The sequence below is a fragment of the Suncus etruscus genome, chromosome 10, assembly GCF_024139225.1.
Source record: "Suncus etruscus isolate mSunEtr1 chromosome 10, mSunEtr1.pri.cur, whole genome shotgun sequence".
NCBI classification, from domain to species: domain Eukaryota; kingdom Metazoa; phylum Chordata; class Mammalia; order Eulipotyphla; family Soricidae; genus Suncus; species Suncus etruscus.
In genome coordinates, this window is record NC_064857.1 from 4,223,127 (window position 1) to 4,295,215 (window position 72,089).

The following is a 72,089-nucleotide window of genomic DNA, read 5'->3' on the forward strand; positions in this document are numbered from 1 at the left end:
CAGCTGTTACTCTGATGGTGAGACCTTCCAATGAGTTTTTCATTTTGCCTACCAAGTTTTTTAACACTGTTAATTCCATTTGAAATTTTCTCATTTCTGCTTTCATATCTTGAGTCTTGATTGTAGTTTCGTTCAGTTTGTTCTAGGTTTTCTTTGGATTCTTTGAGCATCCTTTATATATCATCTGTAAAGTCCTTATCTGAGAGGCTCTAGAGGTGGCTGATACTTGTCTGCTCATCAGAACTACCATTGTTATTCTCTCAGTATGTTGGAGATCTGCATTGTTTCCCCATTGTTATGCTTGCAGTGTGGTGTTTTTTCTATGTACTGTTCTAGGATTCATTGACTAGGAGAAGAGGAGAGAAGTGCATGGCCATAGAGTGGAGTGGAGCAGCTGCCTTCCCTGGCTCTGTCCTTCAGGGTGGGGTCCACTCACCTGCCATCAACATTTTCAGGCACTGCAGGGAAGTACTATATTCTTTTAAAAATTTTCATTACCATGTAGTTGTACTAAGCAATATTCATAGATACCCATGGGCAGGCTTCAGGGAGTTAAGAAACTAGTGACAAGGGTGAATGAAATGTTACATTGGTGGTAAGATTGGCACTGGAATATTCGATCCCAGAAATAACTGTATTAACAACATCTAAAACCTTGACATCTAAATAAAGTAATTAATTAAAACATTCTTGTGGTTGGTTTGGCAAGACAAACCAATTATCAGAAATTTTTATCTTGATAACACAGGAAAATTTCTCCATATCAAAGTCAGTTCATATGCAAACTTAATTCTATTTGAAGCCTAAACCTTTGATATGTAATATGACATGGGTTCTAAAATTATAATATGAACATCTTTATTGGGAAAGGGGGTCTTAATTATACTGATTTTAGCTCTTTATCTCCATTATTCACTGCCCCTTGGCTAGTCTCAACCATAATTTAAAGTTTTCTATGTATTTAACAGGCCTCTTCTTTCCAGACTTTCTCTCACCCTCAATCTTCTGCATTGCCATCAGTTATCTTTATGAAGCATATATTTAATTGAGTCATTGTTCATCTCCTTGGGCCCACTTTGACTTGTTTCTACAGCACTCTGCACCTAACACACTTCATACTATATGGGTGCATCCAGGCCTACTTAGTAGTTTTTCCCCATCTAGCTCACAAACACATTCACATCAAAATCTGGTATGGTCTCTTCTTTTTTGAATTTTGCAAAGTTTCTACCAAACCTTATATAATAAATTTCTTTCTTATATATTGCCATGGCATACATAAACTTAGGGGAACTCAGGAAACACACCAGCTGTATCCCCAGATTTTCCTGGTGTGGAGAACTGAAATAACCCTCATGGGGTTACTCAAAAGGCCCGCTGTGGACGCCTTTTCCCCTGCGTGAATAGTTGAGAAATTCCGAAAAGATAAATCCATGCTTGGTATTACATTTTCTGTCATTATTTGGCTATCTCTCCTTTGTAAAATCTCAGGCAAAATTATGGCCGCTATCAAATAATTTGGCTCAGAAATTTCAGCACCAAAGATTACTAAGAGAACTTCTTTTCTGGATTACATTTAGAACCTAAAAGCAAAGACAATATTTTTTCTCTTTTTCTTTTTTTTTTTTTTTTTTTTTTTTTTTTTTGTGGTTTTTGGGTCACACCCGGCAGTGCTCAGGGGTTACTCCTGGCTCCATGCTCAGAAATTGCTCCTGGCAGGCACGGGGGACCATATGGGACGCTGGGATTCGAACCGATGACCTCTTGCATGAAAGGCAAACGCCTTACCTCCATGCTATCTCTCCAGCCCCTTTTTCTCTTTTTCAAATATGTCCTTGCAGCTTCAGTTTCTGGTAATCAAGGGCATAGCCAAAATACAGATCCTGGGCCATTGACTCTTCTCAGAAAATGGGAGCCACATCTTAAGGGATTTGGCTCCTTCCTTTACTTGACCTCTAAAACAATAGAGCCCAGCTCAGCAAAGACCATGTCCCTAGATATTTCCTAATTCCTAATAATCTCTGATTCTGCATTTGAAATAAGCTTGCAAAGAGCTGCCTTGAATTATAACCTTCTTTATAACTCAGAATCCTTATGGCTCACACCCATAGCTTAAGTATTGTTTATTGCTAAACTTTGCTTTGTGATTGTAAACATTCTTCTCTATACATATGGCTGGCTTTGCCCCATATAAAACCCCCTGCTTAAAGATTAAACTTGTCGCACTCCTACCAGAAGATGTGTTGACCCCACATACTCTGTGGTTTCATTATTACATATTCGGCCACTCGTGTTACATGCTTTCTTCTTGTGAAGAATTTAGTCCCCACTAAATGTCTTGCTGAGATGCAAGACACATGCAGCAATATATTACATATCTTATAATACTGTATGCTTAACAATTTTCTCTAAATTACTCAATCAATTCCCTGTCATTCTGCCTGTTTTTTAAGAACTGCATTCTACTTCAATTAGTGATCAAAAAAATTTATGTGATAGGTAGGCAGAAGGAAATAAAGCTTAGAGCAGAAATCAATGAAGTGGAAACCAAAAAAACAATCCAAAAGATCAACGAAGCAAAAGTTGGTTCTCTGAAAAAATAAACAATATTAATAAACCACTAGCAAAACTCACAAAGAAGGGAGAGACAGGAACTTAATAAACCAGATTAGAAATGAAAAGACAGAGATTACTACAGACAATACAGAGATCAAAGGGTAGTGAGAGACTACCTTGAGAAACTCCATGCCACAAAACATTAAGAACCTGGAAGAAATGGATAAACTCTTGGACTCTTTTAATCTTCTACGGTTGAACCAGGATGATCTAGTGTATTTAAACAGACCCATCACTATTGAAGAAATTAAAATGGTAAACAAAATTTTCCCAAAAACGAAAGCCCAGGCCCAGATAGATTCACTAACGAATTTGTTAAGCCTTTTAAGAAGAACTACTACCAATCCTTTTCAGGCTCTTTCAGGAAATTGAGGAAACAAAAACACTCCCAAATAGTTTTTTATAACACTAAAATCACCCTGACACCAAAAGCAGACAGAGATGCTGCACAAAAAGAAAACTACAGACCAGTAACCCTGATGAACACAGATGCAAAGATCCTCAACAAAAGCTTAGCAAATAGTATCCGATGTCTCATCAAGAAGGTCATACACCATGACCAAGTAGGTTTCATTCCAGGAATACCAGGATTGTTTTTAATATACAAAAATCAATCAATATAATACACCATATCAACAAAAGGAAAAATACAAACCATACGATCATATTAATAGATGCAGAGAAAGCATTTAATAAGGTCCAGTACCCATTCATGATAAAAACACATAACAAGAGAGGAATTTTTCTGAATATACTCAAAACCATCTGCCACAAGCCAATGGCAAATATTATTCTCAACTGAGATCCTATCACCAATCCTATTCCACAGAGTACTGGAAGTTTTTGCCCTAGCAATTAGTCAAGGAAACGATATCCAGGGCATCCAGATAGGAAAGGAAGAAATCAAGCTTTCATTGTTTGCAGATGACATGATACTATAAGTAGGAAACCCTAAAGACTCTACCAAAAAGCTTCTAGAAAAAATAGATTCAGATATCAATGTGGCCATCTACAAAATTAACATGAAAAAATCAGTGACCTTTTTATACACCAATAATGATAGAGAATAAATGGACATTTAAAAAATCTCATTCACATTAGTGCCACACATACTCAAATACCTTGAAGTCAACTTAACTAAAGAGGTGAAAGACCTATACAAAGAAAACTATAAAAACACTGCTTCAGGAAATAAAAGAGGACACAAATAAATAAGATACTATCCTGCTCATGAATTAGGAGGATTAGCATCATTAAAATAGCAATACTCAGAGGCCAGTGAGGTGGCGCTAGAGGTAAGGTGTCTGCCTTGCAAGCACTAGCCAAAGAAGGATTGCGGTTCGATCCCCCGGCATCCCATATGGGCGTCCCATATGGTCCCCCCAAGCCAGGGGCAATTTCTGAGCACTTAGCCAGGAGTAACCCCTGAGCATCAAACGGGTGTGGCCCGAAAAACCAAAAAAAAAAAAAAATAACAATACTCCCCAAAGCTTTGTACAGACTTATGCAATTTCTCTAACGATACCCATGACTTTCTTCAAAGAAGTGGATCAAGCACTCCTGAAATTCATTTGGAACAATAAACACCCACAAATAACTAGAGCAACTCTTGGATAAAAGAATATGAGAGGCATCACTTTCACCCAACTTTAAATTGTACTACAATGAAATAGTTATTAAAACAACATGGTATTGAAATAAAGGAAGATCCTCAAATCAATGGAATAGACTTGAGTATTCAAAGAATGTTTCCCAGACATACAATCAATTAATCTTTGATAAAGGGGCAAGAAACACAAAATGGAGCAAGGAAAGCCTCTTCAACAAGTGGTGTTAGGACAACTGGTCAGTCACATGCAAAAAACTAAACTCAGAACTCCACCTAACACTATACACAAAGGCCAAAATCTCTTGATATCAGACTTGGAACCATAGTTATATAGAAGAACACATAGGTAAAACACTCTATGACATTAAGACTAAAAACATCTTCAAAGAGGAAACATCACTGTCCAAACAAGTAGAAGCAGAGATAAACAAATGGAACTATATTAAGCTGAGAAGCTTCTGCACCTCGAAGAAAATGTTGACTAGAATACAAAGGCCACCCACAGAATGGGAGAAACTATTCACTCAATACCCATCAGATAAGGGGCTAAATCTAAGATATACAAGGTACTGACAGAACTTAACAAGAAAAAAGCATCTAACCCCATCAAAAAATGGGGAGAAGAAATGAACAAACACTTCCTCAAAGAATAAGTACAAATGGGGCTGAAGAGATAGCATGGAGATAGGGCATTTGCATGCAGAAGGACGGTGGTTTGAATCCCAGCATCCCATACGGTCCCCCAAGCATGTCAAGAGTGATTTCTGAGCGTAGAGCCAGGAGTAACCCCTGAGTGCTAGCCGATATGACCCAAAAATCAACAACAAAAAAGACTAAGTACAAATGACACATGAAAAACATTCCACATCACTAATCATCAGGGAGTTGCAAATCAAAACAATGAGGTATCATCTCACACCTCAAATACTGGCACAATCACACATATAAAAAAAATTAAAAAAAAAAAAAAAAACAAGAACAGCGCTGGCAGGCATGTGGAGGGAAAGAAACTCTCATTCACCGCTGGTGGAGATGCCATAGTCCAGCCTTTATGAAAACAATATGGAGATTTCTCAAAAAACTGGAAATTGAGCTCTCATATGATTCAGCTATACCACTCACTCCTAGAGATGTACCCTAGGAACACAAAAATACAATTCAAAAATCCCTTCCTCACACCTATTCATTGCAGCACTATTTACAATAAACAGAATCTGGAAACAACCCAGATGCCCAACAACAGATGAGTGGATAAAGAAACTGTGGTACATATACACAATGGAATTCTATGCAGTCATGAGGAAATTTGAAGTCATGATATTTTCCTATATATGGATGGACATGAAAACTATTGTGCTGAGTAAAATAAGTCAGAGGGAGAGAGAGATACACACAGAATAGTCTCACTCATCTGTGGGATTTAACAAAAATAAAAGACCGTATTGTAATAATACCCAAGACAATAGAGATGAATGCTGGAACAACCTTCCCATGATATGAAGTTTACCACAGAGTGGTGAACGCAGTTAAAGAAATAACTGCACTAACAACTATCATGACCATGGTAGTGAGTGAGAGAAATAGAATGCCTGTCTCGAATACAGCCAGGGGTGGGGGTGGAGGGAGAAGGAAGGCATTGGTTGTGGGAAGGTTGCACAGGTGAATGGGGGGTGTTCTTTTTTATAACTGAAACCCAACTACAACCTTGTTTTCAATCATGGTGCTTCAATGAAGATATTTTTTAAAAGAATACAGATTAATACAGAGTAAGATTCTGTTAATTATCACAAAAACAAAAGTATATCCAGAACTATATGCTTTCAAAAGAGAACCTTACAGCAACCAATGAAAACTAAAAGCAAATCTTTCAAGAACTGCTAGTATTCTAGACCTCAGCTCACAGTATAGCTAAATGATTTCCAGAATAAATATTCAAGTTTTTTTTTCTGTAAGTAATTCTAAAATAAGACTGCCTTCTTTTTAACTCTTTGATATAGCATCCATCCAAATCCATTTTCTTTCCTCAAGGGTTTCTTTTCTTTCTACCACTCTCCCATTCTTTTTCGTGATTTTTTTTCTGGAAACCACAGTCATCATGATATCCTGAACTGGATTAAATTTATCAATACATCACTCAAACTAAACTCCATCTTCATCCTTTCTCTGGCAGTGAGATTTATAAACAACTAGGAAAAAAGATGAAAGTCTTTTACATAGAAAATGAAATATGTTCAAACATTCAAAGATACCCAAATGGAAGGAAAAAACTCTGACCTCAACATATCATATAAAGCATTAATATAAAAAAATATATAAGTACTAACAAAAATTTACAAAAATAATACAAATATCCTATCAAAAATAGAGGGAAAATAGAAACTTATTTTAAGAATACATACAAAGGATCTGCAGGCACAAAGAAATATATTCAGTTTCATTTATTTATATGTTGGTTGCTCCCATATTTGCTGTAGACGTCTTGCATCTCAGCAATTCTCGTGGGTCATAGCACTTCAAGAGAAGAAAGTGGAAGCACGAGTGGCAGAATATAAAATATGAAATAAATGAAACCACACAGAGAATGTGGGGTCAACACGTTTCTGGCAGGAGTGCGACAAGTTTAATTTTTTTGAGCAGGGGAATTTATAGGGGTAAAATTAGCCACAGGTAAAGAATAATTGTAATCACAAAGCCTAGTACAACAATCACAATACCTAAGCTATGGGTGTGACTGTAAAAATTCTAAGTTACAAGAGAGAAGGTCAAAACTCAAGGTAACTCCTTGCAAGCTTACTTTAAATGCAAAATGAGGATTAGGAGGAAGTAGGAAATATCTAGAAACTTGATCTTTCTAGGCTGGACTCTAGAGTTTTAGAGATTAAGTGAAGGGAGGAACCAAATCCCCAAGAATGAGCTTCCCTATTTCTAAAGGAGGGTCAAGATCTGCATTCTGGTTACGCCCTTGATTACCAGAAACTGCAGTTGCAAAGAGAAAAATTGTCTTTGCTTTTAGGGCTGGCTATATACAGAAAAAGGGGTTCTCAAATAAACTTTGGTGCTGGAATTTCTGAGCCAAATTATTTGATAGAGGCCATTATTTTGCCTGATATATACAAAGGAGAGATAGTCAAATACTGGCTGAAAATGTAATGCCAGGCTTCTCTTTGGAAATTCCTCAACCATCCACACAGGGGAAAAAGGCGTCCACAGCGGGCCTTTTGAGGAACCCCATGGAGTAACATTAGTTCTACCCACCAGGAAAATCTGAGGATACATCTGGTGGACTGAGCCCCCCTAAAAGTTTAGGTATGTTCTGGCACATATTCATCTGAGATATCTAGGATTTGGGGTCTTCAATAAATATTTTGTGGATTAAAAAAAAAGAAAAAGAAAAAGATGAGATGCATAAGGATTCAAAAATGATTTAAAAATGAACTTTCAAGTTCTACTTGTGTGATGTCTCTCTGCCATGAAAAAAAAATTTGTTATGTTAAATCCTAACTTCAAGGTTTTGAAATTCTAACAGAAATCAAAACAAGCCTACCCCTCACGTTAACTGTAGAAAAACTGGTGCTCTGCTGCTCTCATGTGGAATAGTTTGGTATTTCATGTAAAATTCAGGTTTTGTGGTGGTAGTGTACATAATCCCAATAATGGTATGTTTTTTGAACGAAACCTACAAGTGTTTTATAATATCCTCAGAAAAATTTTCTCCTACATGAAAAGAAGTTTAATTACTCTAAACCTAAAAATCATTAAAGTTTCCTATCAGCTTATAGAATATGCTGGCATGTCGTTCCAGATATTTTTCTTTGTAAAATAACAAGAATAACAATTTAAATTTAAATTTAAATTTAATGATTTAATTTTAATTTCAGACTTTAATTTCAATTTAATTTAAATAATTTATATCAGGGGTTTCAAACTCAGTTTACCTAGGGGCCGCAGGAGGCAAAGTCGGGTGAGGCAGGGCCGCATAAGGGATTTCACAAAAAAAAAAAAAAGTCCTCAAACATCATTATTAACAGTTTTAATTATTTCTTCTGAACATGAATAGAACATTGAGTGAAGATCATGAACAATTCTTCTGAACATGGCATCTTTTGCCTATTCCTTGCTGCCAGAGATTTGACAGCACTTCTCACAAATCTGAACCACATTTGGCTTTAGAGAGGAAGCAGTTGAGACCCTCAGTATGGCTTGAAGATGATCATCATTAAGTCTAGACCTATACTTTGACTTATTGAAGTTCAATGTGGAGAATAACTTTTCACACAAATATGTGCTCCCAAAAAGGCACATGGTGCGCTTGAACATTCGGGAAAGCTGAGGGAAGCTGCGGGCCAGTTCTCTCAAAAGTTGCCCATGCATGTCTGCTTTTCCACCAATCTCCCTGAACTTGGCTTTGAGATCAGAGTTGCACTGCAGGTCAATGAGCTCCATTTGAAGCACAGGAGGGGCATCTTGCACACCAAAGGAAAAGGGATCCACAAAAATTTGAAAAGTGGCTCTGTGCTTTTTGAAGTCTGCAAATCGGTGATCAAATTCCTTCTCTAGCTTAAAAATAGCATCAACATATTTCTCACCACTGAATAGTATGCCTGCATCCACAAGCTCCTTGTATGCTTGGAAATGGCAAAGGTTTGTCTGAGAGAGCTGGGATTTCCATAACACAAGTTTTGTGGAATGCCCTCACGTTGCAGCACTGATAAGTTGCCCCGGGCCTTGTAACATCTTGTTTAGTACATTTAGCTTATGTGTGATGTCAGCAAGAAAAGCTAAGTCCATGAGCCATTTGTGATCACTCAACTCAGAAACAGCATTCCAATCCTTCTCCATGAAGGCTTTCACTTCTTCTCTCAACTCAAAAAATCTTTTCAGGACATTTCCCCTGCTGAGCCAACATACCTCAGTGAAATAGAGCATATCTCCATATTCTGACTCCATTTCCTCTAAAAAAGCACGGAACTTCCTGTGCTTTAAGCCCCTGGATCTGATTTGGTTGATGCATTTCACAACAACAGACATCACATTGTCACACGGCAGGCATTTACTGCAAAGGGCTGCTAATGGATAATGCAGTGAAGAGCAATGGCCTTCTCTACACCCTCCTCTTCAAGTGTTTTTTGAACAAGTGCAACCAGTCCATTTTTCCTCCCTGTCATCGATGGCGCTCCATCGGTTATTATTCCAACAAACCTCTTCTATGGCAAACCTGCATTCTCAATGGCATCACACAGATGCCGAAATATCTCATTAGCAGTGGTCTGGCCATGCATTGGAATTACTGTGAGCAGCTCCTCTGTCAATTCAAAATTGCAATCAACACCACGGACATAAATTGTGAGCTGCGCAGCGTCTGTTATATCTGTGCCCTTATCAAGAGCAACTGAGTATGCATCAAAACATTTGGCTTTCTCACACAGTTGGTGATAAATGTCACTTGACATGTCAGAAATGTGCTCTGCCACAGTGTTGGCAGAAAGGCTGATTTTGCTAAATTGACCTTTCTTTTCCGGACAGATAATACTTGCAGCCTGTAACATGCATTTTTTTTTTTTGGGTCACACCCGGCAGTGCTCAGGGGTTACTCCTGGCTGTCTGCTCAGAAATAGCTCCTGGCAGGCACAGGGGACCATATGGGACATCGGGATTCGAACCAACCACCTTTGGTCCTGGATCGGCTGCTTGCAAGGCAAATGCCGCTGTGCTATCTCTCCGGGCCCCATAACATGCATTTTTTTAACAAACTCTCCTTCTGTGAATGGTTTCCCTGCCTTAGCAATCATCTCACTAACCATGTAACTAGCTTCGAGTGATGCAACATTCTCTTTGGTTGCTTTCTTGAAGAAATCTTGTTGCCTCATTAGACATGCTTTAAGACTGGCAACCCGCTTGGCTCTCTCATTTCCTTGATATTTTGCACATTCCTCAGCATGTTTAGTTGAATAATGGCGTTTCAAGTTGTATTCCTTGTGCACTGCAACTTTCTCTGAGCAAATAAGACATGTGGGGATGCCCCTGTGCTCAACAAAGAAATACTGCATCTCCCAATTTTCCTGAAATTGTCTGTGCTCGTCACCAATCTTTCTCTTCACTGCAGGCTTTGATGAAGTCATGATGAAGGTATGGCAAAATCTAATTCTGTAAGAAACTTCTCTCCCTTCTCTCTCTTCTGTCCCTTAGGCCTCCGATAATGCAAGGGACAGCGGGCAGGAGCAGCGGAAATGACGTCTGAGCTAGGCGCAAAGTATTTGTGATTATTCACTTACAGAATATTCGCAATAAAAAATCGCATTAGTAAGAAAAATATCGCAAAAAATCGCATTAAACATTTGCATACCCCGAACGGAACTGCTCGGGGTATACAAATGTTTAATGCAATTTTTTTCTTACTAATGCGATTATTATTGCGATTATTCAGTAAGCGAATAATTGCGAATACTGCAATATTTGAAGGCCGGCCGTGGGCCACAAAATGTTGTATGGAGGGCCACAAACGGCCTGCGGGCCGCGAGTTTGAGACCCCTGATTTAAATATACAATATAAAAAGTTGATGTTCTTAGTATTGAGACAATGCTGTCTATGGCATGCTGAAAATTGAAGCTGAGTAGAGAGAAAGCACCACCAAACTACCATCTTATAAATCCTTGGGTGAGCAGCAGATCTCTGGGTTATCTCACCTGATATATCAGCCCCGTGATAGGAACAGCACTATTGTGGGGTTCCAGCAAGATGCCCATTTTCTTGAGCTTTGCTGTATCAAACTTTTCTCCAGGATCATCCACACCAGAGCATCCCAGAAGATTCTTAAAAATGCAGCATCTCTCCTCTACTCCAGAAACTATAGGTGCAAAGCTGAAGTTAGTCAGTTCCACAACTCACATGTTTTTAATGTTTGAGAATCACTGGCCTATAGCAACAGAAACAACTAGGACACACTAATTGAGAGAAATGTGTTGTGTCAGAGAAAATAGATGTGATTAAAATAATGATATTTTTAATTTAGTGAAGCTTATTAGTTCTCCTGACCTATCACAAGTAGTTCAACCCAGTAAAAGTCATCATAGCATACAAGTGATGATAACAACAGTAATCAAGAATAGTGGTGGCTATTTTCTTGGCATAAAATTGACCCAGTTCAAGGGTCAGACCGGTGGCACAGTGGTAGGGCATTTGCCTTACATGCTGCTTACCAAGAATGGACCTCGGTTCGATCCCCTGGTATCCCATATGGTCCCCCAAGCCAGGAGCGATTTCTGAGCACATAGCCAGGAGTAACCCTTGAGCATCACCGGGTGTGGCCAAAAAAACAAAAACAAAAAAAATAATAATAATAATGACCCAGTTCCAGTACCAACTCCAAAGAAAATGATAGCCACTGACTCTTTCAGGTAGTATGGTCTAAGCTGAAATTTCTGGGGTCTTCTCAGAATGAGGACTGAGAGATTCCCCCTTTCAATCTGAAGGTACAGGAGCCCACAGGCAAACCCAACACCCTCCAATTGATAAGGTCCACAATTTATCCTTATCAAACTGCCAAACCACCAGATTTATTTCAGATCTATAAATTCTGACTACAGCTGCAAGCGGCCACACATCATGTCAAATTTTCATAATTGTGTCAGCTCCATAAGATCAGAGCAAATCTGATTAGAATGTCATATAGAAGACCACCAAACTAAATGTGCCTAAAAACAGTAACACAGAAAGTTCAACTGGCACCAACCTGCCCAGTAAATCCTCAATGATTTTAGCAACACCATCAAGCGAAAGAACAATTATGACAAATTGACCCTTATTGATCTAAGATTTGTGATAATCCCATTTGCCTTTGTGCAAACAATATGAAGAAAATTTCTTTGTGCAGGCTAAGAAAGTGTGCAGGGAACTAGTAACAGTGAGGTCAAAGTGATGTGGTGGGATTAGCATTTGAATATTTCATGCCTGAAATAACTGTATTATAAAAACTCGGTAAATCATAGTGTTATAATAAAAAGCATTTATAAAAATAATAGAAGAAACAAGGAACAGTAGTATAACTGCTATTGTTAACTACATAATGAGCCCTTAGCAATACCACACCCTATCAGAGGGCTTGTTCAATTCACAGCATTATACTTAGAGAAATAAGTATAATAAGATTTGCAGTGTACACAAATTAAGAAAGCTGGAAGTGGAGAAAGTAGATTTGAATGCAGATTCTTTGTCTAACTGGACTAAGGTAAATTTTACCCACAACATACATTAAACATACATTAAAGAAGCAATTCTCGGGGCCAGAGCAATAGCACAGTGGTAGGGCATGTGGCAAACACAAGGTAGTTTGCCTTGCATGCGGCCAACCCAGAACAGATGGTGGTTCGATTCCTGGCATGGTCCCCTGAGCCTGTACGGGGTAATTTCTGAGCTTGGAGCCAGAAGTAACCCCTGAGCACCACTGGGTGTGGAAGAAAAAAAAAAGCAATTCTCAAACTATTGTATAAATGTACAATAGTCTTATATGGTTGCTGGAATGCAGGTTCCTGGGCCTCAGACTATAATTCTGAACTGTGTGATCAGTTCATAAAATCTCTCTTACCTTTTTATCCCTGGATGCTTCAGAGTTTGTAAAGATACACTGATTCTGAAATATATGGCTAATACTCAAAGAAACACTTCTCAGTAACAAGAAATCAACTATTAGTTCTAATCCATTGTATTGAATTGAAACAGCATGAAAGGTGTTATAGCTAAATATTTTTTGAAAGCCAACCATCCCATTCAAGGTTCTCTAGAATCCATTTCTGACACATGTATCCTGTCTGTTCAGCATTGGTCATGGAATTTTAAATGGTTTTTCTTGTATTTATTTGTCTTATATTTATACTCAGGATTTTGGGAAGTGGGCAGGGATATTTGAGAATTTTAATAATACCCAGCCTCCTATTAACAGACTCATTAGAATTTACAAGTATCTATCTCCCTCCCCACTTTTTTTGGACCAGTAACTATCATTTTCTAATATTCAACTTCTCATTTAAAATTAATTCATTGAAATATGCTTAATGAGGGCCCGGAGAGATAGCACAGCGGCGTTTGCCTTGCAAGCAGCCGATCCAGGACCAAAGTTGGTTGGTTCGAATCCCGGTGTCCCATATGGTCCCCCGTGCCTGCCAGGAGCTATTTCTGAGCAGACAGCCAGGAGTAACCCCTGAGCACCACTGGGTGTGGCCCAAAAACCAAAAACAAACAAACAAACAAAAAAAAAAAGAAATATGCTTAATGCTATTGACTCTAAATACTAAATACTGCACTAAATACTATACCTCTGTGGATATAAATAGTAATTCAAAACATAAACTTTTTAAAAGTCAGCTTCTTTTAAATACTTTTAATCCCTGAAGAAAGCAACTCTCATTCTAGTTGCTCTGAAAATGCTACAACCATGAATTGAAAATTCCTTCCTCCTTTCCTTTGTTTTAACTTGATTGATTGATTGGTTTGAGGGCCACACCGAGGGGAGCTCAAGGGTCACTCCTGGCTCTGCACTCAGAAACTGTCCATAGCAGGTTGGGAGATCACCTGGAATGCTGGGAATGGGACCCAGTCCCTCCCAGGTTGGCAGCATGCAAGGCAAATACCCTACCACTGTGCTATCCCTCCAGCCCCTTCCCCGTCGTTTCTATTCTTCTATTATCCTTACCCTATTTCTTTCTCAGTGTGAGTTGCAGTGTCTCTCCCCCAAATTCCTGTATTGAAGTCCTAATCCTCAGTATCTCAGGTGACCATATTTGGAAATATGGTTTACGCAAGTACACTTAGTTGAGATAAGTCAGATTCCAGGACAGTGGGGTCCTAAGTCAGACACTGACGCCCTTAAAAAGGAAGGCATTTGTACTTACTCAGAAGAACACTGGAGATCACTGGGGAATGTTGGAGGATCTGGGTAATACTTGTACAAGCAAGTGTTTAAAACTGTTGCCAGTGAGCACCAAAAAACAGGGAGCATGCTTGGAGCACATTCTCAAGAAGAACTAATTTTGCAGACAGTTTGACTTTTAGCCCTCAGATCTGTGAGACAAGACAGTTCTACTGTCAGACAGATTGTGGTAGTCTGTTATGCCAGAGCAAGCCAGATACACTTCACTCACTTAATGAAAAATAATTCTACCCAACTTCTGTTATATGTATCATATAGGAATTTCACTTCCATGAGGCTTCATTTTCTTGTCCTAAAAATGGTTTATCTTCGAAGGTTAACTTGTTTAATGGTATAAAGACTAAGTAAAATAATGGATAGGAAAAATAAAATAAAGACGTGAGTCAGAGTATTTTGAATACAAAATGACATTCTATGACTGAGTTCATGAAAAGGGCTGAAACACTGATGTCTAGGTGCATAAGAATAAAGCTAATTGGGCCAGAGCTATAGCATAGCAGCAAGGCATTTGCTTTATATGTGGCCAACCAAGGAAGAACTTGGGTTCGATCCCTAGCATTCCATATGGCCCCCCTGAGCCTTCCAGGAACAATTTCTGAGCGCAGTCAGAAGTAACCCCTGATCACTCCCCGGTGTGGTCCAAAAATCAAAAAATAAATAAATGAATAAATAAATAAATAAATCTAATTGCCTGGATTTTTTTCTTTATACAATATGTATAAAAAATTGTATATACAATTATTTAAGAAAAACAGTCTCGATTAACCTTGATATGGATATTCCAGGTGTATTGCCTCCCCTCAGGAAAAAGAATTTTAGGCCAGGTATAGGGGAGCAAAAAATGTTTTATTGAAAGATATTTAGAGAAATGTGAAAATTTGGGAAGATATAGTTTTGAGAGAGAATATAAGCTTCTCAGAATAAAGAGAAGGGCTTTGGTGAGAAGATTATTTACAATTTCTCCAAATTGTCAGAGCCTGGAGTTCTTTGTATATATAAAAATGTATCTGGGTGGGACCGGGGCGGTGGTGCAAGCGGTAGGGCATTTGCTTTGCACGTGCTGACCTAGAACAGACCAGACTGTGGATAGATCCCCTGGACCATATGGTCCCCCAAGCCAGGAGCGATTTCTGAGCACATAGTCAGGAGTAACCCTTGATCGTCCCCGGGTGTGGCCCAAAAACCAAAAAAAATTTTTATCTGGGTGTTGTCATAAAGCAAACCTTACGCTGTTGAAGGTCTTCTCACAGTCTCATTCCTTGCGTTGTTGATTGTCTTCATATCATCACCAGGACCTTTAGATTCCCAAGCAGCTTTTCCTTTTCTGCTAGGTGCACCCTCCTCAGGCTGGTGCCTCAGTTTCTCCATCTCCAAAGAACTCAGGATTTGCATCTCAATGGGACAAGGTCTTTATGCCTTTAGGTTACTTCAGTGCTGGTTTAACATTTTTTTTAAGTTTGATGATTTTCCAAAAGTTCATTACCAGGATTCCCCTTTTCTTTCCACCCACCTTCTTCCCAAATTCTATCAGCCTGCAACACTACTGAAAATTCAATTTCCTTAGTGACAATAGCATTTTGTTGTCTGACAGAATTTACCATTTTAAATGTTTCCTTTCTTTAAGATATTTAATCCGATGAGGTTTCCAAGACATATTTGTCTTTCAGTCCAAAACAACTGCTGGATGGCTTCTCTAGAGGATACAAAGCATATTTGTGTCAGCATATTGTCCTCTCCCTACCCCCAGGAGCCAAGGCACTCTACTAGGCTTACCCACCAGCAGTTGCTTAAAGCAAAGCTACACTCACTCTTTTAACTATTTTCCATGACAATGCTCCCTTTGAAAAATGAGGGCTGGTCCTCTGCCAGTCGAAGACTGGATGTAACCAGAGATCTTAATCCAACTCTAGAACGAAATTCACTGCAAAAGAAAGAACAAACTTTCACAAACGTGTTGTTTGCATTCCTACTGTGAAACAAGATCTGACCCTGTGGGTATCTGGGAAGAGAGCCCACCAGAGCTGAGGAAATCCTGTTTCCCAAGTCAGACTGGGAAGAAATCACTCTGTTCTCTGCCCAGGGGACTCTTCATTTCCTCTCTTCCCATACTAATCCTCAAAGCACCTTTGGCTGGCAAATATCAACAAATGGGCAACAGTTCTGGAAGTAAAAGGAGACTAAGTGAGGTGTTAGGCCAGGTCAGAGAGCCGTGGTCTTGTCTTCCTATTAGCCAAGTGTCAGACATTTTAAGGCCGATTAAAAATTGGGGGAACAACATAATAAATAAATAAACAAATAAACAAATGTCTGCTCATTATTAGTTTGGACTTACATGGAGTCACTAGAGAAAGATAGTTAAAGAATATAAATGTATTAATGTCAGAAAAGTGTTAGGTTGGGCCCACAGAGACATGGAAACACTAGAGAAAGAAAGTTAAAGAATATAAAATGTATTAGAGAACTCAGCTCTGAGGACTTTTGGATCAAAGTGGCACCGAGGGCCCTAAGCGCTCTTTTGGTACACATTCTATAGTTTTACACAAAGACAGGAGGAGACAAAGCCACCTTCCTACCTCACTGACTGTATGGTGGGGTTACAGAGAAACAAAGCAAGGTTAGAATACCTGAGACATCTTGGTGAGATTTTTGACACTTACCCCATTTATGAGTTCTCCCTCTCCCCCATTCTCACGCTGGAGAGTCCATTCCCACAGTAATTGCTCCTGGGGTGTTTATCTTTGTTTACAGCCCCTTCTGGGAAGTATCCATTTGAGATTAACTCTGTTGTTTTCCTGGTGTGGAGAGGCTGTCTCACTATCTCTTGAGTTCTCTCCTTTGGGTACGTTTCTGAACATACTCAAAATAAACAACACATGGCAGTTAGGATATCCTGGCAGACTTGTGATATATATACATCACATTCACTCTAACTTCAGACCGCTCTCATTTTCCAGCCAAGAGTTCTGACTTTATTCTAAATTTGGGGAGTGGAGTATCTATATTGTCTCACATAATATTTTTGAAATGTCAGCTGGTACTTGGCTATCATGGATCCATCTCTTAAGAAAACTTGAATCTGGCTAGAAATTATTCTAAAATAAATTTTCTGATAAGAGTTACCTACATAAAAAATTAAAGAAAAGGGAGATATAAGGCCTGTGCTTTATTAAGAGCTAACACATTTAAAAATATTTTTTTCATTTTGTGGGCTTTGTTTTGTTTTTAGCTCAGGACTGTGGTTATTATGTGGTTGTTGTCTTTATTGCTGTGGTGCTTTTTGGATTTTTTTTGCTTGATTTTTCTTTTTGTATTGTTGTGTTTCTCTTCCTTTTTCCCTTTTTTTCTCTCAAATTAATATTTATAGCCTCTAGAAGGACTCAGCCCATTTTTTGCTTGTTTGATTTTTACCCCATTTTATTTTTTCTTTTCTCCAAATAGAACCACATAAATTGAACCATCTTGTTCTGCCTCTCAAATTGAGAGGGAAATAATGGAGGGTACTAAGACCAAACAGTTGTATGATCACTAAGTAGTAATAAAAATGATTGGATTTAAACACCAAACCCTAAGCCAACGAAACCATATAAACAGATCATGGAACTTCAGGTAAGTTAGATTCAGTTTCCCCGGGCTAAAATATTATGCTCTCATCGTCTTTATTCAAGCCTTAAATGGTGACATATAAACTTACATCTCAGGGCTCCCTGCTTTGAGTAAAGTGTTCTGCTCGTCACAGGGGACCCCGGAAGTCCCTATAGAAATCATCAGTGACTGGGGCCGGAGAGATAGCATGGAGGTAAGGCATTTACCTTTCATGTAGAAGGACGGTGGTTCAAATCCCGGCATCCCATATGGTCCCCTGTGCTGAAAGGAAGGAAGGAAGGGAGGGAGGGAGGGAGGGAGGGAGGGAGGGAGGGAGGGAGGGAGGGAGGGAGGGAGGGAGGGAGGGGAGGGAGGGAGAGAAAGAAGGAAGGAAGGAAGGAAGGAAGGAAGGAAGAAAGAAAGAAAGAAAGAAAGAAAGAAAGAAAGAAAGAAAGAAAGAAAGAAAGAAAGAAAGAAAGAAAGAAAGAAAGAAAGAAAGAAAGAAAGAAAGAAAGAAAGAAAGAAATTTCACAATACGTAACTAAATCTCAGACTACTGTCTATGAAGGAAGGAAGGAAGGAAGGAAGGAAGGAAGGAAGGAAGGAAGGAAGAAAGAAAGAAAGAAAGAAAGAAAGAAAGAAAGAAAGAAAGAAAGAAAGAAAGAAAGAAAGAAAGAAAGAAAGAAAGAAAGAAAGAAAGAAATTTCACAATACGTAACTAAATCTCAGACTACTGTCTATTTAAAACTTCCCTATTCTAGAAAGAAAGAAAGAAGGAAGGAAGGAAGGAAGGAAGGAAGGAAGGAAGGAAGGAAGGAAGGAAGGAAGAAAGAAAGAAAGAAAGAAAGAAAGAAAGAAAGAAAGAAAGAAAGAAAGAAAGAAAGAAAGAAAGAAAGAAAGAAAGAAATTTCACAATACGTAACTAAATCTCAGACTACTGTCTATTTAAAACTTCCCTATTCTTGACCCAAGAAACACACCTAGGATCTGATCCTTGGTCATCTATCTGAATCACGAGTCTCTTTTGGGTTCATTACATAACCTAAAATAGATTTAGAATTAAGTAGAAAAGGGGTCAGAGTGATAGCATGGAGGTTGGGCATTTGCCTTGCATGCAGAAAGTCGGTGGTTCAAATCCCAGTATCCTACAGGGTTCCCCGAGCCTGCCAGGAGAGATTTCTGAGTGTAGAGCCAGGAGGAACCCCTGAGCACTGCCGGGTGTGACCACCCCCCAAAAAAGTGTAGAATTAAATAGAAAAATGGGGCAGCAGAATTCAAAGTATAATACCAACATGATTTTTATTCTGAAATAAATGCTTTCCAGATCATAGTACAGCTAAACTACTTCTCTAGGGTCTGAAGTAAAAAATTTTAAAAAGGCAATTATCATTAATTTAATGAGGGAAGTATTTTTTTATGTTTGAAACTACTTAAACACTGTGGTTTACAAAGTTGTTCATAATATAATTGTTTCAGGTATTCAATGTTCCAATAGTAATTCCGGGGTGACGTGTGATTTTTTCCTCCAACAATGTCCCTGTTTCACATAGACACCCAAGCATGTCTCCTTAGCAAACATAAGATAATTTACGTTCTATTGCTGTGACAACAAATATCTCACAATGGTGTGACTGAAGTCATTTCCTGAGGATTTAGTAAAATGTTAGCTGCTACTTGAACCTTCTGTTGTTACTGTTTTCACTTCCTAAGCCTAGTGAGTTTCTAGGTAACTTGTCCATCTAATGTGCTGTGTGCCTACTGGGATATTGAGATCGTGAAATTAGAAGATATTCTTTAAGAGCTGTGGAATTGGGAGGATTTGTCTTTTTGAGATTAGTTGTGGATCAGAGCCATTTTATATTAGAGGATATCAAATATAGGTGTGGTGCTGGGCTTCTGTTGGGCATGGGTTCAAGAGAGATAACAGTTGGTAAGCTCGGACAAAGACAGGAGAATGCAAAATGCAGAGGTGGTTTATTTGCTTAGCTAAGGGTCCAAGACTTCCACCTGAGAGCAGGCTTCTAGTCAAGGATCCCAGGCCACTATTTCACTCAGCTTATATAGATGTACGGCATCAAAACAGACCTACCCAGTTACTTTCCTATTGGCACCTGCTACATTTCAAAGAATACATCTTACATTCATTGGGTCCCAGTTAATGTTAAAATTCAGACAGCCTGATTCCATGGAAATAGACATTGACATAAGTGTCCCCTTTTATCTATATCTCCCATCCTACATCCACATGAGATGCCCCAGCCATCTGGTTCCAACCTATGTCCTCCTTTCATCTCCAACTGTTATCTGAAGGTCACATTCCTATAGGCCTAAAGCTAACAAAAAGAGTATACAGAAGCTAATAAGCTTTTTAAGCAGTTTAGTAAAAAGCAGAAACTTTCATGGGAAAACAGAAATGTCAGGGTCCCACACTTCTTGGCAGGGCTGGGACTCAGCCTAACCCCATCCAGAGAAAACTCCAGAGAGCTCAACCCAGAGAGACCTTGCTTACCTGGTCTGACCTCTTTTTTAGAAAAGTATTTATAATGTTCCCACTCCACAACTAACATCAAATCATATCAAATAGCACATTAAATATAAGAGAGTGGGGCCAGAGTGATAGCACAGTGGTATGGCATTTGCCTTGCACGTGGCCGAACCAGGACGGACCTGGGTTCAATCCCTGGCGTCCCATATGATCCCCCAAGCCAGGAGTGATTTCTGAGCTCATACCCTATATATATAAAATAGACTATGAGCTCAGAAATATATATATATATATATATATATATATATATATGTGATAGCATTCCACATATACTAAAAATAGGAATTAGATGAGAACACACAGCCTTGGATTGAGTAGTTCCTAGTGGTGACATTCTGCTCCAGGCTCTAAAACCTGAAATACAGCTGTGTATTTTCACCTTTGTCTCTTATTAGAAGAGTTTAATCCCCAGCATCCCATATGGTCCCTGGAGCCACGAGTGATTTCTGAGCACAGAGCCAGGAGTAACTCTTGAGCACCTCCGGGTGTGCCCTCTCAAAACAAAACAAAACATAAACCAACGCAGAAGTGTTAGTAACTGTATTTGATTTTAAATATCAAAGGTTGAGAGCTGGAGTCCAAATCATGTAGAAGCAGAATAAACAAGAACTGGGTGTCCTTTCTTTCATTTAGGTAGAAACATACCATAACCTTTGCTTCTGTTTGGAAAGTTAGTTGTGGTTTAAAGAGATGTATGTAGTGCCAGGCGGGTAGGAGTAAACATACTTGTTTTGTTATATGCCAATATGGCTAGACAGAACTACGTTTCCCAAAACATCTTTCTCATAAATTCTCAGTTAGGAAGACACAAATAGTAGTACTTACATCTGGAAGAGTAGAAGTAAATCCAAAGCCATCTTATTTTTCATTCTCAGAAAGTCATGTAGGGTGCTTCTGTAGTAGTAAGTAAATGATACATTTATTTATTTATCAACAAGTTTTTCTCATTCCTCCAACAAAAATCTATTCAAATTTAATTGTAATAATAAAATGTTTTTAACTAGAAATAACATGAATGGCAAAAAAGGGAATATTTTATATTGATTGACAATTAAAAATAACTTATTCATAGTACAATCTCACATTCCTTAATCAGTTTCATAGTCATATTTGCTTTTTGGGTTTGGGGGCACAAATTAGAACCACACCTGGTGGCGCTCAGGTGTTACTCCTGGCTCTGCGCTCAGAAATTACTACTGGCAGGCTCAGGGGACCATACAGGATGCCAGGAATTGAACTCAGGTCGGCCACATGCAAGGAAAACACCCTACACACTGTGCTATCGCTCCAGCCCCTCATACTCATATTTACTTCTTTGTTTATTTTATTTATTATATTATATTATATATTATTATAATTGTTATATATTATATTAGTTTTTATTTATTATATTAGTTTTTATTATGTATTTATTTATTTTGGTAATATTTATTTTTAAAAGTGTGCTATTGGGCTAATAGCAGGGGTCTCAAACTCAATTTACCTGGGGGCCGCAGGAGGCAAAGTCGGGTGATCCTTGAGTGCAAAGTCAGTAGTAAACCTTGAACATTGGGGGGTGTGACCCAAATAACTAAAACAAAACAAAACAAAAAAAGATTCCTCTAGGACAGGGCCACAAAATGTTGTACGGAGGGCCACAAACGGTCTGCGGGCCTCTAGTTTGAGACCCCTGGCAGGAAGAAAGGGCGGGCCAATCCCGTCCCCCTGCTCTGCTGAAGCCACACCTGCTGTATCCATCACCCAGAATCATTGGTTGACTGATAGTTCCACTTCCACTGCTCCTCTACAATTTTCTTTTGGGGTCACCAATCTGACCAAATATCAGGTATGCCTGTTTGGGGGCTGTATCAATAGGGCTTTCTGGAGCGACTGCGGGCACCTTTTCCCTCCCCATTCTCTGTTTTCCAGGCCTGGCAGCTGAGAGCTCGCCCCACAAAAGCCATAGGATCAGTAATTACAGTAAAGATTGTTTAATTTTTGTTTTTTAATTTTTTTTAAGCTGGCTATGGAATTCCACATTTGAACATTTTCCTGGATTTTTTTGTTCCAGCATTTGGGGCAGAACTATTTCCTCAATTTGTTTATATAGTAACTGAATTTGCCTTTCTTCCTAAAAACATGAAGGTTTTTAATCAAGATTTGTAGATGCAGGGCATAATCCTTGGATACCTAGCCAGGACACTATGGTACATGCAACTATTTATAGAGGACTGGAGTCTCTGTAGTGCGAAGACAAGGAAGCAGGGTATGGAAGGGTTACCACAGGATACGTGATTGCCAGCCTTTGAAAGAGGTGGTTGTGTCCAGATACGAAATCTCCCTCAGTATGCTGCTTATAATTTGCACTTTCTCCAGTGTCCAAATATTGCCCACCAATCTGTGGTGATCCAATCCTTACCTACAATTCTGTGGCCCTCTCTTACATGAGTGCAAAGAGGTGAGCAATCTAGGATGAGCAGGTTTAGGCTTGGTTCAGGCTGCAGTTTCAATAGCAAAGGCAAATACAGGAAGGGTAACTGTCCAAGACTTTAAGTGCCATCTTAAAAATAAACTAATTCAGTTGCTCTGGGCCCTTCGACTGTGGCTAACAACCTTAATGGGGTCATCTAAGTGTAGGGGGAGAATAATGTGCTAACAGTCGTCTGAACATTCAAAATCAAACACACCTAAGGTGTTTGTGGCAGCACACTTGTCAGGAGAAAAGTGGGTGGCTGCGTATAAAGGTGAAGCGGCCCTACTCTTTTTTTGGTTTTTGGGCCACACCAGGCAGTGCTCAGGGATTACTCCTGGCTCTCTGCTCAGAAATAACCCCTGGCAGGCACAGGGGACCATATGGGACACCGGGATTTGAACCAATGACCTTCTGCATGAAAGGCAAACGCCACCTCCATGCTATCTCTCCGGCCTGCGGCCCTACTCCTAATTCTTAAAGGGGTGATCCCCAGACGTGACCCCAGCCCAGGAAGGTCCCAGTCCAAAGAAAACAGGTGCTCTGCAAACCAGACACAGAAGACTGTGCCTGCCATGCATCCCATCCCCTCAGCTGCCTGCACCTAAGTTATCAGTCCTCACCATGGACAAGGTCAGTCATCCTGGTACACACGAGAATCCAGGTATGGGGGTCCAGCTGGCCCAAATAGTATGGGTCCCGGGCCACTGCTCTCCCCATCACTTTTGGTCCCAGGGCTACTCCATCATGGCCCATCCCCTCCTTCCTCAGCATTGGGCATCCAGCAGTGGGGTTTCAGCTCTCCGCCCTTTGCCTTTGACTTGCCCAGAGGAAGTTCGGTGCCTGCTAATGCTACCTTCCTCCTAGCAAGTCCATGGATCTCTCAAACTCAATTTACCTGGGAGCCGCAGGAGGCAAAGTTGGGGTGATCCTTGAGTGCAAAGTCAGTAGTAAGCCTTGAACATTGGGGGGTGTGACCCAAACAACTAAAACAAAACAAAACAAAAAAAGATTCCTCTAGGGCAGGGCCACAAAATGTTGTACGAGGGCCGCAATGGGCCCGCGCAGGCCTTGAGTTTGAGACCCCTGGCTAAGTTTCCTTGGAATTGTTCCCACCCTCTTTTTATTTTAAATATATTTGTTTTTTGAAATGGAGACCAATGAGAAAAAAAAATACCAGTGAGTGTCACGACGTAATGTCCCGACACACACCACTGTTGCATCATCCCGCCATCCACCCCATGTGTCCCCCACTTAGTGTCGAGAAAGGGGGAAAGCCTGAGGACCACGAGAGTCCACCTGGGCCAGCAACCAGGGAAGGCCTGGAGTAGGGGAGTAAATAGGGGAACGGCTGGAGGCCTGCCAAGCCTCCCAGCACACCCCAAGCTAGGGAAAATGTCTGCGGTCTGGGGTGTGCCCTAACCCTATACCTGGGAAGAGCCGGCCTCCAGGATCAAAGCACTGGAAGCCAGCTATCTGCCCGGCCCCTGCCTAAGTTTCCTTAGAATTGTTCCCACCCAGGACATTACAGGCATCTTCAAGGAGGAAACTGCACTCTCCAAGCAAGTGAAAGCAGAGATTAACAGATGGGAATATATTAAGCTGAGAAGCTTCTGCACCTCAAAGGAAATAGTGCCCAGGATACAAGAGCCACCCACTGAATGGGAGAAACTATTCACCCAATACCCATCAGATAAGGGGCTAATCTCCAAAATATACAAGGCACTGACAGAACTCTACAAGAAAAAAACATCTAACCCCATCAAAAAATGGGGAGAAGAAATGAACAGACACTTTGACAAAGAAGAAATACGCATGACCAAAAGACACATGAAAAAATGTTCCACATCACTAATCATCAGGGAGATGCAAATCAAAACAACGATGAGATACCACCTCACACCCCAGAGAATGGCACACATCACAAAGAATGAGAATAAACAGTGTTGGCAGGGATGTGGAGAGAAAGGAACTCTTATCCACTGCTGGTGGGAATGCTGTCTAGTTCAACCTTTATGGAAAGCGATATGGAGATTCCTCCAAAAACTGGAAATCGAGCTCCCATACGATCCAGCTATACCACTCCTAGGAATATACCCTAGGAACACAAAAATACAATACAAAAACCCCTTCCTTACACCTATATTCATTGCAGCTCTATTTACCATAGCAAGACTCTGGAAACAACCAAGATGCCCTTCAACAGACGAATGGCTAAAGAAACTGTGGTACATATACACAATGGAATATTATGCAGCTGTCAGGAGAGATGAAGTCATGAAATTTTCCTATACATGGATGTACATGGAATCTATTATGCTGAGTGAAATAAGTCAGAGAGAGAGAGAAAAACGCAGAATGGTCTCACTCATCTATGGGTTTTAAGAAAAATGAAAGACACCCTTGTAATAATAATTTTCAGACACAAAAGAGAAAAGAGTTGGAAGTTCCAGCTCACCTCAGGAAGCTCACCACAAAGAGTGATGAGTTTAGTTAGAGAAATAACTACATTTTGAACTGTCCTAATATTGAGAATGTACCAGGGAAATGTAGAGCCTGTTTAGGGTACAGGCAGGGGTTGGGTGGGGAGGAGGGAGATTTGGGACTTGGGTGATGGGAATGTTGCACTGGTGATGGGTGGTGTTCCTTTTATGACTGAAACCCAAACACAATCATGTATGTAATCAAGGTGTTTAAATAAAAAAAAATATGCAAAAAAAAAACCTGGAAATTGATCTTTCTTATGATCCAGCTCCTACTCCTACCATAGGAACACAGAAACACAAATAAAAAAATGACCTCTGTATGCCTATGTTCATTAATTAATAGTGCTTCTATGAAGCAGATTATGGAAGCAACTCAGGTGCCAGACAAGATACACCACAAGAAACTGTGGTATATCTACACACTGGAATACTATGCAGCTATTAGAAAAAAATTAAGTGATGAATTTTGCTTATTTGTGGACAGACATGGAGAGTATTATGCTAAGCAAAATGAGTCAGAGGGTGAGAGATTAAAAGAGTGGAGAGTGCAATTAGACTTTTACCCCAGTTTACTACTTTTCTCTTCTTCAAACAAAATCACATAATTTGAACTATCTAGTCCTGCCTCCCAGTTAGAGGGGGGCATAAGGGAGGCACCAAGACCAAACAGGTGCAAGACTACTAAGTAGTAAACTAGATACAGAGGGGACCACATTTTCTAGCAGCCCCAGGGGTGAGGGAGGATTTGGGAGGTAGGATGAAAACGGAGGTGTAGGGAGGACAAATCGGTGATGGGAATCCCCCTGATTTTATGTAAATATGTACCTAAAATATTATTGTCAACAATATGTAAGCCACTATGTTCAAAATAAAAATTATATCAAAAAAGAAAAAAAAAAAAAAAGAATTGTTCCCACCCTCTCCATCTGAGGTCTCTCTCTTCCAACTAGCTGGTTCCTTTTTCAGACCTGTATTGCATTTTGCCTATCTTTACATATAAAACAAAAAGGAATTCAGAACCTTTACTCTTCTGTCATCTTGCCTGTCTTCTAGATCCACATTTTTGGAATTACAGCAGCTTTTAAAAAGTCAAACAAAAAGCAGCTGTCAGTCAACAGACTAGTTGCCAATTGCAAAAAGCTATTGCTCTTTTTAAGTGTGCTTTATTCATCTTCTGAAGAAACCAAATGAGAACTAAAACATTTTAAGGTTGGGTTGCATTTGTCATCAATCAGACTTTCTTGATAGTTTTGGGGTTGTTTTTTTTTTTCTATACTCTAAAAAATTTACTGAAAGCTTCACGAGTTTCGTTGAAAATAAATTTGTCCTGTAGGCCATTCATCAAACTGATCGGTTTTACATGTTAAGACACAGTATCCCATAAATTTGATGTTCAAAAGCAGATACATTCAGAGACACCTAATTACTAGAGCAAAGAGAAAGGGAGTTAGAGAAAAGGAGAAATTAATGAGCAGTTTATACTTAGACTAAAATGTCGTTAACAGGATGGTTGTTATACCATATTGTATATGTATTTAATGCCACCAAATCATGCACTTAAGATGATTAAAATAGTAAATGTTACGTGTATCTTGCCATAGTTAAAAAGCTGAGGTGAAGGAGTAATACAGCACAGATGATCTCTTTCAGACATTCAGAAAATGCTAATTTTAGTCTGGCAACGTATATCCAACTGTAGAAAGTTTGGGATAGTTACTTTCTTTGGAAGCAATTTTCTAGAGCCAACTTTCCCTGGGGTGGTATGTGAAGAAAGCCAAACTTAAAAAGAGGCAAAATAATTGTGTCTATGAGATGGCCATTTCAAGAGAAACAAGCAAACAGCTCACACAACTAAGGCATGAGATATGCTAGTGCTAGCAGTAGCTCTTTATTCCATTTAGTTCCACACACATTAAAAACCCAATTGTTCAAAACACTAGACTAGCTGCTGGAATTGGGTGGAAATACAAATAACAAGACATAAACCCTGTCCTTGAGAAGTCTGTAACAAAGAGCATACATAAAATTGACTGCTATAGGTGACATACAAAAAAAGAAAACTTGCTTGAAATGTGTTGAGGTGATTTTACTTACTAGGATAGATTAAAATTGGGAAATACCCCACACTTAACCCCTCTTTAAAACTGGTGTAGGGAAAAAAATAAAGTGATGTAGGAAAGGCAGATTATTTTGAACAGCATGCCAAGTAAATAAGTGTCTGCATGTCTTTGGCAATAGTCAATGTTCCTCTACAGCTTGCTATGTGTGAAAGAGGAAAAGATATTCAGAAGTATTTTCATTTTAATCCCTCCTCAAATATGAAGAAATAATAAAAAGACAATTTGACGATGCCATGGTACATGACCAGGATGTACTATTTCCAAGTTGTAGATTTGAAACCTGAATATCTGTGTAAACATAAAAATGTGTGTGTGTGTATGTGTATGTGTGTGTGTGTGTGTGTGTGTGTGTGTGTGTGTGTGTAGGGGGTCTATGAAAATTCACACAAGTCCTTAGACTTGCCTCTGTACCACAAATGCCAAAGCTCATTAGAAGAGATAATTTGGGGTTGGAAAATAAGGTGATTAGACTTGTAGAAAAACTAATGTAAATGATAACTTCGGTATGACATTATTTCCTTTAAAACAAATCTTTCCTGAATAAAAAGTTACAATGTATAGTACACCTCAAAAAAGAATGTTAATGGAACATACTAATCAACCATCACAATTTTAGAAACCCTAACACACAAGTATGACAAGTTATTTTAAGATTATCCATCATCCTTAACATCTGGAGGCTTGGCTTATTTTATCTCAAAGGAAACTACTTATAAATTGCACTTCCTCAGAAAAATGTATCACCTTACTTTTTATTCTGAAAAGGTAAAATACTTTCCTGAAAGACTACCAATGGTAAATTGGAATGCAAACATTTGTAGGGTTTTGATGAAATGAGCAACTTACATAACCAGTATCTCATAAAACTGATACACTTTTAAGCTGTAACATTCAATTCTTCTTGCCCTCTCAGTAACTGCCAATCAGAATGTGCTGAACCCTAGAAGTCATTCTAATTTATGCTATACAATGTACAAAATTATTTTAAACACTAATAAATTATTGATATGAACCATGTAGTTTAAAAAAACAAATCAGTGATTCAGAAGACTAGAAGAGATATAGAATAATAAAATGATACACAAGTAAAATTTTAATGTAATCTATCCCCGTTATATTTTGACTTAAATGAAAAGACAAAGAATAAAATATCATCTCAGATCTATATACATCAAATTGCCAGTTCTTATAAAAATGCAATTTAGTTGTAAATGCTAGATTATGCAAAAATAATTTTATGACCTTTTCCCTCCTCCAATATTCAAAACATCAAAATAACTTAAATTTTAATGGTGATAGTTCCTACTTTTCCCCACCTATTAAAAGTGATTTTGTTTTCCCTTGTTACTTTATTTTCCCTTATTACACAATGCCCTATATCATTAAGGCACAACATTTTTTTAGGATATAAATAAAGCCATAGATTAGGTTTATTTTATACACATCAATTAATTACAAGACACTTTTTTATTGGCAAATACTGAAAATCAAAATGTCATTATAATCTAAAATTTAAAAATCAGTTTACCCAGGACCAATGAATACACATTAACATAAGTAGTTGCAGCTAGAATAATCCAAATGGTTTTTAACCTGTCACAGTTTATCTCTACCAGGCCATGAGAAGTCATGATGTTGTGAGATGCACGCTGGATATTCCAACTTTTTCTGTCTGAGCCAGCATAGTCTGAGGTTCTGATCTCCAAAGACTAAGTGAAATCCAATTTCTGAACTAAGTATGAGACTAGGAGTTATTATCAGAGGTTAGGGCAGACGTTTGCTGTGCATCATTGCTCTGTAACCCGTTCCAATTTTTTTTTTTAGACTCGGACATAGCCACTTCCCACTTCCTCTGATCTAATTTACACAATCTCCAAATGACACACCCAGCAAAGAAGAATGCACAAACTCTAACTTAAAACACATAAATCAAAATATTTTTACTTCTTAATATATCCAAAAAACCATCCAATTGATCAATTTTAAATAAGGAAACCCCCACACACAAAATTTGGGGAGGGAATAGCAGATTAAAAACAAGTATGGCCCTGTAGTCTCACCTGACATGATTCTGAAAAATAATACAGAAACCAAGTTTTCTCAGCAAGGCTGTATGTCTAATTTTCTTATATTGTCTGCACTTCATAATGATGGATTAGAGGAAATGTCTTGTAAAGGCAGAAGATGCACTGAATTAAGAGTTGACAATGTACAGTTTTGAAAATGATTTTCCTTTGCCTTTTAGAAATATTTATTTTATGTATTTATTTTGGTTATTGGGCAACACCTGGCAGTACTCAGGAGTTACTCCTGGTTCTGCTCTTAGAAATCACTCTAGGCAGGCTCAAAGGACCTTGAGATGACAGGGAACAAAGCCGGGTCTATCCCACATTGGACGCATGCAAGGCAAATGCCCTACCACTCTGCTACTGCTTCAGCCCCTTTTAGGAATCTTTAAAAACAAAATAGCCCACTAAAATAAGGCCAGAATTACCTGATTGACTGGCAAATCTGTCTGAGGTTATCAGTTCTACTGTAAGATTTGAGCAGTTAAATTTGAAATGAAAAGATATCTGAGTAAATTCAGAGCTAATATGTTCAGAAGAGTACTCTAGTTAAAAGAGGCAGAGAGACGGGGCTGGAGAGACAGCATGGAGGTAAGGTGTTTGTTTGCCTTGCATGCAGAAGGATGGTGGTTTGAATCCTGGCATCCCATATGGTCCCCTGAGCCTGCCAGGGGCAATTTCTGAGCGTAGAGCCAGGAGTAGCCCCTGAGCGCTGCCAAGTGTGACCCAAAAACCAAAAAAAAAAAAAAAAGAGGCAGAGAGAAAAAAAATTAACTGAGTATATAAAAAAGTTGATGGGGGAAAAAAAAAAAAGGAATGGCTTATGAGCAAGCTATTAATATCAATGCTTTTATTAAATATGCATAAAATGCAGAACTGTGATCTTCTAAATAAGAGGAAAGAGAAGAGAAAGAGAAGAGAGGGAACTGCAGAAACAGGGGCAGGGGGTGTCACCAAAAGTAAACTATAGTTTGCTATGCTTTATAGAAATGATTCTATTTATATAATTCTAGGAGATAAAACATGCCTCAATATTTACTGATATGATCTGGAACACTGACTTATAAATAAATATGCTGCCCTTTGCATTATTAGTTCTGTAACATATACTGATTTCTAGAAACAAAACAAAGCGAACTTTCTATAGAAGCTTAAAAAGTTTGGGATGTGGCTCAATGGTGCATGCCTTGCACTGTGAGGTCATGAGTTCCAATTTTTCTCCCTGTCTCATACATATACACACATCATCAACTAGTCATCAACTAGTCTATATCCAACAATTATTTATAAAAATAATGCATTTAACTATCTGAATATTTATACACAAAAACCCTTCACAGGGCTATTATTATCTACATGCTGATGAAAATAAAAATAAAACATTCATGCTTGCTAATATGTTTCATTTCTATTAAATAAGAAAGTTCCAATATTGGAACCAATAATGAAAAAGAAAACTATTATTTTTTCCCAAGTTTGATATAGTGAAACAAATGCTTTCAACAAAGGGTTCTGAAACAGCACAAGCCTTTGCATCATTTTTTCTTAAGATGATTTCCTCATTTAATGCAAAAGACAAAGATGAGGTCTCCGCTTTTCAAAATGTCAAAGTTCTACAGAAATACCAAGTGCACCAACTAACTTTAAATGAATTTTCACTAAACCAAAGACTACTTTTTGAAGCCCAGATTAGCAGTTATTTGCTACTGGGTGAAAATGCATTCATCTTATTAGAGTCAATTCCTTAGAAGGTTTACAAGTATTTGGACAGCATCAGATGCAAACCTATAGTTTTTTGCACATTCCATCATGCTGAGAATATCCATTCTTTGGTCGATTATACCTACAAGATACCAAAAATAAATGGGGAGTTATTTAGGGTTTTTTAAAAAAAAGTTGGGGCTGAAACAATTGTATAGCAGTTGGGCCTTTGTCTTGCACACAGCCAATCTGGATTCAATCCCAGCATCCCCTAAGGTCCATTGACCACATCAGGAGTAAGCCCTGAGCACAGCTGGTTGTTACCCAAAACAAAAACAAACAAAGAAAAAAACCAAACAAGTGTTGAAGAAACCATGAAAAATTTTCCTCCTTAACAGTATGTTAACAGGATACAAAAATACCAATGTCACATAGAGTAATGGCTTTTTTTATAAGCATCCAGATGTCACTGTGAAAAGTCAGAGAGCCCATTAAAAATTATGATTATGAGGCAAGGTTCTAATTACAGTGAAACAGTGAGACAGCTACTACCTATCTTCCAACCAGATTCTATGTACTGAATATGAAAAAATTTCATCAAAAATTAATTTAGCCTTCATTATCTTAATCGGAAGGAAACTACAAAGCATTTCCAATTTTGAGTTTGATTAAATTATATCCATTTATTAATGGCAAAATCAACCATAACTCATTCTTGATGATGAGATAACCCCTATGTACAAACCTGGCAAATTTTGTAAAAAGTATGAAATCAAAAGGCTTTGGATTTAGTAAAATCTAGCTCAACACATGAAATGCCAAATAATTTCCAATAGTGGAATCATGAATTTTCCTATATTGCCTTACATTTATTATATCCCTAATAAAAAAGTACCAAAATCCTCGTGTTAACCCTGAATCCTTAGTCCAAACTGTAACAAGTTAAAGACATTTATATGTTGTTAAAGAGAGAAAGTACAGAACCATGCGCTGTCCAGAGTATGAAACTCAACAAGATGGAAGAAATGCTAAACTCATAAGTACAAAGACACTTTCCTTTATAAACAAAACAAAGCACACACAGAAATTTCAATTACAATGCTACCGCTATATATCTAAATTCTCTACTAGCTGGTGAACCTGTTACTAACAGTTTAAAGGAAAAAAACAATGTTAAGCTTTTGTATTTTCGGTAACAGAAATATCACTGAAATATTCAGTAACAGACAAACAGATCCTAGTTGTAGATTAATTAATGTGTAGCTTCTTGTGCTTCCCATCACGAGGAGGTAAAAACCCCCAATTACTTTATTTTCAATGAGATAAAGCAGAATTTAAAGATCTACACAAAATCAATTTTTCTTCCACATCACAGTAATGAGAATGGAGATTCATAATGCATAGGAAACGGTGACTCCTCGTGAAGATTTAAGTCTTAGTTCACAAGTACATGTCTGTGCCTTGTGCATGACAACTGTATGAAAATAGTCTCAAAAATAAAGACAAGAGTTGAGGCGTGAAGCGACCCACGTCCCCTGATCTGGCATCCCATCCCAGGGAAGAGAAGTCTCTGAGGCTTCATAAATACTTGAAACCGTTGGGAATGGCCTTAACCACACAGTCTCCAGCGATGCTCTGAAGCCCCAAGGTATCGGGCTGACCACTAGCTCTGAGAAAGCTTCAACTGCACTCAGCTTCATCAGTCACTTGTGCCCCGTCTTCTCCAGATCTGGAAGTTTCCTGACCAGTGCCTGGTGATTCATTCGGATACTCGCGAGGAGCCCCCCTTCGACGCCATCCGAACCAGTGTAATTGATCTCCTCGCCGTTCAGGGTGGTCATGTGCCCGCCGAGGGCTTTTAATATGGCATTTCCAGCACATATATCCCACTTTTTTATATAGGTCACATGGATATATAGGTCGGCTTTTTCTTGACTCTGGTCAGGCACATCCAAGAGTGCTAGAACTTTATAACCTGAAAAATAAATACAGAATTTAGGTTACTATTAAAAAACGTAAAGAAAATAGTCGTTTTAGTACACCAATAAAAAAAAAAAAAAACTTACAGGAAAAGGTGTGCAGAGCTCTCTGTGCTCTTTCAGAGAGCCACGTTTGAAATTTTTTTGGTCTTGTTTTGGTTTTGTAACATACCCAGCAGTGCTCAGAAGTTACTTTCTGGCTTTGAGCTCAGATACCACCTTTGGCAAGCTAGGAGGACCACATGGGACGCCTGGGATCAAACTCAGGTCCACTACATGTAAGGCAAATGTCCTACCCACAGTACTCTCACTCTAGGACCTCATGTCTGAAATTGTTTTAAATTAGTTTTGGGGGGGCTGGAGAGATAGCATGGAGGTAAGGCGTTTGCCTTGCAATCAGAAGGTCGGTGGTTCAAATCCCGGCATCCCATATGGTCCCGAGCCTGCCAGGAGTGATTTCTGAGATAAAGCCAGGAGTAACCCTTGAGCGCTGCCAGGTGTGACCCAAAAACAAACGAACAAACAAAAAAATTTAGTTTTGGGATTTCTTTTAAGGCAGACCTTATTGAAATGAACAAAATATATAGCACACAGTAATAAGCAATTCAAGTATAATCAAACATGGGTCTATAATTTGTTTCTAAAGAGTGTGGCATTCAGTAACTATTTTCTGTGGAATATACTACATATGCTTGAATACACTGAAAGTATAAAGTTTCAGTGTATTGAACTGAACACTTAGACCGTATTCGAAAGAGAACAAAAAATATTTTAAGTCCTTTTTTTGTCATGATGCAAAATCAAAAAATTAAAATAGTAGACGCAGACAAATGTAGTGGCCATGTCTGCATTCGGCCAGATCCATGGCCTCACTTTATTCTCGAAAGAGATATAACGAAGACATGAAAAATTATGAGAAGACGGCTGTGCAACTGAAAATGGCAATCTCAGGGGAAGAGGGCAAGCCAAGTCCCTACATGACTGAAGCCACACCAGCTGCGCCCACCCAAAACTGCTGCTCGATAACGGCCCAACACATATCTATGGCTCTCTGCAGACATCAATCTGACCAAAAATCTAGGTATTTGAGTAATTTGAGTTGGCATTACCAAGAATTCTTTTGGAGTGAGTGTGAGAACCCTCCCGCTGCCTTCTCATATTTCCAGAAGACCTGGCAGCTGAAAGAATGTCCCACAAAAGCCAAAGTATCGGCAGTAGGGCTTGGAATTCCTAGACTGTGCAGCTGCAAATGCAACAACTCTAATTTTTTTAAATACTGTCATCCAAGTAGGAATATACCAATTTAGACATCTGCCAATGTGTATCTGAAGCCATCTAATCTTCAGAAACAAAAAAGAGTAACAGCATGAACAACTATCAACAAAAGTTTACTAAACCTTTTGACAATGACTTAATGACCTCATTGTGATACAGTAATTTTCAAATTGTCTTGTTGCTGTACTTTTTTCATTCATTTCTTTTTTTATTTCCTTAACATATATATATATTTGTTTCTTTTTCTTTTTTTTTTTTTTTTTTTTTTTTTGTTTTTTGTTTTTGGGTCACAGCCAGCAGTGCTCAGGGGTTACTCCTGGCCCTGCGCTCAGAAATCACCCCTGGCAGGCACGGGGGGCCACATGGGATGCCAGGATTCAAATCACCGACCTTCTGCATGCAAGGCAAATGCCTTACCTCCATGCTATCTCTTTGGCCCTCCCTTTTTAAATTTTTTATTGCGTCTTTATTTAAGCACCACGATTACAAACATGTTTGTAGTTGGGTTTCACTTATAAAAAACATCTCCCATCACCACTGCAATCTTCCCATCACCAATGCCCCCCATACCCCTCCTCCCCATTTCTTTTCTAATAATTTTGTTCCCACTTACCAGGAAATAAATATATTACCAATAACTATGCAATTATTGATATGGCAATTTATAAAGTAATTTATTTTTGTTTGTTTGTTTTGGGGCCATACCCAGTTATGCTTAGGGGTTACTCCTGACTATGCACTCAGAAATTGCTCCTGGCTTGGGGACCATATGGGATGCCGGGGTATTGAACTATGGTTTGTCCTACCTCAGCATGTGCAAGGCAAATGGCCTATCGTTTGAGCCACCGCTCCGGCCCCAGTAATTTCGATTTTTAAAAATATAGAACAAACTAGATCTAGATTCTGGTTAATCTTTTTATTGGGTTATTCTGGACATGATTTTGTGAGCATCCTAAGTAAGAACCTATAAGAAAAGAAGTCATTATATTAAGAAAGGTAGATATGGAGCAATGAGTGCTTAACTCAAAAGGCCGAGTGCGGGGCCGGCGAGGTGGTACTAGAGGTAAGGTGTCTGCCTTGCAAGCGCTAGTCAAGGAAGGACCGCGGTTCGATCCCCTGTCATCCCATATGGTCCCCTGAGCCAGGGGCAATTTCTGAGCGCTTAGCCAGGAGTAACCCCTGAGCATCAAACGGGTCTGGCCGAAAAACCAAAAAAAAAAAAAAAAAAAAAAAAAAAGAGGCCGAGTACATGCATTACATTCTACCCCCAGTAAACATAGTATTAAACACTAGGACAGATATGAGCACCAGAGCAGGAGTAGCCCCAAATATCATCAAGTTAAAATGAGTAGAATCGAGCATTACTTTTCTCTTCATCACTATATGAAGTAACTTTAAAACTAATATTTTTAACCATAGTTTGCTATTTAATGTACTTCTGACAAGTAAAGTACTTGTCACATGAATAGTACTCAAAACATGGTAGGCAAATAGTCCACGAATCAGATCCAGGCTATGGTCTATTTCTTTAGTTCCGAATAGCCCTCAGGTTTATTTCAAGGTTGGGTACAACATCCAACAGTACTCGGGGCTTATTCAGAGCTCTGTGCTCAGTGATCACTCCTGGACATTAAACCCAGGTCAGCGATATGCAAAGTAAGTGCTCTAAATGCTGTACTCTGGCTCCTAGCTCTGAATATTTTAATTTTTACTCTTATAGAGTGACCAAAAATAAAACAGCACACACAGGTGACATGTGTCACAGGCTAAAAATATTTATCACTATACAATAAAATACACATTAACTGGCCATTAATCTCTCTGGCTCAACTCAGATGTGGAAGCCGACATATTCACAGGTGCTCACAAGTGGCCAACTTACTCGACATTCTAACCCTTTTGATTCATATAGTCTGTGCTACATGAAGCATCTTCATGTTCTTTAGCTTTCCCTGATATTCATATAGTTCCATTAAAGAAAAACAATTACTCTGATCATATTAAATACAAAATCATTGTTGCTATGCCACTAATAGGATAATGCTTTTTGTAGTCTATAAGGAACAGAAATCACTGCTGTCAGACCGATTTCTAAGAAGACATGTGAGACTGAAATGCCAGTATGAAGATCCCCAAGAAGGACAGTACACACTGTCCGTCCTCTTTCTCCCCAAGCAGAGAATGACCAAAACTGTCTCCTGGCATAAGTTTTGACTATCCTAGACATATTTTGTGTAAGTGTCATGGAAAGTAGGAACATACCAGCACCACCAGCTGGGATAATTGTAGTCTGGTTTCCGAAAGTCTGAAGAGCAACCTGTTTAACCATTCCCGAATGTGAGCGAGACACCACAATCCTGGGGGTCTTCTCGTTGTAGACCGTACGAGCTTGCACATTGGCACCACCATCTACCATTGCCCATGCTGAAACACAAACAACACAACATCCATTAGTAGCACTGAACGTCTGAAGACTAGACTCAAAGTCCTTAAAGACTCAAAAAATATTAAGAGCCTTCTAACAAGAAGTAATTGCCTTTATTTCTGAAACAGAAAACTTTTCTCCTGAGCATAAAATTAACTTTGACATTACATGGATGTAAAGTTTTGAAGAGTCGTTATCCCAGGCTAGTCTGAGACCATAAGCACTCATTAAATCAGAGTTCCCCACAGAATGGCTAGAGAGCACTGCAACTCACCTGCCTGCCCCTCTACTCAACCCCCTACCTTCCCTCTCTTCCAACCATGCCCTGTAGAGATTCCACACGCTCATCTTCAGCCTCATATCAAATCAGCTAGCTAAAATCAAACTGACATCTATAAGCACAACTACTAACCCTGAATATTTTAAGATATTTAAGATTTTTTTTTGCTTTTTGGGCCACACCTGGTGACACTCAAGGGTTACTCCTGGCTACGTGCTCAGAAATCGCTCCTGGCTTGGGGGACCATATAGGACACCAGGGGATCGAACCACAATCTATCCTAGGTTAGTGCGTGCAAGGCAAAAGCTCTACCACCTGCGCCACCGCTCCGGCCCCAATATTTAAGATATTTTAATTTAAAATTTTCTAATATACTATTGCTCCTTTTAATGGACTCATGGTCTTGATTGACTGCATAGCGACTCCTAATAAGTTTTTCAAATATAAAACAGTTAAAACAGCAATGAAGTTAGGTTTAAGCATCTGTATATCAGACAGAGCTCCAAAAGAAAAAAGTTCTAAATTTCAAAATAGAAGAGAAGGTGATGAGATCCTAGAGATAACATAAAAATTTTTTGGGTGGGGGAAGGTGGGCCACACGTGCCAGTACTCCTGGTAGGCTCAGGGGGCCATATGGAATGCAGAGGATTGAACCCCGGTCAACTGTATGCAAGGCAAATGCCCTACCCATGTGCTATAGCTTCAGCCCCTACATGTACTATTCTCTTGATTAGAAACTTTTCTTCATTAACTACCAAACTACACAAGAAAACAAACTGACTCAGAATTTCTCAATTCAATTGCTGCTCTAGTGGTCACTCAAAATGGGATTAAATATAGGCCACCATGGCTAACAGTGAAAGCAGCTGCATTACCTATTTGGCTGCAGAAAAAAATCCAAATGATTAACAGAGTGGTCTCTGCATTCTCCAAGGATGATGGCAGTCTCACAAACATTTCTTTCTAAAAATCACAAATAGCAAACAAGCAGAGAAAATACAAGCATTCTGCTAATCAATACTTAAAGAATACTTAAAGGCAAAGGATAGCTCTACAAGAAAGAAAATACCAAAGATGAGTAGGAAAAGTGCTACACAACCCTAGTGTTCACACAAGTGCCACAAAGTGGGAAGATTCTCAGTAGTGAGCGAAGGCAAACAGCATCAACCACAATTTTCCCTAGAGACAAAAGGAGCCATGTAAATGAGAACTAGAGAAGGCGATCCCAAAATGAGGCAACAAAGCAGAGATATGTGGAGAGAAGAATAAAGCATCTTGAGGAAATAATGTGCGTGTCAAGAGCAAATTACATGATACAGAATATCTTTTAGTTATTCTCTTCAATAGACACACAATTTAAAAGGCAAATAACAAGGAAAGAGAAGAAAAAGGCTGGGTCAAAAAGAGGTAAGGGTTCCATTGAAATAAGACAGAATAAAACAAGCAAAGAAAAAATCCAAAAACAAAAACAAGCAAAGGTTCCGAGGTTCTACTGTAATAGACTTCCTCTCTGACTCTGGCCTATCTGAGCAGGCTTTTGACAGTGTAGATTCGGGTCCAGAACATTGTCTCATTTGCATCCGTAAAAAGCCTGCTTGGGGGCCGGAGAGATAGCATGGAGGTAAGGCATTTGCCTTTCATGCAGAAGGCCATCGGTTCGAATCCCGGCGTCCCATATGGTCCCCCGTGCCTGCCAGGAGCAATTTCTGAGCATAGAGCCAGGAGTAACCCCTGAGCACTGCCGGGTGTGACCCAAAAACCAAAAAAAAAAAAAAAAAAAAAAAAGCCTGCTTGGACTGGCTGAGTCAGAGAGGCGGTCCGAGCAGCCTGGCAGTGATTGGTGCAGAAAATTGTCTCATTTGCATGCTTCAAAAGCCTGCTTGGCTATCTGCTCAGAAATAGCTCCTGGCACGCACGGGGGACCATATGGGACACCGGGATTCGAACCAACCACCTTAGGTCCTGGATCGGCTGCTTGCAAGGCAAACGCCACTGTGCTATCTTTCCGGGCCCAGGAGTAACCCCTGAGCACCGCCAGGTGGGGCCCAAAAACCAAAAAAAATAAATAAATAAATAAAGCCTGCTTGGATTGGCTGAGTTAGAGAGGCAGTCCGAGCAGCCTGGCAGTGATTGGTGCAGAACATCATCTAATTTGCATGCATCAAAAGCCTGCTTAGATTGGCTGAGTTAGAGAGGCGGTCCGAACAGCCTTGCAGTGAATGGTGCAGGATGGAGCTGGAAAATTCGTTTTGTGGCCATATTCACACAATTTTCATGTAGCGGCATATTGAAACATTTTTCGGGATATACTCAGTGTATAAGACGACCCCTGATTTTCGGTTGACTTTTTGTTTCAAAAGTCATCTTATACGTGGGAAAATACGTTAAGAATAAAGATAATCTCTTCCCCAACTAACAGAAAGCTGAGAAAGCTGTACTAAAAATCATTCCAAATTTTTTTTCTTTTTTCCCCAGTGTCCAGCACCCACCCATTCCAAATTTTAGTCACCAAAAAAGTTGTGCAAAAGTGGGGGGGGAGGATTTGATAAAGGAACAAGAAATCCTAAATGGAGCAGGGAAAGCCTCTTCAAGAAGTGGTGTTGGCACAGGTGGTTATCCATTTGCAAAAAAGCGAACTTAGACCTCCAGCTTACATCATGCACAAAGGTAAAATCCAAATGGATTAAAGACCTTGGTATCAGCCTTGATATCATCAGGTATATAGAACAACACAGAGGTAAAACATTCCAGGACATTGAAACTAAAGGCATCTTCAAGGAGAAAACTGCACTCGCCAAGAAATGGAAGCAGAGATAAACAGATGGGAATATATTAAGCTGAGATGCTTCTGCACCTCAATGGAAACAGTGCCCAGGAGACAAGGCCACCCACTGAGTGGAGAAACTATTCACCCAATACCCATCAGACAAGGGGCTAATCTCCAAAATATACAAGGCACCGACAGAACTTTACAAGAAAAAAAATCTAATCCCATCAAAAAATGGGGAGAAGAAATGGACAGACACTTTGACAAAAAAGAAATACAAATGGCCAAAAAGTACATGAAAAAATGCTCAATATCACTAATCATCAGGGAGATGCAAATCAAAACAACTATGAGGTACCACCTCACGCCACAGAGATTGAAACACATCACAAAGAACAAGCAGTGCTGGCGGGGAAGTGGAGAGAAAGAAACTTTTATCCACCACTGGTGGGAATGCTGTCTAGTCCAACCTTTATGGAAAGCGATATGGAGATTCCTCCAAAAACTGAAAATTGAGCTCCCATACGACACAGCTATACCACTCCTAGGGATACACCCTAGGAACACAAAAAATACAACTCAAAAATCCCTTCCTCACACCTATATTCATTGCAGCGCTATTTACAATAGCCAGACTCTGGAAACAACCAAGAGGCCCTCCAACAGATGAATGGCTAAAGAAACTGTGGTACATATATACAATAGAATATTATGCAGCAATCAGGAGAGATGAAGTCATGAAATTTTTCTATACATGGATGTAAATGGAATCTTTATGCCGAGTGAAATAAGTCAGAGGGAGATAGATGCAGAATAGTCTCCCTCATCTATGGGTTTTAAGAAAACTGAAAGATGTTTTTGCAGTAATTCTGAGACAAAAGAGAGGAGGGCTGGAAAGTTCAGTTCACGACATGAAGCTCACCACAAAGTGATGAGTGCAGTTAGAGAAATAACTACATTGAGAACTATCATAACTGTGAACGACATGAGTGAAGTAGAAAGCCTGTCTAGAGTACAGGTGGGGGTGGGGTGGGGAGGAGGGAGATTTGGGATATTGGTGATAGGAATGTTGCACTGGTGACAGGGGGTGTTCTTTACATGACTGAAACCAAACTGTAAGCATATTTGTAATCAAGGTGTTTAAATAAAGATATTAATTGGGAAAAAAAAAAGTGGGGGAGAGGAAAGTTGTTCAAAAGTAAATCATGAAAATCTGAAGAGCTCAACAATAGAGCAGCAAGAGCACCCACAAAGATTCCAATGTCAAAGAACTTGACAAAACAAAATACAACTTAAAAGGTGGACAAACAACAAAGAAAAAATAAATAGTAACTCATAACACAGTAAGAAAATGGGAGGGAGGGAACAAAAATCACTGACATTTTAGTGCTACATCTTGGGACAAGATAAAGAACTTGTCAAAAAAGAACAGGAAGTAAAAAAAAAAAAAAAAACATAGGGCAGAGAGATAGCACAGTGGTAGGGCGTTTGCTAGCACACAGCCGACCCAGAATGAATGGTGGTTCCAATCCCAGCATCCCATATGGTCCCTGAGCCTGCCATAAGCGATATCTGAGCCCAGAGCCAGGAGTAACCTCTGAGCGCGGTTGAGTGTAGCTCAAGAACAAAGACAAAAACAAAAAATATGAACAGTAAAAGATCAAAAAAAAAAAAAAAAAGCTATGGACTCCCATAGGACTATATATGTCTATATATACACACATATACACATATACAAAGATAAGCATCCCTGAAAAATAAAAAAAACTTCACGATTATAATTAAAACCAATGTTCCGGATATAGAAATTAAAATATGCATACCAAGATACAACATATGGAAACATTTACTCAGCCAATTCTCAATCTAATCTAAGATATAATACAGTTCTATCATTAGGCTTTAAAGATAAAGTCCTAAAGCCCTAAAGGCAAAACAAGCAAATCATATTAAAAAAGGGGGAGATTGAGATTTCTTGTCAACAAGAGCATATGTCCATACATATAGAACACCAGTCAAAAGTTACATTAACCAAGATAGATGGGCATATAGACAGCTGAATAACATCCACTAAAAATTGGTGTCCTTCCATAACTCTTGGAATGTATCTCATTTGAAAAGATGATCTTAGCAGATGTAATTAAAGTTGAGATCATACTAAATTAAGATTGGGTCCCAACATCAAAGACTGCTGTTTTCTAAGAAAAAATTCAAAACTAACTCAATGAATGTCACGTGAAGACCAAGGTACAGACTGCAGTGACAGAACTACACAGCAGGGAAAATAACAGTCCCCACAGCTGTAAAAGAAGGATGTCTATGACACATTGTGTATTAGACTTACGTATGATCTTTAGAATGTCAGGAGAATATATGCTTAAGCCACCAGTCTGTGGTAATTGATTTGAGCAGGGCTTACTCCCGGCAGGGATCTGGAGAGCCTACGGGGTGCCAGGGATTAAGGCACAGTTGTCCACATGCAAGAGTTGTACTATCTTTCCAGCCCTATTACAGAGTGAGCCATACTCGGGTAATCTTTATTAATTAGACATTAATTTATTATCTTTATCAATTAGCAAGAAGTAATCAAAGTAAAATAATGAGACAAAAATCTTTGAATATGGGGGCTAGCTCTTCTGAAAAGAGCTCCTAGCTCTTCTGAAGAAATCTATCAGAATGAAGCTTCTTAAAGTTTGTCCACTCACGATTCCCTGTCACCAAGAAATGCAAACCCTGGCATATAAGATAGACAAAAAGTCATAAATACCCTATCAAAAATGTACTGGTAATGTGAAACAAATTCTAAAAAGATTTTGCATGACCCACATATTCAGTTTAAGATACCATATGGGTTTGCAACTTCCAATTAAGAAGCTAGTTATGGGGCAGGAGCGGTGGCACTCAGAAATTGCTCCTGGCTTTGGGGACCAGATGGGACTCCAGGCGATCGAACCGCAATCCGTCCTAGGGCAGTGAGGGCAAGGCAAATGCCCTACTGATTGTGCCACTGCTCTGGCCCCAAGACTATTCATTTTTAAATGCTTCCAATTTCCATTACATGGACACATTATACATGAACTTATTCAAACCTTGAAAGATGCCAACAGGATAAATTTCACAAGTTCATGAGTCTATGGACTGTAAACTCTGGGACCTCAATAGATAGAAACAAGATGAGAATCATCCCAGTTCTATAGAGCCTGGAGCTCTGACACCTCCAAATTCAACAATACTGATAACCCCATGGGAACACAGTAATTTTGATGGGAAAGCAGCATAGAACCCAACTAAGCTCAATAAACAAAAACACCACAGAAGACTCAACTAGCAACAAACAGCTCAGTAAAACCCCAGAAAACTTTAATACACCCACTGTGAAATATAATCTTCACAAATTTTCTTTTACTGAATTGTTAATGTGGTAATGCCATTTTATTGTAATAAGTAATATAAAATAAATGTTCTGCATTCTAAGGAGGCAAGCTTGGGGTGTGGGAAGGAAACTAGTGAAAATGGTGGAAGGAAAGTCACACTGCTGGAGAAACATTAAATGTCAGAAACAGCTGTATAACGAACAACTTTGTAATCCATGGTGTTTAAATAAAATTTAAAAAAACTTGTGAAAGCCACCACAGAGAATGGCACACATCACAAAAAATGAGAATAAACAGTGTTGGTGGGGATGTGGAGAGAAAGGAACTCTTATCCACTGCTGGTGGGAATGCCGTCTAGTTCAACCTTTATGGAAAGCTATATGGATATTCCTCCAAAAACTGGAAATCGAGCTTCCATACGATCCAGCTATACCACTCCTAGGAATATACCCTAGGAACACAAAAATACAATACAAAAACCCCTTCCTCACACCTATATTCATTGCAGCACTATTTACAATAGCCAGACTCTGGAAACAACCAAAATGCCCTTCAACAGATGAGTGGCTGAAGAAACTGTGGTACATATACACAATGGAATACTATGCAGCCATCAGGAGAGATGAAGTCATGAAATTTTCCTATACATGGATGTACATGGAATCTATTGTGCTGAGTGAAATAAGTCAGAGAGAGAGAGAGAGAGAGAGAAAAACGCAGAATGGTCTCACTCATCTATGGGTTTTAAGAAAAATGAAAGACATTCTTGCAATAATAATTTTCAGACACAAAAGAGAAAAGAGCTGGAAGTTCCAGCTCACCTCAGGAAGCTCACCACAAAGAGTGATGAGTTTAGTTAGAGAAATAACTACATTTTGAACTGTCCTAATAATGAGAACGTATGAGGAAATGGAAAGCCTGTCTAGAGTACAGGCGGGGTCGGGTGGGGAGGAGGGAGATTTGGGACATTGGTGATGGGAATGTTGCACTGGTGATGGGTGATGACTGAAACGCAAACACAATCATGTATGTAATCAAGGTGTTTAAATAAAATATTAAAAAAAAAGTTGTGAAAGCAAGCCCAAAGACACTAATAACACAATACAAGGAATATTGAGATGAATGAGATGATCAGTAACACCATCCCAATCCCCATACATTTCTGATACTGAGTTTGGAATAATTCTTAACTACCACAATATCTAGATCAGTATCTGATATCATGGTAAGATAAAGAAAAAAGATTTGGCTAAGACCACTTCTTGGTGAACCTTAAAATCCATACAGATATAAAGGTACAAACACCCTGGACTTAATCCACATCAGTAACACAAAACAAACAGGGAATTCTACTGCTGGAGACTTTATACCCACTGGTATCCCCCAAAATACTAAAAATCTTTATTCCAAAGTTTCCATATTCTCAAGAGTTAGAAGGCACTGTTTGGTCATATACTAAGTGAAGAGGTGAAAGATGAGAGATCACTAACAATTAATGCACTATAGCTGATATTCTAAAGGAAATTAAGAATAGACAGTATATACAAGTAAGTTAATAACTCAAGAAAAATTTAGGTATTTACCTGTATATTCAGAAAACGGTTTATGTATTACTCCTAGCACAGGTTTACCATTTACTGCAACACACACCATAGTGGTAACATACTGTCGAAGATCCTCTATGAGGAAGACAACACAGAAAAATAATTGACAAAGCATATAAATACAGGAGAGTAGGTTATACTTAATTTCATAAAAAATGCATGTGCAAGAAATGCCTTTCATAACAACCCTCTCAAAGAGTGTCTAATGATTGAGGGACTGAGTTTTGGTTTTATCAGCAAATTGCCTGGACTATTCTCTAAGCCCATTATGTATAACTCAGTATCCTATTAGGTAAAATACAGACACTAATTACTTATATTGAGGTATAGATTAAAGTAACATTTAATTTTAGAATTGAACTGACAAACCAAGTTCAATACTTAGAATAGTGCCTACACAACTACACAAGGATGTCCTCGCTGAATAGCACTATTAACGGATCAAGCTAATCAATTTAGGAAAAGAATTCTTATATAAACAGAACTTTCAGTATTCCTTATTTGTGTTATCTATTACTGCAAAAATTATTTTATAATTTGTTACTATTAGATATACACTTGTAGTGTATCCTCTCATTCCCTAAATAGTTACCACTGAACATCTATAATGGGTCAAGTTCAGTGCTTAAACACTGGAAAGAAGCATCCATATTTAGAAAATTACTACCTAGGGAAAAATGAACCACAATTTTAGCATAAATACCAAGAGAACAGAGAAAGGCAGGAATTAAGTATCACCGTATATAAAACCAGGCATGGGAGGATCCAGACTAGTTAAGTACACAAACACGCATACTTAGCAAAAATTCTCGGCCTTGTTACTTGCTCTCTGGATGCCTAAATTTTACATCTTAATGGCAGATGTGTAGACAATACACCTTGCATTTCTAATATCAGAAGTAAATAGTATAGTCAGGCTGCATAATACTTGAACACATCTTAATAGATTAATCAATATGTAAACAGGTGTTCACGAGGGTCCATTTTGTTGTTTCGACTGCTAAAATCCTCACTAAAAAGCCAGAGGCAATGAGCCACCATCATTAATAGGAGTGTTCCATACTACTGCATTTGGGGGCTGGGGGTAAAAATGTTCATAATATCTGATCCAGTCTCAATGTTTCATATCATACTTCACAAATATAGGTTCTCAGCTTTAAAATCTAATTGGAAAGACTGGCACCTACTGGTAAAATAGCTATTACATACATATCACCTGTTCTCATTTTGGTACTGTAAGTTAGAATGGCAATATACAATTTGAGATCTATTTTTAAATTACCCGTATATTCCTGTGTAGCATCCAGTGGGTCGATCCATACAGTGACACTTTCTGCTGGTACCTCTTTAGGGGTGCTTATTTCCTTCAGGATGTCCTCTGGAATTTTACGATCCCATGAGATAACTTCCTCATCAGTTGCATCCACATGCTCCTCAGTATTTATCTGCATCAAAAATAGATGACAAAATAAAAATTTGAAAAATAATTAGTACCTCAGAAAACACAAAAGTGAAATACAATTCAGACAAAACCATTACTGACTATCCGTTGGTGGAAATAAGATATGGAATCCTACTATTACTGCACAACTCTCTGCCTTCGGATATAGCTAATGTTTAAGTGGTCAAATATGGGCTATATATATATAAAGCTGTGACAAATCTCTTCATGAACCAATGTACTGAACATCTTTATCTCGTAACAGTTTTTACTTTAGACTTGTGCATTTTTCAACCTTGTCACAGTTTTTTATAAAAGTTGGTGGTTTGAGGGCCCGGAGAGATAGCACAGCGGCGTTTGCCTTGCAAATAGCCGATTCAGGACCAAAGGTGGTTGGGTTCGAATCCCGGTGTCCCATATGGTCCCCCGTGCCTGCCAGGAGCTGTTTCTGAGCAGACAGCCAGGAGTAACCCCTGAGCAACGCCGGGTGTGGCCCAAAAACCAAAAAAAAAAAAAAAGGTTGGTGGTTTGAATCCCGGCATCCCATAAGGTCCCCCGAGCCTGCCAGGAGCGATTGCCAGGTGTGACCCAAAAACAACAACAATAAAAAAGAAGATCATACACAATGACCAAGTAGGTTTCATTCTGGGATGCAAAGATGGTTTAACATACAAAAATCAATCAACATAATATACATATCAACAAAAAGAATAAGAAAAACCATATGATCATCTCAATAGTGCAGAGAAAGCATTTGACAAAGTCCAACCCATTCATGAAAAGAACTCTCAACAAGATGGAAATGGAAGGAACTTTTCTCAATATAGTCAAGGCTATCTACCACAAACTAAAGGCAAACATCATTCTCAATGGAGATAAACTGAAAGTCTTTCCTCTAAAATCTGGTACAAGACAAGGCTGCCCCTCCCACTACTCCTATTCAACATAGTACTGGAAGTACTTGCCCTAGTGAATAGACCAGAAAAAGATATCAAGGGCATCCAGATAGGTAAGGAAGAAGTCAAGCTCTCACCGTTTGCAGATGATATGCTACAACACTCTACCAAAAAGCTTCTAGAAACAATAGATTCCTATAGCAAAGTGGCAGGCTACAAAATTAACACGCAAAAATCAATACCATCTTATACACACATAATGATAGAAAAGAAATAGACATTTTAAAAATTCCATTTACATTAGTGCCACACAAATTCAAATATTTTGGAGTCAACTAATGAGGTGGGTGAAGGACCTATACAAAGAAAACTACAAAATCCTACTTCAAGAAACAAAAGACAGAAACCCTGCTCATGAATTGGGATTAACATCATTAAAATAGCAATACTTCCCAAAGCAATGTACAGATCTAATGCAATTCCTCTAAGAATACCTATGATAGTCTTATTTAAAGAAGTGGATCAAACACTTCTGAAATTCATCTGGAACAATAAACACCTGCGAATAGCTAGAGCAACCCTTAGGAAAAAGATGGGAAGCATCACTTTCCCTAACTTTAAATTGTTTTTTTTTTTTGGTTTTTGTGCCACACCTGGTGTTGCTCAGGGGTTTACTCCTGGCTGTCTGCTCAGAAATAGCTCCTGGCAGGCATGGGGGACCATATGGGACACCGGGATTCGAACCAACCACCTTAGGTCCTGGTTCGGCTGCTTGCAAGGCAAACGCCGCTGTGCTATCTCTCTGGGCCCCCCTAACTTTAAATTGTACTACAAAACAATAGTCATTAAAACAACGTGGTATTGGAATAAATGCCTCTGATCAATGCAATGGACTTGAGTATTCAGAGAAAGTTCCCCACACATGCAATCAACTAATCTTTGATAAAGGGGCAAGAAACACAAAATAGAGCAAGGAAAGCCTCTTCAAGTGGTGTTGAGACAACTGATCAGCCACATGCAAAAAAGCGAACTCTGACTTCCACCTACACACTATGCACGCACAAAGGTCAAAACCCCTCGATATCAGACTTGGAACCATAAGGTATGTAGGTAAAAACACTCCATGGCATTGATACTAAAGGCATCTTCTTCCAGGAAGAAGCAGCTCTGTCCAAACAAGTGGAAGCAGAGATAAACAAACAGAACTATATTAAGCTGAGAAGCTTCTGCACCTCAAAGGAAATAGTGACTAGGATACAAAAGCCACCCACAGAATGGGAGAAACTATTCACCCATTACCATCAGATAAGGGGCTAATATCTAAGATATACAAGATAATGACAGATCTTTAACAAGAAAAAGACATCTAACCCCATCAATAAATGGGGAGAAGAAATGAACAGATAATTTCTCAAAGAAGAAATAAGAATGGCCAAAAAAAAAAGGGGGGGGGGAGAGAATGGCCAAAAGACCCAAGAAAAAATCCTCCACATCACTAATCATCAGGAAGATGCAAATCAAAACAACAATGAGGTACCATCTCATGCCACAGAGACTGGCACACATCACAAAAACACAAAAACAGTGCTGGAGGGGATGTGGAGAAAAAGGAACTTTATGGAAAACATGGAGATTCCTCAAAAAACTGGACCTTGAGCTCCCATGATCCAGTTATACCACTCCTAGGGATATGCCAACACAATACAAAAATGCCTTCTGCTTAAGTGTATTCATTGCAGCGTTATTTATAATAGCCAGAATCTAGAAACAACCCAGATGCCCGACAACAGAAGAGTTGCTTAAAAAATAAAAACCTGTGGTACATATACACAATGGAATACTATACAGCTGTCAGAAAAAAAAATGAAGTCATAAAATTTTCCTAAAAATCGATGGACATGAAAACTATTATGCTGAGTGAAGTAAGTCGGAGGAAGAGAGAGACACACAGAATAGTCTCATTCATCTGTGGGACTTAAGAAAAATAAAAGACAGTATGTTAGTAATGCCCAGAAACAACAGAGGTGAGGCTTGGAAGGACCTTCCACCTCATGAAGTTTACCACAAAGAGCAGTGAATTCAGTTAGAGAAATAGTCACACTAATAACTATCATGACAACGGTAACGAGTGAAAGATGTAGAATGCCTGTCTCGAAGACAGGCAGGTGCTGGTGGATGGAAATGGGAGGTATCAGTGGTGGGAAGGTTGTACTGGTGAAGGGGGTGTTCTTTCTTTATGACTTAAACCCAACTACATGTTTGTAGTCATGGTAATTAAATATATTATTAAAAAACACCTACAAATACCCAAATTTCTAAGTCTATCAGGCAAGTAAAGTTGACTACATAAATGTAGTCTTCTTTGACATCTCTAAAAGAGCAGGATTAGGCTTCTTTTACATACAATTTAACCCCTACATATCTATTTTATCTTTTTTCAAGGTAAACTCTCCCATACACAACATCTAATTCAGACTACTACTACTACGAAGACTACTAGAAACTACGACTAGTAGAACTCTCCCCTTTTAAAAGTGGGACAAAGCTTTTAAATGTCCACCCCACTCCTCTACAATGCTTATTATATATGCACTAATTGTCTTAATTATTCATCAAGAGAGAAAACTAGCTCACAAAAGTTAGTGGAGAGGCCAGAGCAATCATAGCACAGCAGGTAGGTCGTTTGACACCTTGCACATGATTGACCTAGGTTCAGTCCCCAGCATATCATATGTTCCTCCAAGCCTGCCAGGAGTAATCCCTGAGCACTGCTGAGTGTGGTCCAAAATTAAAAAAAGAAAAGTTAGTTGCAGCTAATGTGTGAAAAAATTTCACCATGACCACACAGGGACTGGACAACCTAGGAACCCACAGTCAGTCTTATGCCAGAAAATTTCAGGGATAAGGTCTCTTTGTATTTAGGCCAAGGCTTTTTTTTTTTTTTTTTTCCATTTTACCCATATTTTGCTGGGCCTATGCAAACAACAACAACCGCCACTCTCATATATATATTTTTTAACTCATCCTTTTCGTAAAAAAAAAAATAGAACTTACTAAACTTTCTGCTGGTGCTTCAATGAATTCATTGTGAGTCAATAATTATTAAAAAAAAAAAAAAAGTTAGTTGAGGGAACAGGACCATACAGAGAGTGGAAAAGATGTCAAGGAAATTGGTTTTTAGTATTAGAATAGCATTTTACAAACATTTTTCAGTTAGATGAAAAAGAGATTAATTTCCATCTTTTTTTTTTTTTATAATTTTTTATTATGAATTATGACAACAAAAGATGCAAAGAAAGAGGATAAGGTAAAGTTACAGTGGAAGGACAATCACCCATAACATAATTATCAGAAGAAGTCCCCTTGCTGATTTCTTAACTTTGAATTTTCACCAAAGAAAGTTAAGATAAATAAAACAGAATCCATGTGCAATTACTTTTTCCCTCAAGTCCCCAGATTGTAGCACATTATAATATTTCTTAACAGCACACAAGGCAATCTAAAGCCATCAAACTTACGTAACTCCTTAAACATTAGAGGCATAGTATTTTTTACATTTCCATGTACATGCATATTAGCTTAAGTTAACCTCAAATTTTAAGTGGGTGTGTTTTAAGGATTAGAGTCAAAGGAGCACAGTAAAAACGGTGTTAGAGTGGCAATTGTTGTTTGCATAGGCCCACCAAAATATGAGAGGCATGGAAAGGAATAGCCTTGGCCTAAATACAAAGAGATCCTACCCCTGAAGTTTCCTGGCATAAGACCAGCTCTAGGCCTCAGGAAAGTTATCGTTCGCTCCAAGACATTGTCCGTAGCGCCAACACACTTATCACACAGTCTCTGTTGTTGGTCTCATGTTTCTGTATTAAAGATTCTGGAATCTGCATGTCCTACATTGAAGTCATGATGTGGAGTGCCTTTTCGTTTCACCTCACCATAAAAGGGGAATGCAGGAAGCCCTGTCCTGTAAGCAGGTTGTTGTTGTTGTTAAGTCTTCTCAGTGTTAAGGGAAGTCTCTTTTGAGCAGGACGATGTCTGAGCAGTGGTAGGGTCTTCCGTGGTAGAGGATTGCTTCCAGGTGATGTTATAGACAAACCTCACCATAAAGGGGCAATACAGCAAGCCCTGTCCAGTAAACAGGTCATTGTTCTTGTTGTCTTCTCAGTGTTAAGGGATGTCTCTTTTGAGTAGATCGATGTCTGAGCAGCTGTAGGGTCGTCCCTGGTACAGGAATGCCTCCAGGTGATGTTATATACAACCTTGGATGTTTTGTAAATGTCTTCTGTAGATCAAGGGGTAAATGGAGAATGCCCATTCTTCTGAGGCCTGTGCCAGGTCTTTATGTCAATGTTCAGGGTGTAAGGTCTCATTGCACTACAAGATTTGTGAGTTCCCATTTCTATTAGATAAGAACTTATTGGTATGTATAGTATTTTCCTATGTTATTGTGCCTACGCAAACAAGATATAAAGCCACGTGGTGCTATCAGATATATGGGGGCATAAGAACATTTCCAACAAGACCCATGACTTGGTTCAAACATAAGTATTAAACTGAGGGATTCTTTCACACCAAATTCCATATTGAGCAGTTCATAAAGAGAAGATAAAAAACATGGGGGGGGATCATCACTGTATAAGAAAGTATTTAGCAAAAGTTATAGCCGTCAAAGAAAACACCCATAAAATGTTGAAAAGATATGTGTCCTTTTTATGCCTTTTAAAATAGTTGGGTGGGTGTTAACTCTAGGGCGCCACTTTGGTCTGTGAATTAGGACTCAACAGTACTTAAGTTAGAAAGGGTAAAAAAGGAGTAATGATGATAGGAGTTAAAGAAGTTAAAGAGAAATATGAACTTATGAAGGGGTATGCAAAAGGGCAGAGTACAAAATGGACATTCTGCATACATAAAAACATAATTCAATGATAGTGAGTACTATTAATGTTTCTTGTGAGAGTACTATTAATGTTTCTTGTGCGCGCGGGGGCGATTTTGAAAATGTAGACTGGACAGAGATTACCAGTGCCAGCCAAACCTCCTCCTGCTAGACTCCTGGCTCCCAGGAAGGAGAGATCCTTCAAGAAGATGGGAGAACAGAAGTTCAGAGCCCCACCCAGACCCTCCCTAAGGAGCCGCATGGATAGTGGGGGAAGGCCTAGGGTACCTTCAAACTCCACCAAGGGACCCAACTCACCGGCTTGCCCAGGGGTGTGGCCCGGGGAAGCCCTGGAGATCTGGAGCAAGGCGGCAGAGGGGTGCTGGGGTTACCCAAATCCCGCACCCCCCCCTAGGCCTGGCCAAGCAGGCCTCCGGCATGGCGTGGGCCTGCCAAACCTCTTCCTGCTAGACTCCCGGCTCCCAGGAAGGAGAGATCCTTCAAGAAGCTGGGAGAACAGAAGTTCAGAGCCCCACCCAGACCCTCCCTAAGGAGCCGCATGGATAGTGGGGGAAGGCCTAGGGTACCTTCAAGCTCCACCAAGGGACCCAACTCACCGGCTTGCCCAGGGGTGTGGCCCGGGGAAGCCCTAATTTCCATCTTAAAGATCAAGGAAAGCAGAGACCAAGCGTGGATACCAAATTTAATTTCATATTTATTACTGTAAAATAATTTGAGCAAATTAAGAACACTAGCCTGAAAGAGTTCTGTTCTCTGTACACTGAATCAAAACTATAAATCTAGAGGCCAGAGGGATAGTACAGAAAGGGGGCTTGCCTTACGGTGTCCAACCAGGTTTGATAACTATCTGTATCCGCATTGTCCTGAGCATAGCCAGGAGTGATCCCTGAGCACAGGGCCATGAAAAAACCCTGAGTGAGTGCAACTGGATATGTACTAAACAAAAGAACAACAAAAATAAACTATCTACATCTTAAAAAGTTTTAAAAAAAAACTATATACATCTTAAGTTAGATTGCTCTGTGACTGAAAATCCACTCCAAAATAATTACCATCAGCTTTATTTTCATCACTACCCACACCTTATGAGAAAGTCGGACAAATGACTAGAATTACGATTATTTTTCACACAATAAAATCAAGCTCTTGGGCCAGAGCAGTAGAACAACAGAAAGGGTGCTTGCCTTGCACCCTGATGACCCAGGTTTGATCACGAGCATCCATAATGGTCCCCCAGCATCACCAGAAAGGACTCGTAACTGCAGAGCCAGGAGTAAACTCTGAGCCTCACCAAGTGGGGCCCCAAAACAAAATAAAATATAACAACAACAACAGGCACTTGCCCAGATATCTAGGAAAGACTGCCCCAGGTCTCAATACATGGAAAACAAAAAGGAAATCCAGAATTGCAGGCCAATCCTGGGTTTCTTAGAATAACATATTCCGTTTTCTCAACCTGGGCACCAAATACATTAGGCCAACTAATTCACTTGGTAGAGGGGACTGGTTTTCTCATACATTGCACTATGTCTACCCTGTGCTTACAACTTACAATATAATCAGATAATATAAAATGTCTCTTGGAAGCAAAGGAGTGGTCTACACCAGCATTTCTCAACTGATACCTGATAAGACCTATTACAGAGGACAGAACATGAAAGCTCAGCCTTCTAACAAGCACTATAGGGAGAAAAGTCTTGGAAAGGGGCTGGAGCAGTGGTGCAAGCAATAGGGTGCTTACCTTGCACGCTCTGACCTAGAACAGACAGCAGTTCAATCCCCTGGCGTCCCATATGGTCCCCCAAGCCAGGATCGATTTCTGAGTGCATAGCCAGGACCCCGAGTGTCACCGAGTGTGACCCAAAAAGAAAAAGAAAAAAAAAAAAGTCTTGGAAAAAAAAAAAAATAAGGGCCCTCCTTTATTTGTCAGAGAAAAGAGAAACACCAGGGACTATGGCTAGTTTCTCAATGCAAACTTTCTAGAATACAGTAAACTAAGTGGGAAAGGATTTTAAATTCCTTACCAAAAACTTAAGATAAATCTTTAAAAACTACCAGAAATTTAAGATTGTTCTGGAGAAGGGGAGTGGGGAATGGGGGTGGAGGAGACTATACCTAGGTTTCTACTTAAAAAATCAAGTCTTCCTTTATTGTGAATCTCTACTAAAATGACTCAATTTGGGTCTTATGATGGCCCAGTAGTTGACCTTTTTTGGTTTTTGGTTCTTGGGTTACACTTGTCTGCGCTCTAGAGTTACTCCTGGCTCTGTGCTCAGAAATCGCTCTGGTTCCAGAGACCACATTGGACACAGGGGGATCGAACCAAGGTCCGTCCTAGGTCAGCGCATGCAAGGCAAATGCCCTACCACTGCACCACCGCTCTGCGCTCTGGCCCTGTCAGTTGGGCTATTTATTTATTTATGTATTTATTGGTTTTTGGGTCACACCCAGTGACGTTCAGAGACAGCTTTCCTATCTGTATACTGAATATTATTAAAATTTGGGGCCGGAGTGATAGCACAGCGGTAGGGCATTTGCCTCGCACAGAGACGACCTAGATGAATCCTGGTTCGATTCTGGCATCCCATATGGTAAGGAGCAACTTCTGCATGCAGAGCCAGGAGTAGCATCTGATCACCACCAGGAGTAGCCCCAAAACAACAACAACAACAACAAATAAAATAAAATTTCAAGTTTCTCGACAATCACATGAAGATATTTGTGTGGCATCTGAGCACCTTGAATACACTCAAAAATTGGCTACTACTACTACTGTTTCAACTATTACACCTCAACTTCTTGTAAAAACAATCCTGTGTAGTGGGTAAGATCCCAGAATCCCATATGGTCCCCAGAGCTGAGAGGAGTAATTCCTAAACTTAGAACCAAAGTTCACCAACTAAGCAACAGGGAAGTGGCCCCAAAACAAACAATCCTGTTTCTTCTACAAACTCTTAAGACCGTCCAAAGCAGAAAAGTGAGATTGATGTTTACAAGGGCATCTTACTTTCAGACGCAAAGACAAGTATTTGCGATTGCAAACTACAATTTGAGTTAAGAAAAAAGTTGAAACGTTCTGTTTCATTTGAGCTGACATCAGAAAATAATTCTGATGATAACTACAGCTGCTACCAGCAGTTCACAGCAAGAAATCTAATGTTTTTGTTGCCAAAATATTACTTAATCCATTCAAGGGGGACAGGAGGAGACAGGAAAAGAAAATCAAAGCAATGCACATGACAGCCCTGAAGAATGACACAGAACACATAATGCTACAAAGACGCTCTTCTACTTTGACCAAGAACAGCAGCCGAAAGGCCAGATCCCCAGGGCTTTGAGTTCAATGGTCAGACAAATCCTCCATTTACTAATATGACTAGGAGGAGTCCACTGCACACCACTTGTCGACCCAGGAGCCAGCACGACAGTTGGAGTGAGACAGAGAGTAAAAGTTGCACTTGGTCGAGTTCTTTCTCCCGAATCCTTCACCTTAAGAATTAAGCAAGCAGGCGTGACAAGTTCAAACTGTAAGAATTTGGCCACTCCTGGGCCAGAGGGATGAGGGCTCAATGCTTGGCAAGCAGGAGGCCTGGGTGAGGGCAGAGCACGGGCCACTGCCAGCTGTGACCAAGAGGAGAAGGAGGTGGGGCTGCAAAAGTCGCTTCCTTGTCGGAAACCTAGCCCTGAAGAGGGCTCCAAGTCCAACCTTTGTGTGTTCTCCGAGTAAGAGGCTAAATGACAGTGCTGGCTGAAGGATCCCACAGACAGGCACTCAGAGAGGAGGACTGAGGCAGCGGGTCCATGGAGTTAATAATGGGCGCGGAAAGTCTGCCTCGCTCAGTGCCCGGGGAGCCTGCCTGCCTGCTGTGACTCGGGGGCCCTCGGGGTCGACCATGAGTCGTCCGTGGAGACACGTTCTGAAATCCTTGGGAGGGCTCAAGTGAGTCAAGGAGAGTCCTGCGGCGGCCCGGAGGGAGAGACAGAGACAGAGAGACCCGGGTCTGAGGGAGAGAGGGACCAGGGGCAGGAGGAGAGAGAGGGAGGGGGGGAGGGAGGGAGGGAGACAGAGGCGCACAGACACGCAGACCAGGGTCTCAGAGGACAGACACGTCCGGGTCCCGGGGCGAGGACAGACAGACAGACTGACTGAGTGACGGACAGACGGACGGATTGATTGATGGACAGACGGACGGACTGACTGATGGACAGATGGACGGACAGACGGACGGACTGATTGATGGACAGACGGACAGACTGACAGATGACAGACGGACGGACTGACTGATGGACAGATGGACGGACAGACTGACGGACAGACGAACACAGAGGGTCAGACAGACAGACAGACGGACAGACAGATGGACGGACGGACGGACGAACGGACTGACGGACAGACTGACAGACAGACAGACAGACAGACGGACTGACTGATGGACAGATGGACGGACAGACTGACGGACGGACTGACTGATGGACAGATGGACGGACAGACTGACGGACAGATGGACAGACGAACACAGAGGGCCAGACAGACAGACAGACTGACGGACGGACGGACGGACGGACGGACGGACGGACGGACCGACCTTGACGGCCGGGAAGGCGCGGGCGAGCAGGCGGACCATCTGGCGGTTGGAGAGCGCGTCGCCGCGCGTGGTGGGGTCGTCGGCGCCCTCGCGCGTCTTGCCCTTGGAGCGCGCGCGCAGCTCGTTGCTCTCGCGCACCCGCCGCACCTCGCGCCCGCCGCGCTCCGCCGCCGCCACGGCCGCCGCCAGCAGCGCGCGCAGCTCCACGGGGGCCGATCCCCGCGCCGACGAAGGGACGGACGCGCCGGGCCCGGGCCCCTCGCCCCCCGGCCCCGCGCCCGCGCCCCGCCCCGCCAGCCCCGCGCACAGGTGGTACAGCACGCCCAGCCCCAGCAGCGCGAACACCGCCACGCCCAGCGGCGACAGCCGGATGCCCATGGGCGCCATCGCCAGCCCGAGCCGAGCCGAGCCGAGCCGAGCCGAGCCGAGCGCCGCTCACGGCCGCCGCCGCCGCCGCCGCCGCCGCCCCAGCCGGCCCCGCGCCGACGCCATCTTCCGGACCCGGCGCACGCACGCACGCACGCACGCACGCACGCACGCCTTCCGGGGCGGGGCGGGGCGGGCGGAGGGCGCCGCGCGGGCAGCGCTTCCGGGGCGCGCGCGCATTGGCTGGCCGCGGCGAGGGAGGGGCGGGGCTTCTGGCGGCCCCGCCCCTTCTCTGCCACCACCACCACCACCACCACCACCACCCCCCGAGGGCGGGGCCCGCCTCTCGCTGCGTCCCGGGATGCTGCGGATGCTGCTGATGCTGATGCTGATGCTGCAGAGCGACTCGCGTGCGAGGGAAGCCCTCGGAGGGCAGCGCCTCCCGGAAACGCGCCCTTGGACGGGCCGCTGGAACGATCGGTTGGGGTCTGAAAGGAAGGCGTTGGAATATATATAGAATAAAAACAAAGGAAGAAAAGAACATATATGACCAATATACATAACATAGGAATATAAATATAGATTTATATATAGTGTATGACATATATAAACCTAGATATACGATATGTAAAATGGATTTTCTATAGATAAATATGATATTAAAATACATGTGTATGTATTTATTCATATATTACATGTAACTATATATCATACACATTACTTTTATTATCTATATTATAAATTATATGTTATATACTTGCATAGTATGATGTACATATAAAATATATATGAATAAATAATAGATATGAATTTATATCAATATCAATAAGTAAATATAAAGAAAGACATAAGTTTAGACTTACCACCACGCTCGGATGTTTAAAGAATAAGACATGGTGGGCACATTGCACTGGGGAAGGGGGATGTTCTTTTATACACATACACATATATACCTAAAACCCAACTATAAAGACGCTTGTAATCATGGTCCTTAAATAAAGATATTTATCAAGATAAAACAAAATGGAATTTAAAAGAATAAGACGTGAGAAATGTGTGTGCTTTTCTAGTCTTGCTCTTAGGGACACAGAATTTCATGTTGCCTCTTAGCTTTGGGCAGGGAAGTGGCATTTTTCTTGGCTCCGTTATTCTTGGCAATTTCAGCTGTGATCTATGGGCTTCTGTCTTTTATCTCTCTATGTGAATGTCAGCCCCCTACCTCCACCAATAAGAATAAACTACGGAAGAAAATAAAAGAATACACTATGCTCTGTCCAGTTGAAAAACAAATCTCTATGCCGGGCTTTCAAAATGAAAACCACTCTGGACTTCTCTCACTGCCAAGATCCTTGGTCCTTTCTTTTATCCCAGAAGTTGAGTGGGGAGAATTGCCCAAGTAGAAAAGCCCACTTGATGCAAAGTTTGTTCTCTGATGGCCTGTCAAGATAATTTGAGTCAATATAACTCCTCTATAATATATTTACAGAAGCTTTCAGTATGCATAACTGCCTTCCCCTCACACTAGTAATGAATACTTACTAAAGTTTAATGAGATTTTGTGAGTTGAATGCGTAATCAGTGTTAATACATTTGACGAAAATATTAACTTGTCTGGTATCACTATTAGAATTGTCAAATAAAATCAACTTCATGCAACCTAATTTTGATCATTCATAGTAAAAAAAATTAATTGGTTTGAAGTGGGCTTTGTCGACCTGAAATCCCTCAAGTATCCAGAACTGGAGATACAGACATCCAATTCCTCAAGAAATCTTTCGAAACAGCTTACAATTACCATTTAACTTTAGTTAGAGCTTCCTTCAAATTTCCATATAGTTAAACAGAACTAATAAAGGATTATTCTGGTTGCTTAATTTCTCTATCAGCAATCTACAACTAGATGAAAAATAAACTTTTCACAAAATCATGTACAAATAAATACAAGTCAATGGAAAAAACATCAGTCAGGAACCGGAGCAATAGTATTTCACACTGATGACCCAGGTTCTATCCTCAGCATCCCATACGATCTCCTGAGTACTGCAAGGAGTAATTCCTGAGTGCAGGGCCAGGATTAACCCCTGAGTACTGCCAAGCTTGGTACAAAACCAAAAATGAAAAAGAAAAAAAAAACATCATGTGTAAAACAATAAACTCAGACTCCTATCTCACACCATACACAAAGTAAGTTCAAAATGGATTAAAAATCTCTACATCAAACCTGGAGTCTTAATTATATTGAGAAAATATAGATAGTATACTCATGGCATCCAAGCTATAGGCATCCTTAAGGGATCACTGCCATGGATGGAACAAATGCAAGCAAAGATTAACAAATGGGGGCTCGGAGAGATAGCACAGTGGCGTTTGCCTTGCGAGCAGCCGATCCAGGACCAAAGGTGGTTGGTTCAAATCCCGGTGTCCCATATGGTCCCCCGAGCCTGCCAGGAGCTATTTCTGAGCAGATAGCCAGGAGTAACCTCTGAGCAACACCGTGTGTGGCCCAAAAACCAAAAAAAGAAAAAAAAAAGTTCTAAAAAAAAAAAAGATTAACAAATGGGACTACATAAAATCAAGAAGCTACTGCATTGCAGAAGAAATAGTAATTATAATTATATATATAAAAAAAAAAACACCGGTCTGGGAGAAAATATTTGTCTTCTACTCATTTGATAACATGTTACTACAAAGCTCTTATGAAACCTAATTAAAAAAAAAACACAAAGCTTTGGGGTAGTGGGGAGAGGAAAAAAGATAAAGATAAAAAGCAAAGCTTAAACCCATCAAAAATAAGAAGAGATGAGCAGATCCTTCCTTAAAGAAGCCATAGAGATGACCAATACATTTATAAGGAAATGCATCAATTATCATTAAAGAAATGCCAATCAGAACAACTGTAAAATAGCAACTCAACCCAGTGAGACTGGTACGTTTAAAAAGAACAAAAGCAACTATAGATGTGAAGGTGAAAGTGTTGACTGGTTCAACTTCTTAGGAAAACAAGTTGGACTCTTCCCAAGAAACTAAGAATTGAATTTACATAAGACTCAGCAACTCCACATTTTGGCATCTTTCCCAAAGGCCCCAAACCACCATTTCAATAAGTCTTTGTACTCCTAAATTCACATAGAACTGGAAACAACCCACCCCTCAAAGAACAAATGAATGGATAAAGAAGCTAGCATATATGTGTACATTGGATCAGGAAGGGATCGTCTGAATAAAATGAGCCAGGAGAGGCACACGGATAAGAATGATCTCTCCCATATGTGGATACAAATAAATATAGTATAAGAATATAAATGGGGCCCAAGAGATAACATAGCGAGTACAGCATTTGCCTTGCATACAGCCAAGTCATGTTTGATTCCTAGCATAACCATATGGTCCTCCCAGCCTGCTAGAGTAATTTCTGAATGCAGAGCCAGAAATAACTTCTAAGTGCGACTGGGTGTGGACCAAAACAAAACAAAGAAAAAAAGAGAAAAAAGAATAACAAATAGCCAAGGACAATAGAACTTGAGAACTTGTTAACAGAATTGAGCTGACCACCAAAGGTAGCTTACGGAGAGAGGCTGAGAAGAAACATTGAAATAATAAAGAAGGGAAGTGAACATTCTGGTTATTCTGGTGGTGAATATGGTGCTAGAACTTTCTGTTACAGGACTTTCTCATTATAACTATATATATATATATTTTTTGTTGTTGTTGTTGAATAGTATCTTAAATCATACTTCATATTTGATAAAAAAAATTTCAAACACTTATTCATTTGTGTGTGTTACTTATTAAATCCAATGCTTGACAAAGTATTATCAAATTAGTAATGTGAAAATTCCTACATCATATTTTATTCTCTGAGTTTGAACTTATAATACATATTTTGTTTGTTTACCAGAAATTCAAGGTAAAATGATCTTTCTTACAACTACATTTAGTTTATTTCTTAAAATATAATATAGATTCTACAGTTTTCTAATCTTTAAATAATAACATCTGAATGTGTTTATTAATCATGGCTAGAATGAAAATAATGGGACCAACAACAGAATCTATGCCTAATCCACAGAAAGCTGTACAAGTGGGGACCAGTTACACTAGTATTCTGGGGGGTAATGAGGGAGATATAGGATGCATGCTGGAAAGAGAGGTGGAGGGAGAGAATCGTTGGTGGTGGGAATGCCCCTGATTCATTGTTACTATGTACCTTAAATATTACTATGAAAGATTTGTAATTTACTTTGGCCACAATAAAAATTTAAAAATAGGGGCCGGGCGGTGGCGCTGGAGGTAAGGTGCCTGCCTTGCCTGCGCTAGCCTAGGACGGACCGCGGTTCGATCCCCCGGCGTCCCATATGGTCCCCCAAGAAGCCAGGAGCAACTTCTGAGCGCATAGCCAGGAGTAACCCCTGAGCGTCACAGGGTGTGGCCCAAAAACAAAAATAAATAAATAAATAAATAAAAATAAAAATAAAAGAAAATTATGTGATCATTTTATTACAAAAAACAGTCATTTCACTGATTTAAATATAGTGGAAACCAAACCTAGCTGGACTCAGGGACTGTTACTGACTTTTGTGTGCAAAGAGCACTCTTAATTGTGTTCAGTGGTCCACATTTAGACTGGTATGGAATCCGGGTTGGATGCTTGCAAGACAAGTAGTCTAACCTTACCTCTTTATTATTTCTCTGGCCCCAAACTTAAAACCTAGAGTTCTGGACAATTTTCTCTGACAAAGAATATTAACATGAGTCTCTAGGATTTCTCACTGAACTGCATCAAGCACATTTTATTGGTCAATCTAGAAAATTATTTACACAACTGAGAATCCTGCATAAATATCCCTCTTACCTGAACTAAGGTCTCTCAATCAACTTTATTGATGCAGTTGAATATGAAAATCAGCTATCTTAATTCCCCAAATGTTCATATAATACACGTAGAGAAACACAGGCTCTCAATGTAGCCATACTTCTATCCATAGTTGTCCCTCCCAAAAATATTGTTGTGCTACAAAAGAGGTCTTTAATTTTAAGTAAATGACTCCATTTAGTCCAAAAGTTATCTTATATGACCTATATTTTTCTCTTTATATGTTTTTTACATTTTTATCATACTTAGTACTAAATTGCACTTACAGACTCAGATATAAAGGATAAAATTGTAGATGACTCTGCCTTCATTACCTGGGCTTCTGTGTTCTATAGATATAAGTCACATAAATCTAATGGTTGTCAACAGTACAATTCCACTTACATTACTTTTTATCATCTTCAAAAGAAATATATTTGTCCTCTTTCACTTTGGAGGTAGTTCCAAATAATTGAGAAAAGTTATGTTTGTCTCATGTTGAACAGCAGTTATAAATTTATAATGAAAGGAAACAACAACATAATATTGTGCCATAAGAAATATTTATTGATAAAATCCATAAGCATACAGGTATTTATCAAACAAAGAATTTGTCACAGGCAAATGTGCTATAAACCTTAAGAATCTTACAACAGAAGTAGGAAAAGTGCTGTCTCATAATAAAATTCCAAATTCTTATTCTACACCAACTAAGTTGGCAATCATATTTTAGTTAAACATCTCCACTGAGAGTCTTATTTAACAAGGATTATGTAGATAACAAGGGTTATCTATAGAACTCTACCATTTTGACATTGGTAGAGTGTCAAAATGGGGAGATGATATTAAGAATAAGTCCAGACAATAGGCCTAAAACAAGATTTGCCTTCTTTTGGGGGGGGGGGGGTTGGGCCACACCCGGCGGTGCTCAGGGGTTACTCCTGGCTGTCTGCTCAGAAATAGCTCCTGGCAGGCACGGGGGACCATATGGGACACAGGGAGTCAAACCACCACCTTTGGTTCTGGATCAGCTGCTTGCAAGGCAAACACCACTGTGCTATCTTTCCGGGCCCAAGATTTGCCTTCTTTACTGAGCCAGACAATCATTTAACTTTAAGAATCAATTTCACATACTGGCAATTTTATCCAGTATTGAAAATTATTATTAGTTCTAATGATAAGCATCTAATTGGATGTTTAAAGCACATGCTATATAAATTGGTAAATGATTTAAGTATTATCAACCCTTAGAATGTTATTTCTTTCATAAAATCAAGATATTTAGTTTCTAAGCTTAACTGATCAGTTAAAAACTCTCTGATTTTTGGCAAACTAAGGCCATAGATATTGTGGCTGCAATAGATGTTCTGCACATGTAAGATCATTTAAAGATTTGATATGATATTTGAGGAAATCACTTTTTAATAATTTTTGTAGTTTAGGTAGCAAGGTTATAATAGCATTAATGTTCATGGTATTAATGTACTGAATTCCATGACCACCAAAACAATTACATTTTCCACCATTGTCCTTATGTCATTCTAATTTCATATGCAAAGTCTTGGAAACTTTTTTTTAGCAACTTGTTGGTTGTTCATGCTTAGTTGCACACATGCTTTAATTTATGTCTCTTTCTTTCTCTTATTCTTTGTTGAAAGTTTTGTCATCATCCTTGTTGTGTCCAAATCCTATGGTCATTCAATGGATACCTCGGAGTTTCTATTTTACTTAAACTTTTCCTTTAGTAGTTGGGAATCAGCACCATTCCTATTCTGAGACCTGTGTCTTGGTTGCTATTTCCATGCTTTCTCTTGCTCTCTTTAATCTCTCCCCTCACTGGGTTGCTTTTTAGTTTCTTTTATGTTCTCATCAGTATAGGTACTAATACGACTTTCTTTCCCCTAAAAAATAATTATTGTTAATGTGTGAAAGGCAAATAGTGCCCCTTAACATGAGTGAAAGATATTTCAGCCTGCAGTATGCATTACTTCAAGGCATCGAAATAACTAAGCATTTTTTAAATTCAATCACTGGGAGAAAGAGTTAAAGAGATGTTGATAGTTGAGCCAGAGAGATTGCATGGAGGTAGGGCGTTTGCCTTGCATGCAGAAGGACGGTAGTTCAAATCCCAGCATCCCATATGCTGAGCCTGCCAGGAGTGATTTCTGAGGTCATAGCCAGGAGTAACCCCTGAGCACTGCCCAGTGTGACCCTCCCCCAAAAAAAAAAGTTTTTGATAGTTGAGTTTGGTCATACAATGTTTCAATACCCATTCCTTCACCAGTATTCATTTCTTACCACCAATTTCTCCATTACTGTCCTTTTCCCTACTCCCATCCCCACCCCCCACCCCTGTCCCCAGTCTGCCTCTATGACAGACACCTCTCTCTCTCTCTCTCTCTCTCTCTCTCTCTCTCTCTCTCTCTCTCTCTCTCTCTCTCTCTCTCCCACCCCCTCTCTCTCTTTTCCTCTCTTTTTCTCTCTTCCTTTTTTCCCTGTTAGGTGCAGAGGTTTGCAATACTGTTACTGAAAGAATATCACGTGTCACTTTACTTTCTTTCAATATGATTTCTTCTTCTAATCTCTTTGTGTGATACCCTCCTTCATGGCATGATTGACTATCTTTAGACAGGCAGTTCTAAATTACCTTAACTACAATGAAAAAAACTGAAAATATAGGCATCAGGGGTAGTAATCGAGAGGCTTGAGATATATTCAGCAAAGAAAAGCAAGAACCTTTGTGATTTACTACATGGTGTTGAGTGCTATGTTGGAATCCTAGATGAAGAATTAACTGTAAGCTAAATAACGGTGCTACAATGGTGTACTTTAATTAGAAATGGTATTAGAAATAACTTGGCTTTGTCTCCTGTATCCTGCTTGCTTAAGGAAGTTAACTGCCATGAACCTGATTTTGCTGTGAGCCAAAGAGCGGCCATGGCAGGCTGCAATTTTAAGGTAGAAAGACTAGGCCCAGACAACAGTCAGTTCCTAAAACCAGACCCCAGGGTTAAATGCCAGGAATTATTCCCATATAAGACTTGGTTCTGTGACTCACCTTATTTTTTGCAAGTGTGCTATAAAGAAATCAATAAAATATTTGATAAAATACTTCATACTAAATCATTGTTAACAGTATTTTGTGCCTCTTTCATTCTGAGCACTATATTTCAATTAACTGTTTTGCTTGCTTTAAATCATAGCCATTGCAGATTTGTACTAAATAAATTCACTGATATTAATGGATCTGAAAATTAAAGTCTTACCACTCTCTTGATTTACATAACCAGATTTAAATTATTAGCATTGGTTCACTTGGTTGGGAGGTTGAGAGGGAATGTTGGACAGGTATGTTTAATTATAAACAGTGTAAAGAATCTCCCCTAATTCTTTGTTTCATTCTTCTTAACTAATGGCTAAACTAGATATGCCAGCCTTTCTTTTTTTTATGCCAGCCTTTCTTAAGAGAAGTATTGTCATGTTATAGACTATGGAGTGAGAGAGTAAGTGATACTTGCTATTTCAAAGTTACCAAAACATCCTGGCTAGGATCCTCTGTGTTCCTTCCCTTTCTGACAAGCTGCAGTAAAAAAGTTTTTATTGAATTAAATTGAATAATATGGGAGCCATGCCCTAAAAACATGTGGAAGAAAATACAAATTTAATAATACAATTTAACTACAGAATACCCTCACATCTGGAACCTAACCTCAAATAATAAGATTTTCTTCTACTAGAAGTCTAGTTTATGTTTGTTCAAATGGCATTTGTTTCCAGAATCAAAAGAAATGGAAAAGTCGTGCATGCTTCAGCAGCACATATACTAAAATTGGAACGATACAGAGAAAATTTGCATGGCCCTTGCGCAAGGATGCCATGCAAATTCATGAAGCGTCCCATATTAAAAAAATGGAAAAGTCTCTGGAATCACTATGGATGGTTACTAGGCACTCAACTCTATAGAAATGCCAAAATAATTTTCTCTTATCATAAGATGTATTTTCTATTTAAATAGACATTTCAAAATACTAGTGGTAACATATAAAAGAATAAAAAGTATAATATGAGATGAGATTCAAGTAATAAAAATATGATATGCAATTTTAATTTCAATTTCTTTCCTTTTTTTTTTTTTTTTTTTTTGGTTTTTGGGTCACACCCGGCTGCACTCAGGGGTTCCTCCTGGCTCTATACTCAGAAGTCGCTCCTGGCAGGCTCCGGGGACCATATGGGATGCCGGGATTCGAACCACCGACCTTCTGCATGCAAGGCAAACGCTTTACCTCCATGCTATCTCTCTGGCTCCCAATTTCCATTTCTTATCCTGAGTTTATTCATATTTTCTTTACTTTTTCTCCCTTTTCTTTCCCTGATTCTTTCTACTTTTGCTCATATTTCATGATTGTGGTGAACAAAATACATAAAAGGATAAAAACATGGCTGGACAAAGATAAAACTAAATTAAGTGATCAAAGGAAAAGAAGAAGGAAATAAAAAATGCATGAGAATCTTGAGAAAATGAAAAGTGAAAATATATTTTCATACTTGTTTATGCTGTGTCCTTCCACTACGATGTTATTTTGGTGGATGTTAGCCTGGTTTTCTCATGTCACTCAGATCTATGCCCTGATATCATCTTGTCAAAAGGGGTTTCTCTGAGCTCCATTCTTCTGAGTACCTCTGTTTCCAAACAATAACCCACTGTCCAGCACAGGTAAAAGCCAAATGCGATGGTACTCACTTTTGAGGGAGTAAGAGTTTTTAATGTAAGTCCTTAGGCATGGATCCAGAAGCAAGATCCAGTTCTGTATCCCGGTGTATTGATCTGTTGTTGACTGAGTTTAAGGCTATTTCTGGCTTTCTACTCAAGAGTGCCTTCTGTGAATTCTTGGAGGATAATGCACAGTGCTGGATATTTGAACTGGGGTCAACAATATCAAGGCAAAAGCTTTAAATCCTGTACTAAGTCTCTGGTGCCACTGTTTTTTTTTTCTTATTTTATTGCGTGTGTGAAGTTGGGATGCAGGAAAAATATAGTGAAAGGCTGAATTCAATAAAGATTAGTAATGAATTTGGAACCATCTCATATAAGTTGTGGGTGCTGAGTTTCCATTTTGATGAATCCCTCACTTTGGAATCAATTCTGGCGGGTTCTATAGGCAGGTGAGTTTTGGTTCTGCTGGTCAGTTGATGTATTCAAGTCATATATCCTTAGGATATATGACTTGCTTTATTCCTTGTAAAACAAGTTAATCTGTGAGTGGAAAATGTCAACAAAAGTTGACAAGTGCCATGTATATATCCTGTTTTGCTTGACTTATTTCCTCATTCTTTCTTTCCTTATCCTGAGGTTTATTTTTAATCCTCACCATACTTAGTTTTAGCATTCATTTATTTACTTACATGTTTATTATGTGGCTTGTAAATAAGAGTTTGCATAATAAAGTTATTAAGCTGGGACACCCAGCTACAAATTTTGTCTCTGGCACTTAATAGATGTTTAACTCCCAGTTCTTCTCCACTTGAACTATGTCAATATTTGTAGTGCAGTCAGCACAATGCCCATTTGTTCAAACCTTAGCAATTCTTAGCAATTGTTGACTTATTCACTACTATGAAATAGTTCCTGGAGATAAGTGTACCATAATCAATCCTCAGTCAATATATGTTTTAAGAGAAATATTAGTTAAATATTAAATGAATGCAAACTGCAATGAATTCTTACTATCATCCTTACAAGTCATCATTTTTATAAGAAACTATGAAAAAGGCATTTTTTATAGAGAATGTCCATTTTTCCCCTTTTATTTAAACAGTATGATTACAAAGTTGTTCATGATTGAGTTTCTGTCTTACAATGTACACCACCCTTCACCCATAAACATTTCCTGCCACCAATGTCCCAGTTTCTCTCTCATCCTCCTCTGGAACATATTCTCTCTCTCTCTCTCTCTCTCTCTCTCTCTCTCTCTCTCTCTCTCTCTCTCTCTCTCTCTCTCTCTCTCTCTCTCTCTCTCTGCCTCTCTATCTCTCTCTCTCCCTCTCCTAATCCCATTTTTTCCTTTTACAGACTGTGGTTTGCACTATTATTAAGGAAGATGTATTGTGTATATCACTTAATCTCCATTCAACACCCAGTTATTGTCCAAAGTGACCAGTTCAACTATCATTGTTCTAGTGTTTCCTTGTTTACCCTAACTACATGTTACACTATTTGTGGCAAGATTCCTTCCAGATGCTAGTCCTGACCATCTCTATTGTCTCTGGATATTATTACCCTACTATTTTTTCCTCATATCCCACAAATGAGTGAGGTTATTCTATGTCTATCCCTCTCCCTCTAACTCATTTCACTCAGCATAATACTTTCCATATCCTTCAATGTAGAAACAAATTTTATGACTTTATATTTCCTGACAGCTGCATAGCATTCTGTTGTGTAGATATATCACTGTTTCTTTATTCACTCATCTGTTCTTGGGCACTTGGATATTTCTAGATTCTGGCTATTGTAAATAGCGCTGCAATTAACATTAGTGCAAAGGGCTTTTCTGTTTTGGGGTTCCTAGAATATATCCCTATGAATGGTATTGCTGGATCATATAAAAGCTCAATTTCTAGTTTTTTGAGGAATATCCGTCTTGTTTTTCAAAAAGACTGAACCATGGGCCCGGAGAGATAGCACAGCGGCGTTTGCCTTGCAAGCAGCCGATCCAGGACCAAAGGTGGTTGGTTCGAATCCCGGTGTCCCATATGGTCCCCCGTGCCTGCCAGGAGCTATTTCTGAGCAGATAGCCAGGAGTAACCCCTGAGCATCGCTGGATGTGGCCCAAAAACAAAAAAATAAAAAAAAAAAAACAAAAAAAAAAACAAACAAACAAAAAGACTGAACCAATCAACATTCTCATCAGCAGTGAATGAGAGTCCCTTTCTCCTCACATCCCTGCCAGCACTGGTTGTTCTTGTTCTTTGTGATGTGTGCCAGTCTCTATATTGTAAGATGATATCTCATTGTTCTTTGTTTGTTTGTTTTTCAGTTTTATTTATTTATTTATTTATTTAATTGATTGGTTTTTGGGTCACATCCAGAAATGTTCAGGGGCTACTCATGGCTCTGTGCTCAGAAATCGCTCCTGGCAAGCTCAGGGGAACCCTTGGGATGTCAGGAATCGAACCAGGTTCATCCTGGCTTGGCCGCATGCATGGCAAATGACCTACCAATGTGCTATCTCTCCAGTCCCTCATTGTTGTTTTGATTTGCATTTCCCTGATGATTAGTGAAGTGCAGCAAAAAGTCATTATCCATATACCTACTTTACATTCAAGTAACTTGACTTTTGTGTTAACTATAGAGACTCCTATAATTGCCCACTAGAGCCAAGACACCAACTATGGACAGCATTTTAAGTCTTGATTTTTTTAATTTTTTATTTTTAATTATGAGAACAAGATGCAAAGAAAGAGGACAAAGTAAACTTACAGTGAAAGGACAATCACCCATAAACAGAATTCTCAGTAGTCCCATTGCTGATATCTTAACTTTGAACTTTCAGTCAAAGAACATTAAGAAAAATAAAACAGAACCCATGTACAAAAACTTTGTCCCTCAAGTCCCCAGATTGTAATACATAATATTTCTTAGCGGCACACAAAGCAATTTAAAGCCATAAAACTTCTGTAACTCCTTAAACATTGAAGGCATAGTTCTATTTTACATTTCCATGCACATGCATATTAGTTTAAGTTAACCTCAAAAGTTTAAGTGGGTTGTTTCTCTTAAGGATTAGAGTCAAAGGAGCACAGTAAAAACATTGTTAGAGTGACAATTATTGTTTGCATAGGTCCACCAAAATATGAGGGACATGGAGAGGAAAAGCCTTGGCCTAAATACAAGGAGACCCTACCCCTGAAGTTTCCTGGCAAAAGACCAACTCTAGGCTCCAGGCAAACTAGTTTCTCCAATCCAGGTCATTGTCTGTAGTGCCAATACACTTTTATTTTTCACACAGTCTCTGTTGTTGGTATCATGTTTCTGTATTAAAGATCCTGGAATCTACATATCCTATATTGCAGTCAGGATGGTGCAGAGTGTCCTCTCGTTTCACCTCACAATTAAATGTTTGCCCCCGTTCCTTAACAGATCTTTATTTCTTTTTTTGTTTGTTTGTTTGTTTTTGTTTTGTTTTGTTTTGTTTGTTTTTTGGGGCCACACCCGGTAACGCTCAGGGGTTACTCCTGGCTATGCGCTCAGAAGTTGCTCCTGGCTTCTTGGGGGACCATATGGGGCGCCAGGGAATCGAACTGCGGTCCGTCCAAGGCTAGCGCAGGCAAGGCAGGCACCTTACCTCTAGCGCCACCACCCGGCCCCAGATCTTTATTTCATGGTACTACAGAAGCTAGTTTCAGGGTTGTTTTGTTGTTGTTGTGTCATTTTGTTTGTTTGTTTTTACAATTCATTGCAGGGAAATAAGTAGGCTCTTTGAAGAGGTATCTAAATTGTTACTATTCCCTAGAATAATTGAGCAAGCTTTACAGATTCCATCTTGTTCTCCACATAAGTACTTCTTAATTCACCTTGACCTTTGCCAATCCTAAAAGATGTCCTTAGACATTGCATGTTTAATGTTAAATCAAATCCAGTTGCAAATGGAGCAGGGAAAGAACAAACCACAGATTCTCTGAAATGATTGCTGTGGGTTATGATGTAACCACAGCACAGGTGATCGTGTTCAACCATAGTAGCTCACGGTTTTACAAGGAATAGACAACCATTCTCTGAAGTTTATTAACCATAGATGTCAGCCTAACTGCCTTGATACAGGACACCTTTCCCTTATTAACATACTATCTTTAAGTTTTAAAATGTACATTTCCAATCATCTCTACCCTGAGAGAGTGAGCAAGGTGATTTTGGAGACAAGTTTTCTTCTCTTACTTGGGTTGCTAGCACCTCAATAAATCCGCTTTTTCATACCAACTCTTGCCTTGCCTGTCAAGTAATTGATTTTTGAGCAGTAAGCACCCAAACTTGGGTTTGCTAACACTAGAATAAAGACCAATACCTTCAAATTTCTGTCCCTTGATAGTTTTTGTTATAATCATCTCCCTGTTAATCTGTCAAGTAACAATAATAATAATAAGAGAACTATCCAAGCAAAGAGAAGTATACAAAAACATTTCTAAGAAGTGTGTCTGGGATTAAATATGTGAATAGTTGCAGCAGTCAAGAGCAACAGTGGCTCCAAGAAAAGAAAAAGTCACAAAACAAAACAAAAGAAACAACTATCCAGGCCGGAGCAGTGGCGCAAGCAGTAAGGTGTCTGCCTTACATGCACTAGCCTAGGATGGACCGATGTTCGATCCCTCAGCGTCCCATATGGTCCGCAAGCCAGGAACAATTTCTGAGTGCATAGCCAGGAGTAACCCCTGAGCGTCACCATCAATGAACAGAAGCAAAACAGCTAATTTACAAGTGCTGTTAACATGATTTGTAGGATTCTTCATCAAAATGTTTATGACTAGCAAGAAAATAAAATTTGATATCTCAGGTACATAAATTTTGAGCAAGTAACATTCAGTACAGTAAAACCCAACAACAGAAGTGTTTGAACAACTTTGAGCACAGCAGCATTCATACTTTCACAGAAAGTGGTATACAATAATGTCCAGTGTTAACGTTTGTCATAAAGACACCTTTAAAAGCATAATTAAAAATCATAACAATAGGCATTTTTCAAGACAGACCTAGTATGTGCCTATGTGCAGTTTGTTGGAAAGATGATGAGCCAATTCACAGAGGTCATCCCAGTAAAGGTCAAATTGTAAACTGATTGCTTCCCCAAAGGATTTCTCCCTATATACCTGTTGTTAAAACTTGTATCACAGCGTTGCTCATTGTAATACTGAAAGATCCACTCCTGGAAGGAAACTGTGTGTTGGCACAAAGACAAAAGGATGCCTTGGGAAGAGGAGACTCTGCTTCTACTCTACACGCATTGACAAGTAGAGTGGGCAGAAATATAGAATCCTGAGCCATAACCACATTCCACAGCCACTGACTAATAAGCTCATTAGCCCAGCTCCACAGAGTCACAACTAATCTCTGGAAGAAGCAATCCAAATCTCTAAAATTCATGGCTACACCATTCTTCCTGGTGAAAACTCTGGGCTGTCCTCCGCATTGGGGTGGCAAAGTTCCTGCCCCGTCAAAGCCCTAGAAGCACCCACAACTTACTGCGATAGCAGTGCCA

The 72,089-nt window shown here is 39.5% G+C and overlaps 1 protein-coding gene and 1 non-coding gene across 2 annotated transcripts; one reads left to right on the plus strand and one right to left on the minus strand.

Moving 5' to 3' along the window:
• Positions 1-30,520: 30,520 nt before the first annotated feature.
• On the minus strand, positions 30,521-57,008 carry BPNT2 (3'(2'), 5'-bisphosphate nucleotidase 2). Its single transcript, XM_049781922.1, has 5 exons — positions 56,622-57,008; positions 46,084-46,246; positions 44,781-44,876; positions 36,614-36,775; positions 30,521-33,072 (listed from the first exon to the last, which is right to left on the minus strand). Exons 1-5 carry the CDS (start codon positions 57,006-57,008, stop codon positions 32,801-32,803), a joined length of 1,080 nt encoding a protein of 359 aa, XP_049637879.1. The 3' UTR covers positions 30,521-32,800.
• Positions 57,009-65,638: 8,630 nt separating this feature from the next.
• Positions 65,639-65,745, plus strand: LOC126021678 (U6 spliceosomal RNA). Its single transcript, XR_007500172.1, has one exon. It is a non-coding gene; the product is annotated as a U6 spliceosomal RNA (small nuclear RNA).
• The last annotated feature ends 6,344 nt before the right edge of the window (positions 65,746-72,089 follow it).

What these genes read in the sequence shown, in the direction of transcription:
- BPNT2 (XM_049781922.1), bottom strand. Translation starts at nt 57,008, where the DNA reads ATGGCGCCCATGGGCATCCGGCTGTCGCCGCTGGGCGTGGCGGTGTTC. An exon ending in GCGCCTTCCCGGCCGTCAAG is followed by an intron (nt 46,247 to 56,621) that starts GTCGGTCCGTCC and finishes TTTTTGATGCAG; the next exon opens with ATAAATACTGAGGAGCATGT. An exon ending in ACCGTTTTCTGAATATACAG is followed by an intron (nt 36,776 to 44,780) that starts GTAAATACCTAA and finishes TTTGTGTTTCAG; the next exon opens with CATGGGCAATGGTAGATGGT.